Here is a 72,089-nt window from a genome sequence, read left to right as displayed (position 1 = left end):
CACATTTAAACTGGATAACGAAAACAGTTAAGTCGTGTCTCGTTAGCCTTACACATTTAAACTGGATAACACTGTTCGAAAAAATGGGATGTTTGTTTGGCTTCCGAGAAGATCAAACTGAAAATACAGTAAAATTAAGATGTAATACCACGCCATTCCAAAGAAACTTTTCTCTGTCCATGACACAGCGACTTGTCTTAGATAACAAACGTCTCCAAAACAGAGCCTTGGGAACTAAGAATTTTGACTCAACAATGAAAGTGATTTATTCAAGATACGTTTGGTTAGGTTTACATTTTGAAGTTATTGTACTTCTGGTCATATAATAAAAACTTGAATTCTTTGCTTGTAAAACACGTATTCCCGCGTTTGCCCGCCTTTATCTCCATCTCGAAGTTTGAGTCTCTTGGAAAGAACCGCCCCATGATCAAAAGTCATCTGATTGTGTATGTGTGCCCAGTAACTACATATTTGATTATTGTCTCCAATGTATGACCCGGGGGCCTAGTCGCATGGGAGTGGGTTCACACTGGACTCAGTGACCTATGTCAGCTGCATCTAAAGTTTTACTTTTCATGCTCAGCACGTGTTGATATGATTGTATGGTGGGATATCAATAGGTTTAAAGTTATGACCCAGGGGACTAAATACGGGCTGGGGGGGGGGACCCTGAGTTTAATATCTATGTCACGTATAAATGTTCTTTGTATTCTCACTAGTTGTTTGCACCGAAATAGGGTGAAACATCTCCATAACCTGTGCTATGACGCTGGGAGTAAGTTACTGGGCCAAGGGGCATGTCTGAAATATTTTGACACTTGGATCTTTGATCACACACGTAAATTCTCAGACAGGCGTGACAAACAACTCTGGATTTAATTGAAATTTATGTGAAATCATTACTATACGCCTAATAGAAGTATATATATATCTATATATATATATATATATATATATATATATATATATATATATATATATATATATATATATATATATATATATATATATATATATATATATATATATATATATATATATATATATATATATATATATATATATATATCTATATATATCTATATATATATATCTATATATATATATATATATATATATATATATATATATATATATATATATATATATATATATATATATATATATATATATATATATATATATATATATATATATATATATATATATATATATATATATATATATATATATATATAATAACAATAGATAGATAAAATAACAATACGTGCTATGTATATCAGTAGAAAAATCACCCATCTGTGCGAGGTTAAAATTCGACAAGTATTGGCACAAACTACTCCCGTATCGTTGAACAAATTTATATGTGTGTAGTTCTGATTTTGTTTGAGTAGTTCAACGACGTTACACACGTACATATATGCAGACTTCCTACCAATATCCTCGTTCATTAAAGACTACGTAACACTACTTTCAAGTGTAGTCGGTAGTTACGAGGGAAACCACTCAGCCAGTAGACAGAATAGAGTCCCAGTTTTCACTGGGTATTCCAAGCACCTATTAACTTTTGCTGTTTCTTGGGAAGGTAAAGATATAAATGTCTCATCCATTTATGTTTTATTTATCTTTTCCCTCGAAGAATGCATGTCACTGTTTTACCAGAATAACTCAAGAATATTGGCTTGGGAAATAAGAGAATTACGCGCTACTGTCTGTGTTTTGGACCTAGGTACTAAATACAAACATATGTATACGTTTTTTACTTAATAATTCAACCAAGTACTAGCCTATACTAAAAACTAGACCAAGAGGCACATAACATCTGTATAGACCTCGTTAGGCATGCTGACATAAATGTTGTAGGAACGAAACAAATGAGCTATCCTTCAGTGCTGTTTTTAGCGATTATTTCCAATTTTCTACTGATATACATAGCACGTATTGTTATTTTATCTATCTATTGCTATTTTATATATCTATTGCTATTGTATATATCTATTGCTATTGTATATATCTATTGCTATTTTATAAATCTATCCTTCTATTTAGGCGTATAACTTTATCTTATCCTGATAAAACCATTATGATGAAAGTATACTCCAAAATATGAAAGCGTCAGAAACAGTTTTCTTACACGTGGAGCAAAATAAGAGATAAATAACTAAGTTAAAGTTAATAATTATGTAATGTACTATATAGTCGTACTTACTCAGTGGACGTTTTAAAATCTGAAACTGCATGTTTGTTTATTAGTGCATGCTAAATTTTCACAGCTTATAACAGTTACTTGACGGATACTGATATGATTCCTAAAGGTTAGTTGAAACAATTTGTCTTCAATGAAAAAAATGAAAGCATAATTTAAATTTTGCACAATATTGAGTAATCGATGGACATTAGAGACCGAGGATTCGGTCTTTCAGTCCAGAAAATCAGTATTTACCAGAATGCATCATTCTGTGATGAAATGTACCCAAGGCCGAAACATCAGGACGAATGGTGATAGCTAACACTCACTGCACGTGCCATATTGAAGAATATGCATCGGGACTTACATAGTGAGAGCTTAACAACTGATTAATGTAGACATTTCTGAAAAGAGAAGATAACTGAAAATGTTTGCAATGCATATTGCCATGCCAATGACGGAGGTTTCGACTTTGCCACGTAAATTGTAAAATGTTTGCAGTGCATATTGCCATGCCAATGACGGAGGTTTCGTCTTTGCCACGTAAATTGTAAAATGTTTGCAGTGCATATTACCATGACAATGAAGGAGGTTTCGTCTTTGCCACGTAAATTGTAAAATGTTTGCAGTGCATATTGCCATGACAATGAAGGAGGTTTCGTCTTTGCCACGTAAATTGTAAAATGTTTGCAGTGCATATTGCCATACCAATGACGGAGGTTTTGACTTTGCCACGCAAATTTTAACTATGTTCCTACAGATGAACATTAGCAGCTTCACCACATATTTCCAGGTATTATAAATATGGTTATATAATTAGCAACGTTACCACATATTTCCAGCTATTATAACTATGCTTATATAATTAGCAACGTTACCACATATTTCCAGGTATTATAACTATAGTTATATAATTAGCAACGTTACCACATATTTCCAGGTATTATAACTATAGTTATATAATTAGCAACGTTACCACATATTTCCAGGTATTATAACTATAGTTATATAATTAGCAACGTTACCAAATATTTCCAGGTATCATAACTATGGTTCGGATGGTTTTCCATACTTTACCACATATTTCCAGGTATTCTGACTTTAGTTCGGATGGTTATCCATACTCTTTAACGTCAATCATGCAGACTTTCATTGCAGATGCAAAGTAAGGTAAGGAACGGCTGTTTAAAAACATTTACTTTTCAAACCCGTCCTTTCACATAATGACGCATAAGTGGTAGCCCCAAATAAATAAAATATTTAAACAATATTTCAACAGTAATGGCACGTGTAGAATCATAGGATGTGTTATGGACATAGATACCTATATCAGCAATTTTGATCAAAATACTCCTCCCCCAAAATAAGGAAATCTGGGGCCGCGAGTGGCCGAGTGGTCTAAAGCGCTTACTGTTTCGGATCACTGCCATCTCACCTCTGTCTACGTGGGTTCGAACCTCAGGCTCGGCTAACGTTGGTACGTGAGAAAGCTTGCCAGTAGCTTCTCGTGGGTCGGTGGTTCTTCCCAGGGTTTTCCAGGCTTCTTCCCCTGACAGTTATACTGGCCGCCATGTATAGCCCATATTGTGCTGAAAAATGGCGATAAACCCTACAACAACAAAACAACAACAAAAGGAAATAATGCAGCATTTATATATATTGTTCACAATAAACTTAGCATGAATAAATGCACTGAACCACCTAAACTTAGACATCTAAAAGGCTTTTTTACACGGAGTAAAACCTATGACTGGTATGGCCTTGCAAAATTGTTATTCTCCCATGTGAAAATAACGTGTGGGACGTTTAGGGCAGAAAATACAACAATTATTTTAACGTGGAATAGAATCCAAATCCGTTTGCTACACGTCGAGTTACATTCCTATTCTTTCAGACGATCTAATTAAAAGAGTCTGTTTTCTTGTTATATGTGTGCAAATGTGCCGTGTTTTTGTGTCTTCTTCTGTTTTTCCGATGAAGTATTGAGAAAATAGCTACGTTGCTGATGTCTTGTACACTGATTTATAGTTTTGGTTGACACTGCGAGATGATTCAATGTATCCACTGGCATCATTTTGTCAGATTCAATCAGCAATATTAGTTATTATTCATAAAGACGAGTTTTATAATAACCCTTCATCTAGGAGAAACTGTCATCAGCTTTATGAAATTGTGATTATAAAGATGTTTTGTTATATGTTGAAATTCAAATTCGTGCCATGAACGTTGTAAAATAGCAAATTAAATCTGCTAATACATTTGGATATAAAAATGATGACAGCTTCATGAAAACCGGAAGCATGCATTACGAAATGCCAAACCATTAGCAATAAGTATCATATTTCATTAGAACCAGTCCAAGAGAATGCGAAGATAACTATTATTTGCATCGTCATTGACGTCTCATATTGCTTTGTTCTTATTTTTTTAATATAGCCAATCATATGCCTTGTAACACTGGTATATTTCCTATCTCCTGCAAAAAGTTGAACATTTTACAGTAGTACGCGAACATTTCGGTGGCGGAACACGGACAAAATGTATTACATTGAGGGGTGGGAGGTTCTTTAAAAACAGTATAACCTGATTCTATTGTTGTATAATTTACCGTCCTTTTTCAAACCTCTGCCGATTTTTCAGTCAATATGAATGCGACAATGTCGATAAAATGGTAGCTTGATTAAAGGTTTCATCATTTCATGGGTTGCTCTATTTATTCTTGTTTGTACATATTGTGTAACTGTATTAGGAGTGCCATTTTTGATCACACCATCACAAACTTTCCTTTCCTACATATACCTTGTCTAACCGATATAGCATAAATTAAAAATTACGATTCTTAAATATATTTCATCTTACCTATATATGATAAATTAAAAATGACCATGCGATTGTAGCTCTAGACCATATAAGGGTAAGTTACTCTCCCGTTTTATAACAGATCCAATCCGTCCGTCTGATGAAAGACACGATCCTTCCATCTGATAACAGACCCAATCATTCCATCTGGTAACAGTCCTAATTTTTCTGTCTGGTAACAGTCCAAATCCTTCCATCTCATAAAAGACCCAATCCTTCCATCTGGTAACAGTCCCAATCCTTCCGTCTGATGAGAGACCCAATCCTTCCATCTGGTAACAGACCCAGTCCTTCCATCTGATAACAGAACCAATCCTTCCATCTGAAAACAGTCCCATTCCTTCCGTCTCATAAAAGACCCAATACTTCCATCTGATAACAGTCCCAATCCTTCCATCTAATAACAGTCCAAATCCTTCCGTCTCATAAACGACCCAATCCTTCCATCTGGTAACAGTCCCGATCCTTCCATCTGGTAACAGTCCCAATCCTTCCGTCTGATGAGAGACCGAATCCTTCCATCTGGTAACAGACCCAGTCCTTCCATCTGGTAACAGACCCAATCTTTCCATCTGATAACAGACCCAATCCTTCCATCTGATAACAGTCTCAATCCTTCCGTCTGATGAGAGACCCAATCCTTCCATCTGGTAACAGACCCAGTCCTTCCATCTGGTAACAGACCCAATCCTTCCATCTCACAACAGACCCAGTCCTTCTGTCTGATGAGAGACCCAATCCTTCCATCTGTTAAGAGTACCAATCTGATAACCGATCCAATTGTTCCGTCTCATAAAAGACCCAAATCCCAACCCTTTCATTACAAGAAATCTCGGCGACTGTGAAGAAATGAACATTCAGGAGACCAACCTTCACGGCCAAGTGATCCAATTTATTCGTATCCATAATAAAGTATTAATTTTATACCAATCTCCCCAATAACGTATGTAGTTTTATACCAGTCTCCATTACAAAGTATGTAATTTTATATCAGTCTCCATAGTAAAGTGTACACTTTTATACCAGTCTCCATTATAGAGTACGTAATTTTATACCAGTCTCTATAATAAAGTATATAACTTTATACCAGTCTCCCCAATAACGTATGTAATTTTACACAAGTCTCCATCATAAAGTATGTGATTTTATATCAGGCTCCAATATAAATTATATATTTTTATTCCAGTCTCCATAATAAAGTGTATACATTTATACCAGTCTCCATCATAAAATATGTAATTTTATACCATTCTCCACAATAAATTATATAAATGTATACCAGTCTCCAGGATCTGACAAATGAAACACTACTTCATGTCAATATAGAGTAAAAAGCTATTTATTTGCGCACTGACGTAATGCTTGTTTACTGCGCACTGTTAATTCTTGCATGTTTTGTTAGCGTTTAAATATTTTTGCCGAATTCTTTAACACTAACGTAGCGGTTAGAGTGCTCTTTACGCCACACTAGCGTAATGGTTACAGCATTCTTTACTGCGCACAAACGCAATAGGTTAAATATATCGTTAACGCGCACTAACGTAATGCGTTTCAGAGTTCTTTATCGCGCACTAATATTTAGTGCTTTCATTACTGCATACTAACTCAATGGTTACAGTGCACTTTGTCGCGCACTAACGTAATGGCTACATAGTTCCTTTCTGCGCACTAACGAAATGTATATCTATTTTTTAAACTTCTGGTACATGGTTTTACCTATAATTTTTGTAATTTTTTTTATTAATGGATGTAAATTGTAGTGACTATTTTAGCTGGAGTTCATACATACATGGGTCATGTTTTAAGATATTAAAAAACGTAAAATTGCATAGGGTCTGTAAATAAATGCCCACGTATATGTTGACAGTTATTAATAATAAAATTATTACTATATATGTTAATGAGACTCACTAAGGTAATGATTGCCAATTGCATGTAATCGCTGCTGCTGTTATAATAACCAACCCAATGTTCAGTCTGAACAAAGTATTTTAATTATGTCGGGGAAAATACATGCAGCTTAAAATCCTTTACTATCATTGCCTCGTTGTTTGAATTCTCCAAACATTCTCAGTAATTAACGCATCTTTGAAGACACATTGACATATTACATTCCAAACATTAAGATGGTGGTCTACCTTTTTTTTATACACGATTATCAATATCACTCCAAACCCTCCATAACTCTTTCGTGGAATGCCATTAAAATATTTCTCGCAGTCCTGGGTATGTTTTGGATCAAGTCAGTTTTAACGAAAAATGTTCAAAATTTCATCACAAGCCTTCGATAGGTTACATATGTCAGCTCTGGACCAGTTATTTTGTGCTTCTACATCCCATACGAGACGATTAAAAATCAAAATTTAAAAATGCAAAGACAAGCAATATTTTAAAAAGAAAACAATAAAATAATTGCAAAGGCAAGCAATATTTGTTTTGACAATCACTTAAAATACTTGTATTTGTTTATCGTCATCCCGTATATGATCAGATATATAAATAAAATACTAGAGACTCAACATTTTACTTTACATTATTCTGTTTGTCTCACCATCGGATAAGGGGTACTTTGTGTCTCGCTATGTCGTATGGGAAACTTTGTGTCTCAACATTTCGTAAGGTATACAAGAATATTTCGAAACCAAATTTGTAATAACTATAGTATTCATAATTTTGGATCAACATCTCCTATAGAAAAATGAGAACATTAAATTAAAAATTGACTAGACCAGTCAGATTTGACTTATTAACAGAGGTATTTTATAAAAATAATATACCTGTCATATTAAGAAAATTAGAAAGTCTTTAGTGCTACTCTAAGAAATTACGATTTACTCTGCCTCTGCTGGGAGGAAAGAGCGGTCCGCCAAGACATGCGCGACACCACGATTGTGACCATTTACAAAAACAAGGGCGACCGCAGTTACAGAGGGATCTTACTCCTAAGTATCGTTGGCAAAGTGTACGCCAGCTTCATCCTCAACAGGCTTCAGCTGCTGGCGGACCGTGTGTACCCTGGAATCCCAGTGCGGCTGCAGAGCAGGCAGGTTGACAACATACATGATCCTCTCCCTCCGACAACTCCAAGAGAAGAGCAGAGAGCAAAGTCCGCCACTTTACATGATGCTCATCAACCTCACCAAGGCCTTTGAGCTGGTCAGCAGGAACAGTCCTGTATAATGGATCCTCCTCAGACTCTTCCCCATGAACAGCGGCGTGAAACAGGGCTTCGTGCTGGTGCCGACCCTTTTCGGGATCTTCTTCTCCCTGCTCCTGTCCTTCACCTTCGACTCGTCCACTGATTGGGTATATGCTGTTCAATCTGGCACGACTACTCTCAAAGACCAAAGTGATGTCGGTGCTCTTCGCGGATGACTCGGATCTTGTGGAACACACCGAGGATGCCATACAGAGACTGGGAGACCGTTTCTCTGATGACTGCAAGCAGTTCGGGCTCACCATCAGCCTGAGAAAGACAAACATCAGCGTGCAAGATACGATCATTGCCCCTTCCATCAAAATCGACGGCATCACCCTCGAAGAAGTCGACAACTTTACTTACCTGGGATCAACCATCAGCAACACTCTTTCACTCTATGTGGAGCTGGACAGAAGACTTGGAAAGGTAAATACCATCGTATCACGACTAATAAGAGTGTGTAGGAAAAGAACGCGCTGACAGAGAACACCAATTTCCAAGTCTACTATGTCTGCGTTCTCAGCACACACATATAAGGAAGTGATACATGGAGCACCTACATGAGGCAAGAGTGCTGCCTCAACTCCTTCTATATACGGTGCCTAAAACGCATCATGAAAATCAGCTGGCAAGACCGCGTCCCACACAGTGAGATCCTTCGGCGTGTAAGTATTCCAAGCAAGAACTACCTGCTGAGCAAACGCCGCCTTCAATGGCTGGGACACGTCCGACGCATAGAGGGTGACAAAGGACATCATATATGGACAGCTGGCCACTGGCACCAAAAGAGTCGGCCGCCCTTCATTCCGCTTCAGGGATGTGTGCAAGAGGGACATGAAGGCATGCGACATTTCACCCAACGGCGGGGATGTGCAGACCGAGGACTGAGGCACCTGGAGACTGACGGTATGCAAGGGCCATCTGATGTGAGGAGATGGCAGCTAGAGGCAGAGAAACGTGAGAGAAAGAAGAGCGCGACAGCAACCCGAGCAAGTCAGACTTCCTTGCATGTCTGCACCAACTGCAATATGGACTTTCACTCGCGTATTGGCCTGCACAGCACAGCAGACGATGGCTAAACCCCAGAGACAGACGACACTCCAAGGGCGCTATTCGCCTGGTCTCTTGAGACTGAGCCGCCAATGAATGATGAATGAGTGCAGCGAGCAATTATCGGTATAAAGGTAAAGTTTTTATAATTGTTTTCAGTCTTATTAACTCAGCTAGCTTGGTATAGGCGTACTGCAGGTGATTAATGTTCGTAAGGTCTTTGCTCGGTTCTATATAACTAAGAACCCCCTCGTTGTCCATGTAGGCCTCTGCATAATTTAAGGTGATTCAAAATTAAAATACGACCCAAGACCTAATACAATCTAAGCTCAGCGATTATTAAGGTGTTTAACACGTATAAGTAATTGGCTATTTGAACATATGAAGTGATCAGAAAAATCGGAAACTCCAGAGAGGAGCTGGTTTTGTGTGAGGCTCATGCCAAGCGGGACACCCTCTGCCTTTACTGTTGCATAGTAGAAAAGACCTCGAATTTCAATATTGGCGTTTGTGAACTGTCCTCAAGCCATGGATGTTTATGCGTAAAGCAACATAATTTGAAGTAATTTAAATTACTTATTTATAAAGCTTCTTACTAAAATGTATCATCTTGTACGTAGGGTTTTGTAATTCATGTTGCATTCTTGTGGAAAGTGCGAAATGTATAGTTATTCAAGTTTTGTTCTAGCAATGTGGGAATACAGTTACATGTTGGCTGATTTTAATTTTATAGGAGATAGCATTAGTACCAACATAAGCAGTTGCATTTTTTTCCACATTTATTGACACGCTGTAAATTGCTTTATTCAGACAATCCAGTATGGTCATTTAAGGCACGCAAGTTAGCTATTCTACCTTTCATGGCACCAAATTACAGACGATGTCGGCTGATGATGATTTTTCGCCATATATTTGCCAGTATGATTGAAAAATTCATTCTTTATTGTAACGTACATGAATCTATACTTTAATTTTTTAAATTATGATTCTGTTTAAATATACGCCAAATCCTTCTCCTTTAACCTCTTCTACCTGAAAGGCGCATTAAAGGAGGTTCTACAAAATTGTCATATGCCTTGGTATTAGTGAATCCATTATCAATATCGTTAAGTTTGATTTATTTAACTTGAAATCTTTTAATACTATTTAAATATTCAGCAAGAGTATGTGTTTAAACTCTGACCATGATCAGAAACGTCAGCAAAATGCTTACCTCAATAGTCCGTAGATTTTTCACCTGTGGATACTTATGTTGAAACTGTAACACTTACCACTTCTAGGAAGAGGCCACAGCCAATTATTAACAAAACTCAACCATTAGAATTTGTACTTCTAAAAAATTATGAATTTTCTTATATCATTTTATATTTATAGCCTTATTGCTATCGTGTCACGTGGGTAAAATCAGATCTTTACTGGCAATCTGACCTTTTATGCTTAGGTTGACATCATTGGCTTGGTTGTACTGTATTGACCAATGCGTCTCAAATCATAGTCTTCTTACTAAATATACCGTTACGTATAATCTCTAGACCATAACATTCAAGGTTAAATATTACCTGAGTGAAATTCATCCACAAGGATTATCATAAACTTACTCGGAGGTAAAATTTATTCTGCAAAGACAAGTTTTCTTCGAGCTACAATAACCTTGACCTTTTTTGGTGGTTTACCACAAAATCAAAAGACCTCTTCCATATCATAAGAACAAGCCTTCCGCAGAAATTGGTAAAGGCACGTGCTGATAATTTAAAGATAACATACAAAAAACATTTTTCTTCATTCAGTCACAGTGACATCGAGGTTTATCATATGAAAAAAAAATCAACAGACTTTTTTCTTTATTTCTAGTGCAAGCTATCTATAAAGTTTAATTTATGTCTTTTATGAAAAAAAATCAAGTTATTTGCATATAAACAGTTACTCTTCTTTTAAAAATAGTAACCTTAACATTTTACATTCTCCCCACCCAATCAATAAGCTTCTTTCATACTCATGGTGCATGATTGAAAACTGAAATTTTCGTCTTTCAATCACAGAAATCAAGACTGTTGACCTTTTGACCTCCATATCTATACATGTTTCCTTATTCACAGTGTAAGCTATCCATGAAATGTGGCCAAAATATGGCTGTAGTACTAATGATCTTATGCAGAAACCATTTTCCTTCTTTACCTGACAAAGTAACTATCACCTTTGGTCGTCTCACCCTGACTGATAGGCTTCTACTTTATCCATGTCGTAAGCTATCAACGGAACTTGCGTGGGTCTGCAATGTAAAAATAATGTTATTGGGCAGAATGTTTTTTCCCCATTCTTTCGGTTACAGTGACGTTGACCTATTACCATTTGACAACTAGTCTAACAAGCCTATTACTTATTCAAATTTCAAATCACAGTGTTTGGTCTAGGTCTAGGATGCATAACAAATGTTATTATATGGAAAAAGGTTTTTGTATTCAGTTATTTTGGCCTTGACCTTTGACCTTTGGACTATAAGATTAATATATTTTTTCTCCATCCTGTGTGCTAAATATGATGATGGTACGCGCTGCAGAACTGAAGTTATCGTGCGGAAAATGAAAAGTATACGTATAGATTTGGTCATGCACTTCACCATAACGTTGAAAGAACAAAATTCTGTATGTCTCTGATAAGGACCAATGGGTCCTTTACATCAGTAATCCCCAGCGATACGTCTTGAAAAAGCGGGTTCCCTTACTAACACAGTAAAAATAAATGATATAAGCGTTATCTGTGTTCAAATATCTAGTGTTCACTGAACTACGCTGAAGAAAAATCTCTTAATCTGATTTGTATAAAATGTACTATGATTTTTAGAAGAAGTCTAAAGCCAGAGTGGTCTGTTCGTTTTGATAACATTTTTTTTCTTGTATGCCTATGCACAGTGGTTATAAAGACATATGAGTAGATTAGTTTAGCGACTTTTAATTTTGTGTATTTCTGTATTCTCGTATCTTAATAGGATATGATAATACACAGAAGTGTGTGGGGATTGTAATTTTAATGATGTTAAAACTATCCTCAAATCCTTCTGGTCTAGTACTTTTTATTTTGATTTTCAATGTTTTATTACACGGTGATATAATAACAGACAGATATGAGTTGTCCTGAACATTTTACATCTACATTAATTTCAGACATTCGACGCTATTCAAATACATACGCAGTACATAATTTGTGATCTAATGAAGACGGTATTTTGGAAGCGAAAGGGCAGAAATTCCACTTCAGTGCGGAACCTGGTGCAAAATGACATGAGAACTGTCTAGCTGTGGGAATTTCACAGCAAGAATTCTTGGTGTTTAATCACCGCGGGTAAAGTCATTTTACTAAATGAAATACACATCACTCTTAAGTATGCAAACATTTACTAAATCAGTATTTATTATCAACGGTAACTAATATAGGCTGTTCAAGTATGGCGAATATTAACTGTCAAAAGAAACAACTTTGATACCTCCCGTGGCATAATTTTTATGAAAATATGAAGCAAAAAACAAAGAAATTCAGAGATATGCAAAAGTGCCATTTACATTTTTTAAATTGGCAATTGATAAAAGTGAATGGCTTCAAGTTGTCTACTAGCATTGCATAACATGTAGAATCCTGTTTGAAAACTTCCAATCTCAGTCTACAAAGTTTGCCATTGATACACTTCTGGCCGGATATTTGTAGATGTCACTTAACACATTGATACATTTCTGACCCGGATATTTGTAGACGTTACTTAGCACATTGATACATTTCTGACCCGGATATTTTGTAGACGTTACTTAGCGTGGATAAACACTTGGTGGATTGATTGATCGATGCGTGGATAAACGCTCGGTGAATTGATGGATCCATGCGTGGATAAACGTTTGGTGGATTGATGAATCGACGCGTGGATAAATGCTTAGTGGATTGGTGGATCGATGCGTGGATAAATACTTGGTGGATTGATTGATCGATGCGTGGATAAATGCTTGGTGATCGATGCGTGGATAAATGCTTGGTGGATTGATCAATCAATGCGTGGGTAAATGCTTGGTGGATTGATGAATCGATGCGTGGATAAATGCTTGGTGGATTGATCAATCAATCCGTGGGTAAATGCTTGGTGGATTGATGAATCGATGCGTGGATAAATGCTTGGTGGATTGATGGATCAATGCCAGGATAAACGCTTGGTGGATTGATGGATCGATGCGTGGATAAATGCTTGGTGGACTGAAGGACCGATGCGTGGATAAATGCTTGGTGGATTGATCGATCAATGCATGGGTAAATGCTTGGTGGATTGATGGATCGATGCGTGGATAAATGCTTGGTGGATTGATGGATCAATGCTAGGATAAACGCTTGGTGGATTGATGGATCGATGCGTGGATAAATGCTTGGTGGACTGAAGGACCGATGCGTGGATAAATGCTTGGTGGATTGATGGATCAGTGCCAGGATAAACGCTTGGTGGATTGATGGATCGATGCGTGGATAAATGCTTGGTGGACTGAAGGACCGATGCGTGGATAAATGCTTGGTGGATTGATGGATCAGTGCCAGGATAAACGCTTGGTGGATTGATGAATCGATGCGTGGATAAATGCTTGGTGGACTGAAGGACCGATGCGTGGATAAATGCTTGGTGGATTGATGGATCAATGCCAGGATAAACGCTTGGTGGATTGATGAATCGATGCGTGGATAAATGCTTGGTGGACTGAAGGACCGATGCGTGGATAAATGCTTGGTGGATTGATGGATCAATGCTAGGATAAACGCTTGGTGGATTGATGAATCGATGCGTGGATAAATGCTTGGTGGACTGAAGGACCGATGCGTGGATAAACGCTTGGTGGATTGACGGATCAATGCCAGGATAAACGCTTGGTTAATCGATGCGTGGATGTATATGTCTGTGATAGATACATAATTCATTAAGTGACCTACTGTATGAATGAACGAATACACGTATGTATGAATGAATGAATCTCTATTAGGTATATGAACGAATAAATGGATAGATGTATAAATGAATCAAAGATCACTTAACGGATGGACAGAATTACAGACAAAAGTGTGCGTAACAAAGTAACTACCTGACTGACCGACCGAGTAAGTTAGCGACAATATAACGACGTCTTTTTGTTGATCAGTATGCTTATATTGAATGGGGAAAAGGTATACGAAATGTTCACTATCTGTCTGTGGCTTATATTTCGAGAACTTCCCCAAAGGAAATATGTCTACGGTTTCGTGAGATTTTACATTCAGAACAACAAATCACAACATAAAAATGCATCAGAAAAATAGTATACTTGCTACATTTAATTTTCATATAAATATAATACCTTTCCACTGAACAATCGACGGTTTAGTATTTGTCACTCGAGAAGATATGTTCATCGTAAACTTGCGTTTAATATCCCATTGACAATCTCCTTGCCAGTAAAAAGGCCAAAGATATAGCGACCCCGATTTGACTGTGAGTCGTGATTTATTGACTTCCTTATAATCGGACACTTATTTGATGTTTATCTGTCTTTGTCAGAGTCATTTCACGTTATTATTCATGTCTGAAAATTCATTGGCGGATTTTGTAAATCTGGATCCTGGCCCCACCGAGTTATCCGCCACAATTCCGAAGTTTGTACAATCCCTATGAACTATCAGTGGATTTTATATTCGTCTCCCCTTTCAACAGGAATTAAATTGCAAATAGTATTTACCCACTGGGAATAAATAAAACAAAACTACTGCTCACATCAAGTGAGTGCATTACTTTTTTAAGTGTCAAATCTCAATGTGAAATATTTCACGGAAAATACTGTACTTCTTAATGCAGAATATATAGATTTACAAATAAAAATGTGTAATTTACTTGGACCATGTCCACAAATTATGAAGGTTTTTACAAAGTTCCGTTAATAAGTTATATTTTCTTTTTCAAACATTCTGGCATTTCTTCTTGCTTTACAAACCTTGAATCAAACACATATAATATTTTCCTTTCGTTAAAATTCTTGAATCAAACCTTTAACAATTTTATTCTTGCTTTACAAACTATGACTCAAACTTTTGACATTTTGTTTTCTAGCTTTTCAACCTTGAACCCGTGCAATACTATTACGAAATTCATTTTAAAAATTGACTTAATGGGAAGGCTTATCGACAGACGACCAAACCTATTTTAATAAGTGAATATTTACAGTTAAATACTACGCTATCATTATACGCTTTGTACACAATATCAATTTTCTACTTTTTAAGAATAAGTTAAAGGTTCAATTTTCTGGGACGTGATTGGAACAGGATGCTGATAGGCACTGCTTATTGCCTAATACAATATATGTCTGTCAACATAAATAAATAAATAAATAAATAAATAAATAAATAAATAAATAATGGTTATTGCACATTCGAGCAACCTTAGGAGAGAAACTGATTATCGCTTTTTCAAAAAAATGCCTGAGTCTTGACATATTATCGCTAGTAAGTGACACGTTTACTTCCCTTGTCTACACTGGTTTATGGTCTTGTGTTTTCTATTACCAATAAAAAAAAGATGTTTATATACGTTTAACCATAGTCACGCCTCTTTATAATGTACCCCGGAGCGATTTATCGCGCATTTTGTAATAGGAGGAACAAATTTCACACAGTAAAATAAATATAAAAGTCGCCCTTTTACTAATGTTCGCTAAATGGTTTATGACATAAAAGTGTCTGATTTGTCGAATGTTTGATAATGTATTTTTAATATGGTGCATTCATCAAAGTGCTTAGGGATCATCATCCAGTGCGACCTATTATGGGATACGCAATATTAAAGCTAATGCAAGTCAGTGTCTTGAGTTCTTGAAATGAAGTTCATAGTAGTTTCAACAAGGGCTTCAACAATATTATACCAATCCTTATCCAGACCAAAATTATCTCTTATGCTTCGAACTCGTAAATCAGATCTGGGATGAATCTAGTCTCAGGCCAGAATAACCATCACAGCACCCAGGTGCTCGATATGTTATAAATCGATACCAACTCATTCGAACTGTCAACGATTTCAAAACTTGTATGAACTGATTAACTCTTCAACAGCGTGGACCTCGTGCTCGCTTGATATTTTTCTGCAACGTTGTCTGTCACTAAACTGATATACATCACTATGAAGACCTGATAAAAACATGTCTAGAATTAGTCAATCGCAAAACTTTCTATTGATATTATTCAATCTGACGAACTGACCCCCCACCCCCACCAACAAAAAAAAACCAACCTAGAACTAGATAAACTCAGCTTTTCTATTGGTAAAAGTCAACTCACAAATCTACTCCTATAAATATTTACTCAATTTAATTGTTTCCCTGTTGTTACTGCTGACATGATAATCTGTTACATAATGCTTTCAAAATTTAATTTACATAATATCTAAATTGTAAATATTTAAATGTTTTCATTTTTGGACTTTTTCCCATCAGATTTAAAATAAGCACTTTTTCTAATGTGTACTCGTGTGTACTCAGCAAGAACTAGTTAGTTCTCACTGCATGCTGAATGAACACAGATACGTCTCCTTTTGTTGAACACAATTCCACTGACTAAACATTTCTATGAGTAGTGTGTGCTTTGATTTGAACACAGATGATGTAGCTGAGTCATTCTCTTGACCTTATTAAACACCCCATCCATATAACACGACTGCATTTGGTTATGAAATGTTCTACCTACATTAAACGTCTGCATTTGGTTATGAAATATCTCACCCATATAACACGACTGCCTTTAATTATGAAATGTCCCAACCATATAACACGACTGCATTTGGTTATGAAATGTCCCACCCTTATAACACGACTGCATTTAATTATAAAATGACCCAACCACATAATACGACTGCACTTAGTTATGAAATGTCCCAACCATATAACACGACTGCATTTGGTTATGAAATGTCCCACCCTTATAACACGACTGCATTCAGTTATAAAAGGACCCAACCACATAACACAACTGCATTTGGTTATGAGATGTCCCATCCAAATAACACGACTGCATATGTTTATGAGATGTTCTACCCAAATAACACGACTACCTTTGGTTATGAAGATGTTTCATCCGCATAACATGACTGCATTTGGTTATGAGATGTCCCAACCACATAACACAACTGCATATCGTTATGCGACGTCCCACGCAAATAACATGACTGCATTTGGTTATGAGATGTCTAACCCACGTAACATCAATGTATTTGGTTCAATCTAAAGCTAACAAACTCCAATGTCTTTTAATTTGCATAGATTTGAAACGCATTTACTTAACTATTTATTTATTTATTTATTTATTTATTTATTTATTTATTTATTTATTTATGGCATAGTACCGAAGGGTCGTGTCCTATAAAAGAAATAAATTTTTCCGTTTATAGTACAGCGTATAAATGCATCATCTTAAAGTTTTGAAGAGCTAGTTTTCGTTGTACTAGTAATATCAGCAGCAGTAGTATTAGTAGTATTAGTAGTAGTAGTAGTAGCATCAGTAGTAGTTATAGTAGTAGTAGTATCATTGATAGCAGCAGCAGCAGTAGTAGTAGCATCAGTACCAGCATCAGCAGCAGCAGTAGTAACAGTAGTAGTAGTAGTTTAAATAAAGAAGACGCGAAGACAACGAAAACAACAAAAATAGCAATATCAGCAATAAAAGATTTGTGAACTATCACCGTTCGTGTTGGAAGTGGCGATATGAATATCATGGGCTTGATCATCACTTTCACACAAAAATCTTCATACATCATTAAACTGTACGTCTACAATATTAAAATGCTGGTATATAGTTGAAAATTCTACTATTTCACACCATAATTGTCAATTTACACACCGAAAAATCGCCTGAAGATGAGTTTTGACAATTTTTCTCAGCAGTAAAAGTGCCAGTACAGGAAGTGTCTTAAAAATACAAATCATAAAATTAGACAGCTGTAATAACTATTGATAAATAAATCCCCATTTTCAAATAACACATTTACCTACGGTATGTTTTACCTATAATCCAAAGAAAGAAGATTCCGTCGACATATTTATGTTTCCCCTCTCCCCTTTAGTTGTGGTCATATTTACACGCCCTAGGACACCTATATATAGTATGAGATGCCGTGTCTATTCTAAGTTTGTCTTTATTGGCGATTCAGAGATTTTTCTTGTCATCAGAGTTACGAGTACTTTATTGATGTCAACTTTTATCCTTGGTTATTAAATACTAGTTTTCTTGATTTAATTTAACTGTGTCGGAACTGTACTGCATTTCTCCATACTGCAATACGTCCTATTACATAACACGTGCACACCAAACTATGAATTTGCGATGCGTTGCGCGTATTAATGTTCAGCTGCATCTTCGTTTGTCACGTACATACGTTCATTAGTGTTTTTCCCGGATTAAACATAAATGGAACTAGTTTTCTTCGAGGAGTGCTTTCTTTTAATTATTGAATAGATTATTAATTATGTAATGAAATATTGACAGAAAACATTATTATTTTCTAATCATAAATACCCGGTTTCGAAGTTGCAATTTTAAATAATCCCCTGGGAAGTCAATGTCATAAAAATCGTTACTGTTGATAACATGCGTGTGCCTCTATTATGTGAGATAAATGTATCCTTCTCTCCATGCGCTGTAAAAAAAGGGAGACGAAACGGTTCAAGTTAGAATAATTTGATAATAAAACATGACTTTTTAATAAATAAGTTATTACATTGAAACAGACAAAGGTGAACTTGTTTCTTTGGCGTTGTTTTTTTTTATTTTATTTATTTTATTTAGCGATACGCCCCCCTTCACAAAATCCCCCTAGAATATAAAAAAATCAACGAGCATTCTTCTAGTTACAAAAATGAAGTACTTTAACAATCTGATGAGTCATTATAAAGGCACAAAATGCATGACATAAAAATACCGTTATTACAAAATAAACATGATGCCATACATATAGGTATATACGTATTGAAAGGAATATAAATTGCATTGTATGAAATTAACTTAAATTGCTAAGGTTATTACCGGGACACAGTCATGATAAAGTTTTCAGATTTAATTTGTCAGATGTGCATAATTCTTTACCAACTGGTGTCAAGTTGGAATGTTCCGTATTTAAATATTGCCAGTTTTCGTGTTTAAATATTGCCAGTTTCCGTGTTTAGATATTGCCAGTTTTCGTGCTATTTTGTTGGACCATCTCAATCACATTTTTCTCTATGTAGTCCTCACCATAGTTACACAATAATTTACAATTTTTTCCCAGTTTTAAAAATGAATAACATTTCAGTCTCCCCTGCTACTGCCGTGCTTATCAACCTCTATCAAGATATCATGGAATAAATCTTCCCCGTTACTGCCATGTTTATAAACCTCTATCTAGATATCATGGAATGAATCTTCCCTGCTACTGCCATGCTTATAAACCTTAATCTAGATATCATGGAATGAATCTTCCCTGCTACTGCCATGCTTATAAACCTCTATCTAGATATCATGGAATTAATCTTCCCTGCTACTGCCATGCTTATAAACCTCTAGATATCATGGAATGAATCTTCCCTGCTAATGCCATGCTTATAAACCTCTATCTAGATATCATGGAATGAATCTTCCCTGCTAATGACATGCTTATAAACCTCTATCTAGATATCATGGAATGAATCTTCCCTGCTACTGTCATGCTTATAAACCTCTATCTAGATATCATGGAATGAATCTTCCCTGCTAATGCCATGCTTATAAACCTCTATCTAGATATCATGGAATGAATCTTCCTTGATACTGTCATGCTTATAAACCTCTATCTAGATATCATGGAATGAATCTTCCCTGCTAATGACATGCTTATAAACCTCTATCTAGATATCATGGAATGAATCTTCCCTGCTACTGTCATGCTTATAAACCTTAATCTAGATATCATGGAATGAATCTTCCCTGCTAATGCCATGCTTATAAACCTCTATCTAGATATCATGGAATGAATCTTCCTTGATACTGTCATGCTTATAAACCTCTATCTAGATATCATGGAATGAATCTTCCCTGCTACTCCCATGCTTATAAACCTTAATCTAGATATCATGGAATGAATCTTCCCTGCTAATGCCATGCTTATAAACCTCTATCTAGATATCATGGAATGAATCTTCCCTGCTAATGCCATGCTTATAAACCTTTATCTAGATATCATGGAATGAATCTTCCCTGCTACTCCCATGCTTATAAACCTTTATCTAGATATCATGGAATGAATCTTCCTTGATACTGTCATGCTTATAAACCTCTATCTAGAGATCATGGAATGAATCTTCCCTGCTACTGCCATGCTTGTAAACCTCTATCTAGATATCATGGAATGAATCTTCCCTGCTACTGCCATGCTTATAAACCTCTATCTAGATATCATGGAATGAATCTTCCCTGCTACTGCCATTCTTATAAACCTCTATCTAGATATCATGGAATGAATCTTCCCTGCTACTGCCATGCTTATAAACCTTTATCTAGATATCATGGAATGAATCTTCCCTGCTACTGCCATGCTTATAAACCTCTATCTAGATATCATGGAATGAATCTTCCCTGCTACTGCCATTCTTATAAACCTCTATCTAGATATCATGGAATGAATCTTCCCTGCTACTGCCATGCTTATAAACCTTTATCTAGATATCATGGAATGAATCTTCCCTGCTACTGCCATGCTTATAAACCTCTATCTAGATATCATGGAATGAATCTTCCCTGCTACTGCCATGCTTATAAACCTCTATCTAGAGATCATGGAATGAATCTTCCCTGCAACTGCCATGCTTATAAACCTTAATCTAGATATCATGGAATGAATCTTCCCTGCTACTGCCAAGCTTATAAAACTCTATCTAGATATCATGGAATGAATCTTCACCTCTAAAGCTCTGTCTACATATCAAGGGATGAATCTTCCCTGCTAATCTTAATACAACATTGGTCATGTGGAAGTGTATATAATGCTGAGATCTTAATACGACATTGGTCATGTGGAAGTGTATATAATGTTGAGATCTTAATACGACATAGGTCATGTGGAAGTGTATATAATGTTGAGACCTTACTACGACACAGGTCATGTGGAAGTGTATATAATGTTGATATCCTAATACGACATAGGTCATGTGGAAGTGTATATAATGTTGAGACCTTACTACGACACAGGTCATGTGGAAGTGTATATAATGTTGCGATCTTAATACGACATAGGTCATGTGGAAGTGTATATAATGCTGAGATCTTAATACGACATAGGTCATGTGGAAGTGTATATAACGTTGAGAACTTACTACGACAGGTCATGTGGAAGTGTATATAATGTTGAGATCCTAATACGACATAGGTCATGTGGAAGTGTATATAATGTTGAGATCTTGATACGACATAGGTCATGTGGAAGTGTATATAATGTTGAGACCTTACTACGACACAGGTCATGTGGAAGTGTATATAATGTTGAGACCTTACTACGACACAGGTCATGTGGAAGTGTATATAATGTTGAGATCTTAATACGACATAGGTCATGTGGAAGTGTATATAATGTTGAGATCTTAATACGACATAGGTCATGTGGAAGTGTATATAATGTTGAGATCTTAATACGACATAGGTCATGTGGAAGTGTATATAATGTTGAGATCTTAATACGACATAGGTCATGTGGAAGTGTATATAATGTTGAGATCCTAATGCGACATAGGTCATGTGGAAGTGTATATAATGTTGAGATCTTAATGCGACATAGGTCATGTGGAAGTGTATATAATGTTGAGATCTTAATGCGACATAGGTCATGTGGAAGTGTATATAATGTTGAGATCTTAATACGACATAGGTCATGTGGAAGTGTTTATAATGCTGAGATCTTAATACGACATAGGTCATGTGGAAGTGTATATAATGTTGAGAACTTACTACGACATAGGTCATGTGGAAGTGTATATAATGTTGAGATCCTAATACGACATAGGTCATGTGGATGTGTTTATAATGCTGAGATCTTAATACGACATAGGTCATGTGGAAGTGTATATAATGTTGAGATCTTAATACGACATAGGTCATGTGGAAGTGTTTATAATGCTGAGATCTTAATACGACACAGGGCATGTGGAAGTGTATATAATGTTGAGACCTTACTACGACACAGGTCATGTGGAAGTGTATATAATGTTGAGATCTTAATACGACATAGGTCATGTGGAAGTGTATATGATGTTGAGATCTTAATACGACATAGGTCATGTGGAAGTGTATATGATGTTGAGATCTTAATACGACATAGGTCATGTGGAAGTGTATATAACGTTGAGAACTTACTACGACAGGTCATGTGGAAGTGTATATAATGTTGAGATCCTAATACGACATAGGTCATGTGGAAGTGTATATAATGTTGAGATCCTAATACGACATAGGTCATGTGGAAGTGTATATAATGTTGAGATCCTAATACGACATAGGTCATGTGGAAGTGTATATAATGTTGAGAACTTACTACGACATAGGTCATGTGGAAGTGTATATAATGTTGAGAACTTACTACGACATAGGTCATGTGGAAGTGTATATAATGTTGAGATCAAGAAGATTCTTCATACCTCCTATAAGTTCAGTCTGTATAAGTATTTTATGTTGTACAAAATAATTTAATGTGTGTGTGTGTGTGTGTGTGTGTGTGTAATTTTGATTTTTTTTACGTAGCTTTAAAATAATTTAGTCATATCGCTACGTAGCTACGATGTCGTAGCCTCAACTTGATTTGTTGTGGTTGAGGCTACGAACTGATCCCATATCATGTAATGGAGCAAAAAAATCATCGCTAAAGTCAGAAAAACAAACATTGTAGAAATCAACTACATAAGTATAATCATGTTGTGAAAGAAGTTTGGCTTATTTTGACTTTATTAAGCCCTTACACGATAAAATAAATTGGCATGGCTACTCTAACCTTATCCTGTCCGCCATGACAGATAACGCGAGACTCTCGCAGTGACCCCTTTTCTACGCAAGGCTTGCCAGAACATATTTTGGATATTCTACGCAATATTATTATCAATCAAGTGCGAATAATCGCTTCTTGGCTGAATTTCAAAGTTGCCGATAAACCGTATTTACTTTAATGCGCAGATTTTCTGACCCAAACGGCGCCAAATTTTTACTATGATTTGTTTACATTTCTAAATAAGGCGTCAATGTCCTAATATGGCACACAAACAAACGAGGCTGAGAACAGAAGTAATCATTATTTGAAATAACATGGCGGACGATCTAAACGAAAATATCGGCTGAAAAAAGTAAACGAGATTTTACAACTATTTCTACAATGATTTTCGATACTTCCGGTATTAAATAACAGGACTACTCTATTTATTGGATAATATGCAAGGAATATGTTTAAAGTGTTATTATTAGGCTTAAAGAGCGCCGGGTGTGATTCACACCCGGCTTGCTCCATTAACACGTATATGCTCATGTTAGTACCCTGTCCACGAGGTACGAGTAAGGGTACTAATATTAGTACTAATCGCTACGATGTCTGCAGTGTGGCAGTTTATGATGATGCCTAGCACTGGGACATCATGGCACTGAATTGTAGCATCATGTCCCACCCAGTCACATTATCCTGATACCAGGCCGTTCAGTCCTAACAGTAACCTCTTCATGCTGAGCGCATGTTAGTACCATTTTTATAAGTCTTTGGTATGACTCGGCCGGGGTTCGAAACCGTGGCCTCCCGCATCCGAGGCGTACGCTCTAACCACTAGGCCACCCATTTAATATGAATTATTTATTTTGAAGACAAAAAATATTCATTGGAATTACATGGTGCTCATTAACACTACGACTAACACACTGTTTTTGGATTATTGAGACTCATTCAAAGACAATCTGTATTATACATCGACACATTCAAGACTACTGATATATATCAGCACATTCAAGATTGAAATTCATTCGAAGTACCACTTTAATTCATTCGGAACGCCCTATACTTTTGGACTTATGATACAACTCTTATGATTATTTGGGATTTGATTCACAATACCGTAAGTTACTTTTAAATTTTACTTCTAAGGAAATAAGTTATTTGTTGAATTTTACAAAACTTTATGGTTTTGCTTTTTCTGATACTTGGTTTTAGACCATTGATTCGTAACACTCTGTCCATAAAGTATGGGATGATATGTGTGCATTTCTATACCACAACCATTATTACTACCCACGTGATCAAAGGGCAGCAATGTACTTTAATTCGTTCTGAATATTTTATTTGTGTTTCAATCTAGTGTGTGTATGCATGTGTATATTTGTATGTTAATGTTACATATGAGACTTTAGTAAGTAAGTGTTTTATTTGAACATATATACTGCATTTATAATTGTAATATTCTAGTATTGAAGACAGCATGTAATATTAGTTGATTCGAAAACAAATGTATATCCTCAGACTATTGTGATTATTATTATTATTATTATTATTATTATTATTATTTCACAGAATAAATCTGTCAGAAATGGGTTTCTGAAGATTTGAAGAGATGGACACACTAAATAGCATTTCTTAACCTCCTTTATCACCATTGATAAATACAAGTTTACCATCATTGATAGATACAAGTTTACCATCATTGATAAATACAAGTTTACCATCATTGATAAATACAATGCAGAAATAGTGCATATGTTGTTTTAGAAGAAATGCATACACTGAAAATCATTAAATTGACTTCCACGATTTTCTTTATATAATGTTTTTTTAAAATTATAAACATTGAGAGTTTATAGAACAGTTACGTTGTCATGACAGGGAACTGTGTTTAAGTAGCATCAAGATTCATTCTTACTTGGACGTAAAGGGAAGAAGAAAATTATCAGACAACTGCCAATTCAGACATCAAACTTTCCCCATAGATGCTTCGTCTTGTGGTTATATGTCATATCCCCAGGACCGTAGAGAGCGATCACAGGCCCTGGGGTAAGAAACACCCAAGCCTCTCCTAGTTTTTCTTTTCTAAAATTAAAAGTGTTGTTCGGCCCAGGCCCCCTTACTGGCCCAGGCCCCGGGAATATATCCCTATTGCCCCCCCCCCTTGTCAGCCCTGTCTATCCCAGCAATATTTATTTCACTCTTGCTCGCACACGTCACCATAACTACTAGCCTGAATTAGTACCGAGACAATATTTTAATTTTTTCTCACGGTTCTACTCTCATGAATGCAATACAAATATCAGACATTGGTTAAAATTAGTACCGAATTTCTGATACACTATATCGTTGCAAATTAGAGCATTACACGATTCGTCAATTTGAAATATGGACACAAATTATAGCATTACACTATTCGTCCATTTTAAACATGGACACAACATTACATAACTGACCACTTAGTATCACACTACTGTGTATCAACTTGTCCTGTCTGTTTTTGTTATGGAAAAGTATTGTAATGTCTGTTTTTGTTATGGAAAGGTATTGTAATGTCTGATTTTGTCGTGGGAAGTTATTGTACTGTCTGCTTTTGTTATGGGAAGGTATTGTACTGTTTATTTTTATTATGGAAAGGTATTGTATTGTCTGTTTTTATTATGGAATGGTATTGTATTGTCTGTTTTTTTATGGAAAGGCATTGTACTGTCTGTTTTTATTATGGAAAGGCATTGTACTGTCTGTTTTTATTATGGAAAGGTATTGTATTGTCTGTTTTTATTATGGAAAGGTATTGTCCTGTCTGTTTTTGTTATGGAAAGGCATTGTACTGTCTGTTTTTATTATGGAAAGGCATTGTACTGTCTGTTTTTATTATGGAAAGGCATTGTACTGTCTGTTTTTATTATGGAAAGGCATTGTACTGTCTGTTTTTATTATGGAAAGGTATTGTACTGTCTGTTTTTGTTATGGAAAGGTATTGTACTGTCTGTTTTTATTATGGAAAGGCATTGTACTGTCTGTTTTTATTATGGAAAGGCATTGTACTGTCTGTTTTTATTATGGAAAGGCATTGTACTGTCTGTTTTTATTATGGAAAGGTATTATACTGTCTGTTTTTGTTATGGAAAGGTATTGTCCTGTCTGTTTTTGTTATGGAAAGGCATTGTACTGTCTGTTTTTATTATGGAAAGGCATTGTACTGTCTGTTTTTATTATGGAAAGGTATTGTACTGTCTGTTTTTGTTATGGAAAGGTATTGTACTGTCTGTTTTTATTATGGAAAGGTATTGTCCTGTCTGTTTTTGTTATGGAAAGGTATTGTCCTGTCTGTTTTTGTTATGGAAAGGCATTGTACTGTCTGTTTTTGTTATGGAAAGGTATTGTATTGTCTGTTTTTTTTATGGAAAGGCATTGTACTGTCTGTTTTTGTTATGGAAAGGTATTGTATTGTCTGTTTTTTTTATGGAAAGGTATTGTCCTGTCTGTTTTTGTTATGGAAAGGCATTGTACTGTCTGTTTTTGTTATGGAAAGGTATTGTATTGTCTGTTTTTTTTATGGAAAGGCATTGTACTGTCTGTTTTTATTATGGAAAGGCATTGTACTGTCTGTTTTTATTATGGAAAGGTATTGTATTGTCTGTTTTTATTATGGAAAGGCATTGTACTGTCTGTTTTTATTATGGAAAGGCATTGTACTGTCTGTTTTTATTATGGAAAGGTATTGTATTGTCTGTTTTTATTATGGAAAGGTATTGTCCTGTCTGTTTTTGTTATGGAAAGGCATTGTACTGTCTGTTTTTATTATGGAAAGGTATTGTACTGTCTGTTTTTATTATGGAAAGGTATTGTCCTGTCTGTTTTTGTTATGGAAAGGCATTGTACTGTCTGTTTTTGTTATGGAAAGGTATTGTATTGTCTGTTTTTTTTATGGAAAGGCATTGTACTGTCTGTTTTTATTATGGAAAGGCATTGTACTGTCTGTTTTTATTATGGAAAGGTATTGTATTGTCTGTTTTTATTATGGAAAGGTATTGTCCTGTCTGTTTTTGTTATGGAAAGGCATTGTACTGTCTGTTTTTGTTATGGAAAGGTATTGTATTGTCTGTTTTTTTTATGGAAAGGCATTGTACTGTCTGTTTTTATTATGGAAAGGCATTGTACTGTCTGTTTTTATTATGGAAAGGTATTGTATTGTCTGTTTTTATTATGGAAAGGCATTGTACTGTCTGTTTTTATTATGGAAAGGCATTGTACTGTCTGTTTTTATTATGGAAAGATATTGTATTGTCTGTTTTTATTATGGAAAGGTATTGTCCTGTCTGTTTTTGTTATGGAAAGGCATTGTACTGTCTGTTTTTATTATGGAAAGGTATTGTACTGTCTGTTTTTATTATGGAAAGGTATTGTCCTGTCTGTTTTTGTTATGGAAAGGCATTGTACTGTCTGTTTTTGTTATGGAAAGGTATTGTATTGTCTGTTTTTATTATGGAAAGGTATTGTCCTGTCTGTTTTTGTTATGGAAAGGCATTGTACTGTCTGTTTTTTTTATGGAAAGGCATTGTACTGTCTGTTTTTGTTATGTAAAAGTATTGTCCTGTCTGTTTTTGTTATGGAAAGGTATTGTATTGTCTGTTTTTATTATGGAAAGGTATTGTATTGTCTGTTTTTGTTATGGAAAGGTATTGTACTGTCTGTTTTTTTTATGGAAAGGCATTGTACTGTCTGTTTTTATTATGGAAAGGCATTGTACTGTCTGTTTTTATTATGGAAAGATATTGTATTGTCTGTTTTTATTATGGAAAGGTATTGTCCTGTCTGTTTTTGTTATGGAAAGGCATTGTACTGTCTGTTTTTATTATGGAAAGGTATTGTACTGTCTGTTTTTATTATGGAAAGGTATTGTCCTGTCTGTTTTTGTTATGGAAAGGTATTGTACTGTCTGTTTTTGTTATGGAAAGGTATTGTATTGTCTGTTTTTTTTATGGAAAGGCATTGTACTGTCTGTTTTTATTATGGAAAGGCATTGTACTGTCTGTTTTTATTATGGAAAGGTATTGTATTGTCTGTTTTTATTATGGAAAGGTATTGTCCTGTCTGTTTTTGTTATGGAAAGGCATTGTACTGTCTGTTTTTTTTATGGAAAGGCATTGTACTGTCTGTTTTTGTTATGTAAAAGTATTGTCCTGTCTGTTTTTGTTATGGAAAGGTATTGTATTGTCTGTTTTTATTATGGAAAGGTATTGTATTGTCTGTTTTTGTTATGGAAAGGTATTGTACTGTCTGTTTTTTTATGGAAAGGCATTGTACTGTCTGTTTTTATTATGGAAAGGCATTCTACTGTCTGTTTTTGTTATGTAAAAGTATTGTCCTGTCTGTTTTTGTTATGGAAAGGTATTGTAATGTCTGATTTTGTCGTGGGAAGTTATTGTACTGTCTGCTTTTGTTATGGGAAGGTATTGTACTGTTTATTTTTATTATGGAAAGGTATTGTATTGTCTGTTTTTGTTATGTAAAAGTATTGTCCTGTCTGTTTTTGTTATGGAAAGGTATTGTATTGTCTGTTTTTATTATGGAAAGGTATTGTATTGTCTGTTTTTTTTATGGAAAGGCATTGTACTGTCTGTTTTTATTATGGAAAGGCATTGTACTGTCTGTTTTTATTATGGAAAGGTATTGTATTGTCTGTTTTTATTATGGAAAGGTATTGTCCTGTCTGTTTTTGTTATGGAAAGGCATTGTACTGTCTGTTTTTGTTATGGAAAGGCATTGTACTGTCTGTTTTTATTATGGAAAGGCATTGTACTGTCTGTTTTTGTTATGTAAAAGTATTGTCCTGTCTGTTTTTGTTATGGAAAGGTATTGTATTGTCTGTTTTTATTATGGAAAGGTATTGTATTGTCTGTTTTTGTTATGGAAAGGTATTGTACTGTCTGTTTTTTTTATGGAAAGGCATTGTACTGTCTGTTTTTATTATGGAAAGGCATTGTACTGTCTGTTTTTGTTATGTAAAAGTATTGTCCTGTCTGTTTTTGTTATGGAAAGGTATTGTAATGTCTGATTTTGTCGTGGGAAGTTATTGTACTGTCTGCTTTTGTTATGGGAAGGTATTGTACTGTTTATTTTTATTATGGAAAGGTATTGTATTGTCTGTTTTTATTATGGAAAGGTATTGTATTGTCTGTTTTTATTATGGAAAGGTATTGTATTGTCTGTTTTTGTTATGGAAAGGTATTGTATTGTCTGTTTTTTTTATGGAAAGGCATTGTACTGTCTGTTTTTATTATGGAAAGGCATTGTACTGTCTGTTTTTATTATGGAAAGGTATTGTATTGTCTGTTTTTGTTATGGAAAGGTATTGTACTGTCTGTTTTTTTTATGGAAAGGCATTGTACTGTCTGTTTTTATTATGGAAAGGCATTGTACTGTCTGTTTTTGTTATGTAAAAGTATTGTCCTGTCTGTTTTTGTTATGGAAAGGTATTGTACTGTCTGATTTTGTTATGGGAAGGTATTGTATTGTCTGTTTTTGTTATGAGAAGGTATTGTACTGTTCATTTTTATTATGGAAAGGTATTGTATTGTCTGTTTTTGTTATGGAAAGGTATTGTATTGTCTGTTTTGTTATGGAAAGGTATTGTACTGTCTGATTTTGTTATGGGAAGGTATTGTATTGTCTGTTTTTGTTATGAGAAGGTATTGTACTGTTTATTTTTATTATGGAAAGGTATTGTACTGTCTGTTTTTGTTATGGAAAGGTATTGTCCTGTCTGTTTTTGTTATGGAAAGGTATTGTACTGTCTGTTTTGTTATGGAAAGGTATTGTCCTGTCTGTTTTGTTATGGAAATGAACGCGTCTCACTACTGTGTATCAACTTGTACAGTCTGTTTTGTTATGGCAATTTGGGCACCATTTTTATTTATCTACACAAAGGTTATATATATCTCAATACCAAACTAATTTGTTCATTTCATTTCTAGAAAATAAAATATATTACAATTTGATGCAGTGAATTAAGCATGACTTATCTTTATACATTTGACCTTTAGTTAATTTTGGCCGTGATCAAGTAAAAAATCTTGTTTCATTAAGGGCTTTAATATAGGGCACGAAAATAACCAGACCTGTCAACCATGAGCAGATCTGGAATTGACTGACTGGAGACTAAATATTGTCTTCTCATTGAAAATCAATCCTGTTCCATTTCGATATCTTTGTCTAGATGTCAACGTCGAAAGAATCGTTTTTAATTGTGATTCCTGCTTTACAACTCACTTCGCCTTGATTTATATTCAAGATGCTGTCAAATTGTTTAAATTTTGTTTTCATTGACAATTGAATGAAGTATCAGATGACAGAATGTGTAAAAGAACTAATAAATATCAACTCTCACAGCTAGCTTTGTCTGCTCTACACATTGCTTTACATTTTCCAACCCAAACCCCAATCCCGAAAAAAAGAAAAAAAACTCCCCAAAACAAACACAGAACAAAACAAACACCCCACCCCACCTTCAACCCCCAAAAAGTAAAAAAATGTAAATTCAGCTTTAAAAAGAATAAAGAGACGACGGAGAATTTTCAGTGGCTTGCTTAGTTGAAGCTGTTAATCCTGGACTTTGTTTCCCTGAAAGTATTTGACTTGAAAAACTGCAGGATGTCTTACCATAAAAGATTGGTTTGAACCAGGTGTATAATGCAGGTAAGCGAAGAAGAAAATTCAATAATGCGCTAATCGGATTAGAATTGGTTCCCTGTCGGCGAAAACTAATTGGATTTCAAGCTAAAGAACACTAACCTAACGCACACAAAATTAGACAAATATTATCAGGAAAATCATTCCTATGCTGTATTGAAAGTTTAAATATTTTCTATGATTTCTGACACCAATCACGGTAATAAGAGAGGTGGGAGTTTTAGATAAACATCAAGACCCGCTTTCTTAATTCCAGGATTTAAATGATTACAAACGTTAATAAGCTCATTGCGGTTTAAAAAATAAAAAATATAAGCACGCTACATACAACTGATGCAGACAATTTTCTACTCTGAAACGTTTCAAGGTCTAAATTTCGGTCAAGTGAAAATTATACGAACGGGTTGTGAAGGATGCTGCAATTAACTACCCGCAAATAAAACAGTATGCGAAACCTGTGGAATTTATCTCACCTTTAGTACATTTATTTATGTCACATTTAGTACATTTATTTATGTCACATTTTGCTGGACCAAGCTAGGTAGACTATTTTTCTTCATTTCTATTAACTTGATAGTGAAGATCTCATTTGGAGGGAATAATTGATCTTAAGCTGGATCAATATCCCGCTTGAAATCGCTCAAAGGGAGATAACCTTCTGAAGATGCTGCACAGTATCTTGTCATCAGGCACGCATGAATTTTGCATCTTTCTCAGCATCCGGAGGGAAGAAAATAAAGTAAGCCTTGCAAAACACATCTCTTGGCCTCAGTTAAATTGACATATAATTAAAGCATGACTATTTCTAGATCACTGGAATCTTTTCTTTTTCATGTCAATGTGACAATCCAAATAAAAACAGATGCAACTTTCCTGTAATGAACTTTTCATAATTTTTTCACGATATTGTTCACATTTATTCACCTGTCAATTAAAGCCTCTGCTTACACGTATGTCCTGCAGAGAGGAGAGTTTTACACAATGTATATAAGTAAAATACGAATAAATAAATAAATAAATAAATAAATAAATAAATACAAAACAAGATATATCAATATGGTTAGTTTGGTTCTTATAAAACAACTGCTTAATTGTTATGGTTGACATAAAATAAATTTTACAATACTCTCAGGGGCCCCGAGTGGCCGAGTGGTCTGAAGCGCTCTCCGTTACGGATCACTGCCATCTCACCTGTCTGCGTGGGTTCGAGTCTCGGATTCGGCCAATGTGGGTATGTGAGAAAGCTTGCCAGTAGCTTCTCGAGGGTCGGTGGTTCTTTCCGGGGATTTCCCGGGTTCTTCCTCCACCATTAATACTGGCCACCATGTATAGCCTATCGTGTGCTGAAAAATGGTGTTAAACCCTACAACAACAATACTCTCAAAGAGAACGTCATCTCTCTGCAAAATGAAATGAGAAAACGAAATGGAAAATAAATAAATAAAATAAATAACTAAATAAATAAATCAATGTGCGGAAAAGAAGATATTAATCAACTTTAGCATAGCATTTTTAGGATTCAGAGGGCCCCTTACTTAGGGGAACGGAAATTACATATAAGCTAGTAGTCTATTATGTGCGGACATCCAAAGAATGACCTTGATTGTTGATCATTTTCTGATATAGTGACCCTAAATTGTTGATCATTTTCTGATACAGTGATTCTAACTTATCATTTTCTAATGACAATTATGTATCACCAATTTCGTATGACAATTCTGTATACTTATTTCTCATGACAATCACCTATTTCGCATGACAATTCCGTATCGCCTATTTCGCATGACAATTCCGTATCACCTATTTCACATGACAATTCTGTATCACCTATTTCACATGACAATTCCGTATCACCTTTTTTGCATAGCATTTATTAACGCCTTTTGTTTTCTTTGAAAATTAGTAACTTTTTCTTTTTTGGGGGGAGGGTTGATCCTAATTCTGTTCAAATGGAAGCGGATGAACACAGTCCTGTTCAACTTGGAATTATGACCTGACTAAAATAAATTGATTAACAGAGTCGATGTCAAGGCCGAGACCTTTCCAGACATTAACCATACACCGTCCATCTTTAAAACGGGCGATGTTAGCGGTCAAGAACTGCGTTGCGCAATGACCGATATTGTGTTCTTGCAAGATAGTTATCTACAATAATGTGGCGGTCAGTTGGAAGTCGACATTTAACGTTTGAGGTAACATGGTCAGATGTCCAAGACATTATCACTGTCTTTTGTCAAATGATTGACCTTGCTTGTAAATCATTATTATTTTGTTCCTTGGGTGACTAACAATATACCTTGTGTTTGATTCACTGAACTTATGGCACCGAGACTTAATCGCCTAATTGTATCTACTCCATGTTTGTTTTTTGGTCATGAAATTATAAGACAAGAGAACTAGTGATCCCCTATTAAAAATATCACGCTTCCAACTAAAGTACAGGTTACCGTTAAAAAAACTCATCCATAGATAATTAAAATATCACACACCCCCCTACCCCGCACATATGGTTTGTGTGTACAAAATGTTTTCATTCCATCTGTTAAAGTCCACGCTGTTGTCTTAGCTCTATTTCTAGATTTTAGTATGATTGCTGGTTTTTGTATTAAATTTTAAAAGCTTGTTTTCCATAATCAACTTTGCCATTTTACACGTATTTTGACAAGGAAAATGTAATATATATGTGTTCATAATCTGACTCAACACAAAGATATTTTGGTCTGAGTTATTAATCTCTTTTCGTTCCATATAGGACGGCATTTCTACATATAAACAATGCTATCTTTTCTACAGTATATGGTACAAAACTATATTTGCTAGAGCTAATAGAACTAATCAAATTCGACAAGGTTATTTATTTACTAAATAAACACTCAGAGTGCTTTAATCAAATTAAAATATCGCCCAAGAGTCGTATTTTGGCATTTTAGGTAACTTTAAAGTCGTAATTATATGCACACTTAACATAATATGTAGACATGTACACGTAGCCCCAGAAGCATAATACATTACCCTAGAGAAATAGGTGATAAAGAATTGTCATGTGAAAAAGGTGATATGGAATTGTCAAGCGAAATAGGCGATACGGAATTGTCATGCGAAATAGGCGATACGGAATTGTCATAAGAAATAGGTGATACGAAATTGTTCTGCGAAATAGGCGATACGGAATTGTCATGCGAAATAGGCGATACGGAATTGTCATACGAAAAATGTGATACGGAAATGTCATGCGATATAGGCGAAGTTTTAAAATTCTCCACTTAAAACATTAATGATAAGCCTAAGACGATCTTGGGTAGTTCTTGTGTTTGGTTTAATTGTTGAAATTTAGCTTAAGATTTAGATACGAAGTCCGATATATGTTTATAAACTATATGATGCCCATATTATGTTTGAAATCAAGCCAATGATTCCACCTTATTACTGACAAGGGACTATGGTATAGATAAGGGACACAACATTTATCATTACATTATCACTGGAACATAGCTTATTAGAAACCACTAATTCAAACATGATATGAATTTACGGAGTTTTATTTAGATGTTTGTGTTAGTACTGACATAATTGGAAAGACATATTGTTATTAAAGAGACATTTAAAACTAGTACATGTCTGTGTTAAAGAAAGAGACCTTCAAAGTAGTACGCGTCTGCGTTCATCATGCAGTATAAACTCAAACAAGAAATAATAAACATTTTCCACTGGACATCCACAAGAACAAAATGGATCAGGAATTATACTAGAGAGAATTACACGGTACACGAGAATAGGTTGCATTCAGGGATCAATACAGAACTATCGTATAGGAAGCGTAAACAAGTAGATGAGCTGTCAGTTTGGAACTCTGTGACGGTCAAAGGGGCAAAGCCACCGGAAGTTCTTTAATTTTCGGTTTCCACTGCGTCGTTTGAACCGTCTAACTGTAAGAAAACTTTACTCTATGATTAAGATATGTTCCGGCCCTCAGTCGAGCCAGATAAACAGAGGGTAACCGATTGCCGCAGGCTAATTAAGAACGGGCTGAGATAATAACCTTTTATGATTCTTTTTGAAAGTTTTTTATGTTTAGACTCATTTTGTGGGTATAGAAAACTGTAGAAAACTGTTCAAAGTGCTTATCATAATTTGGAAAACAAGAATGTACATTGCAGAACTTTGTTATCGGTAGAAATGAGGAAAAGTTGTATTAAATGTAAGTGTAAAATCTTATCAACTCTTGGTATGACTATATGGCCACTATGTATTACTAAAACTTGGAAACGTCAATCTAACCACGAGTGACGAAAACGGCGTAAACACTGTAACCAAAAGGAAATAACTTTCTGATCCCAATATAAAATTCATGGAAATAAGCATAGATTTAGTGCTGATCCGAATATAGAATTCATAGATACTAGCGTAGAGTTAAAGGAAGCTTTTAAAGTTATAAAACAAGAAAGGAAGGAATAAATACAAACTTTGAATAATAATACGATTTTGCTCATGATCCGTTACTGCAGAAGGAATGCGACATTTGGTTTCGCATCAGTGTATTGTGAGACGATCTGATTCGATGGAAAAGTATGTTTTTATCATTCTTGTTGCAGTCATAAAGTGTAGGACCTTGATTTGCGATTGCTGACTGTAATATACGCTTAAACATTAATTATAAGCTTTGATATATAAAAAATGTAATCCGAAATTTCGAAACATCCATACATAAATTGATAAAGTGTCATGACTTTTTCCTTAGTTAAAGATCGTTGTGATACTTAATGAAATATGTGGAATGCAAACTGTACAAAGAAGCTTCGGGACATCAAATCAGATATAGTGGAATTACTCATAGAGAAGAAAGGTGGCCTTTGTGTCGCTCGCGTGTACAACACACATACCTTGCCCATACATACCCTTTGAAGGGTAACCCTGACCAGATTTTGTATACCTAGCGTGTACCCACTGAAAATGTATCAGCTTCCATCATTGAAATCTCAGATAAGATGTTTGGTCATATAGATGTTTGGAGATATATATATATATATATATATATATATATATATATATATATATATATATATATATATATATATATATATATAGAGAGAGAGAGAGAGAGAGAGAGAGAGAGAGAGAGAGAGAACAAATATATATATATATATATATATATATATATATATATATATATATATATATATATATATATATATATATATATATATTTAATTGTTTGCATGTTTTTTTTAAATGTGTTTTTATTCCATTACATGCCATAGCAATGTAACTTTCTCAGGGTAAGAACCATTAAGTTGAGTTAAGGTCATACCTGGACTACGTGTCATTAAGCATGTGTCAATTGGTAAACAAATTTTCATTTTTTTCCAGAAGGATGAACTTTTACTCCCATCCGGGAATCTGTTTTGCGTCTTAAGTAGATGTATAACTGATGTTCTGATAAAAGTTCTATCAGTCGTGCTTTAACATCTGACACGTTAAGTTGTATTATGTTGTGACCAGTTTCGGCGGAATTTTATTTTTCTTCCAATTATTGAATTCAAGTGATTGTTTTCCTAGAAAATACAAAAGTGCTCTGATAATTCCGGGACAAAGACATTAGTGGAATTTATGCGGAATTCAAAACTGGATTAATATTTTCGTAATTCAACAAGAGACTGTTTACATATCAGGACAACGCTGACTATTACTGACGTCATCGCTTTCCATCTTGAATTTCATCGGGATTCGAATTGAGATTCACTTAGAAATTTTCATTGATAGGACTTTATTTTTTAATTCTTGGATTACTTTTGGATTTAATTCGTAAAACCGTAAGTTCTTTTTTCTTATTTTTCACTTTGTATTCAAGAGAAATAAATCATTTATTAAACTTTGCAAAGCTTGTTGTCTTCACTCTTTTCTGTTACTTATTTTAAGAGCATAGACTCGTAACAATATTTCGATTACATATCATTAAGAAATTTTTCAATATCTTTACATTTTATTATTCATTTCATAATAATAATGTAATTATATTTTTTTGTTTGGAAGGGTTTTCTCATTCTTATTTACTTTGATTTGACTTTACCCAACAAGGAATTTCCAAGATTATACTGATGTGCCGTTAAACATACATACATACATACATACATACATACATACATACATACATACATACATACATACATACATACATACATACATACATACATACATTATCAGTCATTAAGCAAACCCTCTCATGTCCAACCCAGGTATATAGTTTACTTCTCTTCATTTTGTCATATATTTTACATCCCTTCAATAGTCACCTCTCTCAATCGGACAATATGTCCCCATCCAGTAGGTGGTTGTTTTAGAGGTTGAACTTCATTTAAATCATTGAGAATACAAAGGAAAATACAAAATCTTTCACTTTGTCTAATGTAGCAGTCTTTCGTGAAGGAAACAAAGTGCATTAGGTCATGAAATACTTAAATGTAGTAAGGGTGTTACGTACTGGGGACTGGGGACATTAGCATCAAGTGTGCTACTGGTGTCATAAAAATGTACACCATCCATATGTATTAAACACGATGTTACTAGTATCGTACAAAATTTACAACGTTCTTATGTATTAAACACGATGTTACTACTATCATACAAATGTATACAGTACTTATATATTAAACACGATGTAACTAGTATCACAGAAATTCATGGCCCTTGTGTTTTAAACATGATGTTATTAGTATCATGCAAATTTATACATTCATTATGTATTAAGCACAATGTTACTAGTATCATGCAAATCTACATGGTCCATGTGTATTAAGCACAATAGTACTAGTAGCATGCAAATTTACACGGTCCGTGTGTATTAAACACAATCTTACTAGTATGATGCAAATTTACACGGTCCTTATGTATTAAATACAATATTACTTGTATCATGCAAATTTACACGGTCCGTGTGTATTAAACACAATCTTACATGTATCATGCAAATTTACACATTCCTTATGTATTAAATACAATGTCACTAGTATCATGGAAATTTACACGGTCCGTGTGTATTAAACACAATCTTACTAGTATCATGCAAATTTACACATTCCTTATGTATTAAATACAATATTACTAGTATCATGCAAATTTACACATTCCTTATGTATTAAACACAATCTTACTAGTATCATACAAATTTAGACATTCCTTATGTATTGAATACAATATTACTTGTATCATGCAAATTTACACGGTCCGTGTGTATTAAATACAATATTACTAGTATCATGCAAATTTACACGGTCCTTGTGTATTAAACACAATATTACTAGCATCATGCAAATTTACACGGTCCTTATGTATTAAACACAATATTACTAGTATCATGCAAATGTACACGGTCCTTGTGTATTAAAACAATGCTACTAGTACCATGCAAATTTACACGGTCCGTGTGTATTAAACACAATCTTACTAGTATCATGCAAATTTACACATTCCTTATGTATTAAATACAATATTACTAGTATCGTGCAAATTTACACGGTCCATGTGTATTAAACACAATATTACTAGTATCATGCAAATTTACACATTCCTTATGTATTAAATGCAATATTACTTGTATCATGCAAATTTACACGGTTCTTGTGTATTAAAAACAATATTACTAGTATCATGCAAATTTACACGGTCCATGTGTATTACACACAATATTACTAGCATCATGCAAATTTACACGGTCCTTATGTATTAAACACAATCTTACTAGTATCATGCAAATTTACACGGTCCCTCCTTGTGTATTAAACACAATCTTACATGTATCATGCAAATTTACACATTCCTTATGTATTAAATACAATGTCACTAGTATCATGGAAATTTACACGGTCCATGTGTATTAAACACAATCTTACTAGTATCATGCAAATTACACATTCCTTGTGTATTAAACACGATGTTACTAGTATCATGCAAATTTACACGGTCCTTCCTTGTGTATTAAACTCAATATTACTAGTATCATGCAAATTTACACGGTCCGTATGTATTAAACACGATGTTACTAGTATCATGCAAATTTGCACAGTCCTTATATATTAGACACAATCTTACTAGTATCATGCAAATTACACATTCCTTGTGTATTCAACACGATGTTACTAGTATCATATAAATCTACACCGTCCTGATGTATCAAACACAGTGCTAATGACCTCAATACAATTGGAAAATTGGGGTCGAATAGGTAGGGTTCGAGGAAAGATGTTTGAGAAACAGTGATATTAATCACCTTGAAACGAGGTATAGCCAGCCTATCTTGTGCTGAAGAATGGCGTTATACCAACAATGTCAAAAGAAATTCTAAGAATACCCGTAATAGAGACATGTACAGTCAGATACTCGATCCACTGTGATCCTTTAAGAGAGAAGGACGGCATACTTAGAGTAAAAACACAATACTTTACCTGTAAAATAAATTTCTAATGCCACAACTGATATGAAGAAGAGATCAATGAAAAGTAATGGACAATGTAAACTCGTCTCGGACAAATGATCGTATCATGTGCGTGTTTTGCGAAAGAGGTATCAGACCGCAATTCCTAAAGGAAAAGATACGATCAGTACGTAACACCTTTCTGGTTATTGTCCACTATATTACATATAATGGCCATTAGTGTCCACTATTGTATAGCACGGACAAAGCTAGCCACGGGCAAAAGCCAGGTGTTTGCTTTTGCAAATAAATGGCTGTAGACATTATATAGAAAGCAAGAACAATACTATACTATGCTCTATTATTTTCCATCACATATATCGTCGCCAGGAGGTGGGGGTGGGTGGGGTCTAGGATGGGGGTGGGGAGGGGGGAGTGAATGTGAATGTGTGTGTTTGCATGTTTGAGACGGAGAATTTTTTTAGACACAACATATGCAGATATAATTAGATATTCCTTTATACGAAGAGAAGTAAATATTTAACTCATGTTTCGATGAAAACGCGCCATCAATTAATTTATATATAACATCAATAGCTCAGCCTCTCCTGTGCCTCCCTTTTTTTTTGGTTAATCTTTAAATTAGAATTGAAAGATGACGATCAACTGAGCTTGTCTTACGTGTTGTGTTGATTCCAATCTCATAGAAATATAACAATTTCATATTTTATTACCATGGAAATAGCAGATTCCTATTATAAACAAAGCAAAAAGGTAACATCGTCACATTAACTTGCTTCAATCCAAACTGTAGCACGTGTGAACCTTGTTTCCGGAAGGTGAAAATATCCGATTTGCTCGGCCTTTATCGACAGTCTCTTGCTCAAATTCCGATTCAAATTCGGACAAAGCATGAATGTATGCTTATTAAAACACAGTTCTCTCTGATAGCGACAACAGCGTTATTCGATGAGTAATCCTTGAATTTAAAAATATTTAAGGAAAAGAACAAAGTAAATTATGTCTATGAAAAAATAGAGAACTACTTTTGATTTTTAAACATAGGGCATACTATCCATCATACAATTATAGATTAACCTCAAATATACAACAGCAAAATTATAAAATAAAAGAGTTAAATAATAGATCCAAAGAGACAAATTTATATAACTCACGTGTCACAACTGATGAATGATTGTACGTGTGTATTACCGTTTAATGTTACCACGTCTCAGAAATCCTTATATGATGACAAAGTCATATAAATGTGAAAAATGCAAAATAAGAAAAAATCTTTTGGAAGATAAATAATTCCAAATAACCGGAAATATCAAGTAAAAATATGGATATAAAACAGATAAATATGCTAAAATTTCGTAAAAGGTTTTATTTAACATAAAGGCAAAAGGTTAATATCTAATATCCTTAAACACGTGGGTGGGTGTTTTTATATAAATCGTAACCATACAAAAATATAAGTTTTTTCACGGATGGTACATCATCATTAAGTTTCTTCACTGAGTCAACATCAGAGTATTTATGCCACTCAGGGTAATGTTTTGTATATCTATATTTTTTGTAACTCCTAGTACATGACTTTGTCTACTTTTTTATTTTATTGATTGCTGCAAATTGTAGTGATTATCTATAGCTGTATTTGGCGTATGTGCTATTTTAAGATATTAAGAACGTAAAATTTCATAGGATCTATAAATAGATCATAACGTAGGTGTTGACAGTTACTACTACTAATGATATTAGTGGTAAACTGCAGAAAAGTTTAGGGCTGTTGCCCATTAGGCGGGTTTAGGTCAGGTGGGTTCTTAGCAGAAATAAACTATTTCCCATTGATGGGCTAGGTCACATGAAATTTTTGAAATTTTGAAATATTAGATTGAGTAGTAAGATCTGTCACGTGGGGTCTATTACGACATATAGTCGTAATAGACTCTTGAAGGTGTATACAAGGAGAGAACTGATCAATCAGAATCATTCTTATTTGGATTCATTCCTATTTAGAATTCATATTAAAAATGTTGAAATCAAGCTGCCGACGTGTTTTATGTTGTGTTTAGATAATTTGAAAGGAGACATTTTTTGGATTATTCATTGAAACTACAAAGGGTTCATTGGACTGGAATATTATTCTTGGACTACTGTGAATTATTCAAATGAATTCTGGACAAGGCCATTGTGATACGTTTATTTGAGGATCTGAAATTTATTCTGGACATAAATATAACTTTTTAGGTTTATTTTGGATTCAATCTTAATTCTAAAAGTTCCTCTTATATTTCCATTTTATAACCTTGATAATTGCATTATTTGTTACGTTGCATAAAACATGCTAGTTTTGCTAATTTCTATTACTTGGTTTATGACCATAGAGTCGTCACAGTAAAAGTCCACCGACTCTATAAAACTTGTTCCACCGAAAAGTCGAGGCTGGTCTCCAGATCATTCGCAGCTTCAAGTTCAGTCATGCGGATCATACCTTGAATCTAAGTCTATAACTGCCATTATGACTACTTCTGCTATTTACGAAGCAATGGTTGAGCAATATGTCACTAATGATCAAACTGCGTGTATTTTTTTTCATTCGCAACCTCTCAGTCAATCCTACTGTCAATCCAGTCATAGAAATAGCCAAGGTGATCCAAATAGATTTGGATTTATTTGTGAATAAATTTCTGGCAAACCAAATATGTTTTTAGTTGGGGGGGGGGGGGGGGGAATGTGTGTATGAGTGTTGTAGTTGTTGTTGCTATTTTGTTTTCTCGTGTGCTTTTAGAAAAGGCCAGGTTAGTTCCGAATGCTGTCCAGATAATACGTGCGGTTCATTCAAGAGTTGAGAAAGTTTGTCAAGAGAACTAATGTCTTATTCCAACCAATCAGGTGAATAATCCTAAAGAATGAAATAAAATGGAATTAAACAAAGCATCGGACAATATTACAAAGTGTTCAATATCGGAAATTATTAGAAAAGTCTAATATCGGACAATATCACAAAGTGTCTGATTCTAGCGATATCAGTCTAAATTATTATTTGTATAGAACAAATTAATTTATATTTCGAACTTATCTTTAACAGAAGATTATGGAAATCCTCTAATATCTATGCAGCGCAAGCAAATATTTGGATTAGAAAAGACGGCCCGCTACAAGACATCTTACATAAAGTGACGTAACTGTCACAGTTAATTTATTGCTTTGATAAGATACTAACAATTTATTTTCACATTATCTTGAATGAAAGTTAAACATGAAACCTTTGATGTATTATGTCTGCCATTTGTTGACCGCCCAATCTGTTTCACACATCTAGATTTCAGTTTCCTTTGATTTTTTTTTCTTCTTTTGGTTTGGATAACCTGCATTCAGTGATTATTTTGCAGCAACTGCAAATTTTAAAAAGTTTGCATATTTTTCAATCATCTGGTTTTGACTGGTTCTGGTTTATTATTCTTTTTCCTGCCATACCAGTTTACTCTTATGTAGATGGTGAAAACACTATTTAATGCTGCATGCTCACGCGCCTGCACTCTCTATTATCTGGCACATGACTAGCTTGCAGAAGAGCTGTCGAAGATATTGATTCTCGATGTTTTAGACATGAATTAAGAATTATTTGATAACAGCCTTAGTTTGATATAACAGCCAAATGTCCCCAAAAGCAAAAGAGTGTGACATTGCTAATGCCGATACAATTTTAATTCTTTCTAGAAATTAAAAAGCTTCGAACCCAACATAAAAGGCATGTGTTTTCAAAGAGCTATTGAAATTTCTAATTTCAATTGTCGTTATAGTGAAGGAAAGCATATTTCAACTGCAACGCTAACCATGTGAATGGTACTTTATAATCTGAATCGGATGCTAAACACGTGCTTTGGTAATCAACTATTTTAAATTGTTTAATCATGAAAACACTTGAATTGTAAAATGAATAACTTTATTAATGAGTCTGAATAAAACGTGATGACGTAACACCATATCGTCTAAATACTAGGTAGAATAGATTTATAAAAATGGTACTAGCAGCTGCCTCGCTTGTCGCTCAACAGTAAGAGGTTAATGTTAGGACCAGTCGGCCTGGTGTCAGGATAATGTGACTGGATTGGACATGATGCTAGATGTCTGCGGCATGATGCCACAGTGCTAGACATCACTAAGCTACGTTAAAAATCAAAATCACATTCTTGTGCCTTTGTCCTTAGCCCCATAGGAAACAAACGTATACTTAAAGTGATTTCACGTCTTGCAATATTGTAGGGAATTGATATTAATAAAGACATAACGTGTTTATTAACTGTCATGTTTTCCTGTGTGTAATTTTTCGTTTAACCTCTTTATAACGGAAGTTACAGGTCATGTTAATTACATTTTTAGTAGAGAACATGAGGTTATATAGGTTACACATAGTTTCACTGATACACCATCCTTTCATAAATCCAGTCAATACCTTTTATATCGAGAAGAATATTTTGAACATTTTATCAATGCCTGCTCACTCTTTATTAGAACATTTTACAAGGGAGATAAGTAATACTCTTTGAGGTTTTACCCCTTGTGGAAACACGTTATTACCCTACCGAGTTAAGGGTAATTCTCCAGTATTATAAGAAAAATATTCTGCTCTTACAAAACGTTGACCAGTCTAATATATCTCACAATTAACTTAAAACTCGTTATATCTGCCAATAGCTTTTTTGTGATCCTTACATTGTACAGTGTATGAGTCTTCTGCAAGAGTTATACGCCCTTGCAATCAGTCTCCGATTATTTTCATGTATAAGATTTCTATATAGCTAAGAAGAGACTGAAATGGGTCTGTTTATAAAATAGCTATTTTCACAGTATGAAATTCAAATGGGTCTGTTTATAAAATAGCTATTTTCACAGCATGAAATGCAAATGGGTCTGTTTATAAAATAGCTATTTTCACAGCATGAAATGCAAAAAGGGTCTGCTTATAAAATAGCTATTTTCACAGTATGAAATGCAAATGGGTCTGTTTGTAAATTAGCTACTTTCTCAGTATGAAATGCAAATGGGTCTGTTTATAAATTATCTATTTTCACAGTATGAAATTCAAATGGGTCTGTTTATAAAATAGCTATTTTCACAGTATGAAATGCAAATGGGTCTGTTTATACAATAGCTATTTTCACAGTATGAGTTCGTTTCCTCCAAACTATTTTCTGACTGTTGGCAAGATCTAATTTTATTTAATCAGGCATCAATTTACTTATGAAGTTGTATTTTTCGAAGTTACAGAAATATTTTGATGACTTTCCCATGGTTTCCTTCTTTAATCCATCTGTTACATTTTTTTTTTACCTTGTAACTGATCACTTTGACAGTTTTTCTAGATCATCGTTACCTTGTAACTGATCACTTTGATAGTTTTTTCTAGATCATCGATTTGTTGAATAAGTAATCTTTACAATGGATCTCGTCTTTTGTTTATGAAATAGTTTTTCAAAAGCAAAATCTCAAAAAATAACAGTTCTTCTAAAAAGAATCGTGTTTTACTCACATATAGGATACATTTTCCCTAGTTGATGTATTGCTCTTTAAATTGATGACTGGAACTTCCTCGTTTTGATTTGCTGTTTACATTGATGACTGTTCCTGATTTATATTTTGCTGTTTACATTGATGACTGTTCCTGGTTTATATATACCGATGACTGTTCTTTGTTCATGTATTGTTGTTTACATTAATGACTGTTCCTGTTTTATGCATTGTTGTTTACATCGATGACTGTTCTTGTATTATGCATTGTTGTTTACATTGATGACTGTTCCTGTATTATGCATTGTTGTTTACATTGATGACTGTTCCTGTATTATGCATTGTTGTTTACATTGATGACTGTTCCTGTATTATGCATTGTTGTTTACATTGATGACTGTTCCTGTATTATGCATTGTTGTTTACATTGATGACTGTTCCTGTATTATGCATTGTTGTTTACATTGATGACTGTTCCTGTATTATGCATTGTTGTTTACATTGATGACTGTTCCTGTATTATGCATTGTTGTTTAAATTAATACCTGTTCCTGGTTTATATATTGCTGTTTACATTGATGACTGTTCCTGGTTTATATATTGCTGTTTACATTGATGACTGTTCCTGGTTTATATATTGCTGTTTACATTGATAACTGTTCCTGGTTTATATATTGCTGTTTACATTGATGACTGTTCCTGGTTTATATATTGCTGTTTACATTGATGACTGTTCCTGGTTTATATATTGCTGTTTACATTGATGACTGTTCCTGGTTTATATATTGCTGTTTACATTGATGACTTGTCTCTTTTACTACTGACACGTACATTTTATCTTTGAACAAAGAATTATTAAACTTCCAAGATTACGAGTTTCATTTCTTTCAAAAAGTCAGACGAATTCTTACAAGAAATGGTATGTTCCATATCCACGATCTGTAACAGATTTATTGACAGATTCTTTGTTCCATATCCAAGATCTGTAACAGAATCCCTGGCAGATTCATTATTCTATTTCCAATATCTGCACCTGATTCATTGACAATTGCAAATACATATTTAGACATAAGAAACAAATAAAGTCTTGCCAGCTTTAAAAGTTTGGTTTTCCTTCATGTGTAGTTTCAACTACCAATGTTACATTCCCTCGTAAATGGATAAAATTGTAGTCTATACATGCATCGAATACTTTTTAAAAAAATTGAGTTTTGTTTATCAAAATCCGGACATTTGATTTAATTCAAATACTACTAATTATTACATAATCCGTATTTAACTCGATGTTAACCCTTTTTCTGAGTAATACATTGAATTGTCTAGATTTAGGTCCATGGATATTAATCTGTGTGTGTGTCTGCATATATATATATACATTTATATTATTTGAAGAAAAAACAAATTGTCTTGAGACAAAAGGAAAATTATCTCAGCACAAAAGAAAATGGCCCACCCCGTTAAGTGTTTAGTTTTTTTTATATGGTAGATACAGTTGCTAAGTGTTTGTTAATTGTTGCTTAAGTTGAGATGTAAAAACTGTAACTAAAGTGGCATGCTTAACCTTACATTATGCTGACATTTGATTGGTTGTTGATAAAACACCTTACACTATGCTGACATTTGATTGGTTGTTGATAAAACACCTTACACTATGCTGACATTTGATTGGTTGTTGATAAAACATGAAGTGTTGGCACAAAATTCTACAATTTACTAGCTACACTATTGATATATTAGGCACGGAAACTTGGAGTGGGATCCTGACATCCGGGCAAGACAAATATCAAAGACGGCAAATAAATACAAAACACACTTACTCAATAAAAGAGAAAATATTAGAGTGGATTTGAGAGTTAAATAAAATTCACACAGAAAAACAGCTGTTAAACTGAAAATCTTACGATGATTCAGTATTCATGTACTTAACGCATTAACAAACAAAATCTTCTTCTATATGACAATTTCTTTTAATCCGAATATGGATTTGGCCCCAATATCCTTCGCAATGTCACATTTGGTACAAGTGACACCTGTCAACATGTGATTAAAGGATCATGAATATAATTCTATTTATAATATTCAAAATTAATTTGTGAGAAATACAAATGTTTTGTATAAAAATAATAATAACATTTTGAAAATATAAAAACATGCTGTGATATAATAAAATTTGTATCAAGGCTGCTAAGGAATTTCAGGACATTCATTGCTGATAGAAACTACCAAAGTACCTGTAAAGTGTAAAAGTACCGTATTTACGTACGACCGGAAAAAATTACGCGGTAAACCCGTATATTGGTAATACCGCGCATATCTAGTCTAGTATACGTCTTTACTGTAATTTGAAATAAGTAAAATTCTTCGTAAAAATGTGTTACATGTGTTTTTACAAACGTAAAATTGCTCATACAGTAGTGCCATTATGGCGGCTTTGAAAATTTTGCTACTGGTTTAGGTCACAGACTCTATCCCCCAAGATTTTTGCCTATTTTAGCAAGCAAGACTCTCTCTCCCCCATCTCTCTCTCTCTCTCTCTCTCTCTGTCTCTCTCTCTCTCTCTCTCTCTCTCTCTCTCTCTCTCTCTCACACACACACACACACACAGACACAGACACACACACAGAGACACAAACACACGCACTAAAATGCTCTAATACCCGCTAATATGTAAACTCGTCTCTTATTTGATATATAAACTCTTGTGTCATCTGTTTCTATGAATTTCTTTCGAAAGTATGCGGCTACTTCTGACATATGTACACGTTTTAAGAGATGAACAAACGTTCTTGATATGTTTTAATGCATGTTTGTTCGTTTCTTATATGTGTCACTGGATATTGATTATATGTCACTGGATGTTTATTTTATGCTACTGGATATTGATTTTATTTCTCTTATATCAGGACTCATAGCCTTTTGAGTATTTTTATTCAGTGGTTTTAATTCTGATAATTATAAGCCGCAGATCTTTTGATTTATATCAGATGTTTTTACATAAGGACAATAGTTGGAAGCATTCCATAGCTGATATAATCTAGCTCAGCTAGTTCATATCGTTCTTGGACTTTTTTGGTGCAGGAATAGAACTATGCAGGAGTTGTATTTCTTTTATTGTACCAGGCCCACAATAATTAAATTAATGGATGTGTTTATGTGGATATTTATTCCATAGTGTTCCCGAATAGCTTTGTTAATGCAGCAGCCACATCTGCCGACTATTTTTTAAACACTTCCGGTTTGCGGCCGATGAAACTTAAAGTTCCTGCGAGCGTGAAATTCTTTGCTGCACGTTTTACACAAGTTCCAGTAATCACAGGTCGTCCATTACCGGTCCGGACTCGAGTTGGATTTGCAATACGTGTTTTTGTGTGACACCCCACACAATATGAAGACATGATGGCAGTATATCATATGTTATCACATGGCATGCAGAAAGAAAAAAGAACGTTTTAAAAATGATAAAGATTTTTCCATCATTGACTTTTCCGCGCAGGCAACATCTAACCCGTCCAAGCATGGTGGTATAGTTCCAAACGCAGATCGTGTACTGATCATTTTCCCTGCTAGATCAGGAAAAGCATAACTACTGTAATATTTATTTAAGATGGTTAATGTGGGATCGATTGTACCTGATTACGCCGTCGGCAGATGATCAGCTTAGTGAAAAGAATTTAAAAAGCGGCTAGTGACAAGAGTAGCAACGCCACCACTGGTTTCCTGTCTACTAATGACGATTTTGATTGAAGAAAAACAAACGCGTAATGTACGATGAGGTGAATGATGCTTGCGTATCAAGTCAGTCCTTCACATTCGGTACAAAGATACGGACGCCATCTATTTGCCTCAACGATACACACATGTGCATAAAGTAATCAGCGACAATTGTAATATGTCCATCATATTTCGTGGTATTGACGCTCAAGGTCTTGCAAATTTTCATTGGACGTAGTATGCCACTGACCACTCGTGGGATGAATTTCGTGACATGTTTAAGCGAACTATAAAGGACCTGTATCGTTTCCTCACCACTGATATGACCAGAACTTCTAGTTCCAACGGTGGGAAATATCTGGACTATAAAGCGCGTTTCACACAACAATTTAACAATCATATAAAATGTTCGCCAGTGACGTCACGGAACGTGAACTCCAGGAACTGGTTCATGATGTTATAAAAGATCGCAAAAGTGTCCAAAATATGTCAGTCGATACAGACTGCACATGAAGACCTCGCGGACGGTTTTGAGCGAACATTTTCATCGCTGATTAAACCAAAGAAGGAAATTGCAGAACGTGCTGAGGATATTAAAAAGACAACAAAAGCAATAGTGGAACAAGTGGCAACGCTAACTGGAACAGCAGAAGAACCGGATACAATCCGTAAAATAGCTCAAGGTACCAAGTCCATAAAAAAAGTAACAAGAGAAACCACAGAGATTATTAAACAGTTACCAAAGCGCTGTGTAGGTCCAGAGGTGCACGAAGAGGAGGCTGTGATCCAAGAAGAGGCGGCTGAAGCAACAACACCCAAGCACAAATCAACTGTTATCACGTGCTGGAATAATTAACTAGCTTGGCAGACAACAGATTGAAAAGATTTTGTATAATTTGCAGCTAATTTGACAAAAAAATTGGACAAACTATGTGATGGTAAATTAAAAGGTTCGTTCCAAAATGATAACAGCTGACAATTGGGCAAAGTAGATCTATTGGGAGAGTTTAACAAGGGTATCACAACAGGCAAAGAGTGGAAGGAATTGGAGCGTGAAGTTATAAAAAAGGAAATATCAAGAACGCAAAGTTTGGAGTGAAGAAGACCAGAAAGTACAGAAACCGAACAATTCCAATTTTTCACACAGGATGAACCACATAGTTGGATGGATCAGCAACCAAAATGTACAATTGCACCCACACAGGAAGAATACAAACAAATAAAAATGTGGTTAGAACAAAAAATCCTGTACCAGAATTTTGCACACCAGAAGAGCAAGAAAAATGGATTAAAAACCCTCAAAGCAACATGTATCAAAACGTACACCTGCACCCACGCATAAAGAAGAAACACAGGAAGCGGCCTCGGTGGACTAAGTGACCATATCGACTTCATGATCGATTGGAAAGATAAATTATCAGGGTTATATACTGTTTAGGTTTTCACCAATCGTGGAACCGTGTGATTTGATATCAATTTCGCCGGGGTACCTGTTTATTTTCCATATCATAATAATCGGTTGACACATGTTCTTTTTAACCTTGTGGAGATTTTGGAGGGGAAATATTGACGATACAGTTTTACATCAGTGATGAACCTGATATTTAATATAACGACAGTTGTAGGAAGACGGGTGAAACCCATGCGCATTGTTAACGGGAGAAAATATTACCGAACTGGCCTTGGTGAAGTTGTTTGTGGATTGTTTGCAGGCTCACCAAAGGTACCGCGGAATTGTTTTCACGTGCTGTACCAATCACTAAGCAGGTTGCAATGTAAGTCGTTGATATCATCAAACACATTGCTGTGGCTCGGATTAAAAACTATTATTTTAAGCGGCTCAGTCACTTCCATGTCGATTACGGCGATTAGTGACTCGAGAACCACCAAGTGCGGTTTCGCTACCGTCAACAGAGGCTATGACGGCTCCGGTTGGTAAAATTGTTTATGAAGCCGCTCAACAACGACTGTCAGATTCAGTAATTGCAGATCCAGCAATGTGAAGCAGATTACAGCTGGGAACGTGAGTGGAGTAGAGTGAAAATGGCAGCTTTGTAGGTCATGGCTTTGCGTCATGGTACAACTCTAGCTGCTTGCTTAGACCACTTCACTTTCGCGAATTATTAATCCTATTAGTCGACGGGTTGCAAATAGTATGTTGATTACTTCCTATAATGGACAAAAGTCGTGGGTGATAGAGACTGTGACATAGACCAGTAAGAAAAGTCCAAAACCAGCATAGTGACACTACTCATGTTCATTGCAGGATCTCCGTTGCCAAATCCTCAGTTCGGAGATGCGTAGTTTTCACACGTCACTTTTCACTTTCAGAGTTAAGTTTAAGTCCTGCATGTGGTCCGCAATTCCATAATTGCTAAATATAGGTGATCTGTTTTGAAAACGCTGCAACTTAGGAAGTTTGTATGAGTTGCGAATAGCGTGCGCTCACTTCGCACGTTCGAGGTCAAATGTATATATGACAATTCCTTCTATTCACGTAAGAAGGATAGGCCGATAAACTATGAATGTATCGAACTGTTACTTCATTTGTAACTTTTCAGTCAATCTAACTGTCAATGTAGCAGTAAAAGCAGCTGAGATTGTCAGAATAGACAGCTGTTTCTTTTTCTTATTTTCCTAGAAATTTCTGGTGAACAAAATATATGATTTTTCTGTAAATTACTACCCCACCATGCACATGGGGTATATCTTTTCTCTCAGATTTATAAGAAGCGGTCCAATTGATTCGATCTCCTGCGTAATCGGATCAACCTCATCTCTTTCGGATGCTAGTCGAAATCAAACCATCTGGTCTATTTCATCATAGGTACAGAACGTGTGCACTGGGTCTGCACAGTTGTCCGTATAAGACTAAGTGCGAAGGGAAAGGTCGATGACGTTCCGATTGCTCTCCTGTGGTGTACTCAATGTATGTTCCAGATACATCTTGGGGTTAACATGCTCCGCATAAGAATTTATCATTCTTGTTTTGTGTTGTTGCTCAGCATGTCCAAAGTCTTGTCTGGTCTAAGTTTCCAATATTGTTTCAGCCCATGGTCATTACACATTGAGTATGAGAGATTACTGACATGGGTCATCCCGGAAATCTTAATAACTGAGTCGTTCTTACCTAGTTTTGCTTTGACCCTTCATTTATCATTAGCTTTAAGATGGAATCACGTGACACTATCTTTTCTGTGTGTATTTTCTAGAACAGTTCACAATTTGTTTATAAAATATCTTGGATTAAGATGTCTGTATGTCTTTCATCAATGTTGATCTATTTTGTAATCATTACATCTGGTCTAATTACAGTCTGTCTAAATTTAATACGTTTCTATAAGTAAAACCAATTAATACGTAATCGTATGGGATCAGCCATGGCACGTAATTTGGCTTTTTGTGTACAATTTATTTAATTTACTGGTTTGACGAATGATTATGTGCAATACAAATCGCACACGGTTTGGTTTATATCGCATTATACAGATTGATAAAAAAAATAGTTTTATTTCAAACTGTCACCCGATACGGATTGGTTACGTTGTCCATTCTTATACACTTCGTGATCCAGTCTGTCGTATGATTGTCAAATTATAGTCAATTTGGACAAGCAATGCCGTGGAAAATTAAACTTATTGCAGCTTGAAATGACAATATATAAAGAAAGACTAAAACATCTTATCACATCAAACTGAAAGTATGGTATGCCGTGATGAGTCCATGCGATAGGGTGTAATTTGATAAGATTTAAAACTCCATTTTATGTTCTGAATTGATACTACAGCGAACTAGCAAACCAGATGTTCCTAAATCATCAAACACTAGACGTATATCAATATCTGATATCTGATAGAACGTGCTTTGATGTTGGTAGGCCAAATATATTAACAAGGTAAAACAGCTGCAGTTTCCTCATGACAGTGCACCTTATGTGTTGACTGAAGGATACATGACCTGGGCACTGTCTCCTTGATGATATATGTGTGACTGCTTGAAGTTTGATAAAATTACCATAGACACACACACACACACACACACACACACACACACGCATGAACACATTCAGAGAGAAAGGTTGTACAAATCTAAATCCCCACCCCTTTGTCCATACGTTTTGATTTGCGTCAAGATATCCATACAGTTATGAAGTTATGTACATCTAGATCATATCCATATTAAGGACAAATACAGTTTTTGTTTCAAATGTACATTTTCGCTCAAATCATGGAGACAAAGGCTGTAACTCACTGAAAATGAAAAATAATTTCTAGCTATCGATCTATCCGTCCATCCATCCGTCCATCTATCCATAGAATACAGATATACACACTCACCCACACCCCTCATACATACATACATACATACATACATACATACATACATACATACATACATACATACATACATACATACATACTGAAGTACTGTTTCAGGTATTCTGTTCATATGGTAGTCACGCAAGTACTGTAGGTTAAAATTACCATCCGTGACATTTAGTGTATAAATAATCTGAAAATATTCTAAGAGCACGCTTATTTGAGGTTGAATTACCGTTTATGACTAATTACAGTAAAATCGACTAAAATATTCAAGAAATGGATTTCTATTCTGGTGACAGCAAACTTTAAAATGTAATTTTAGAAATGTGTCCGTGAATCAACATTTTCTTAGCTAAACGTCTTTTATCATGAACGTCAATGTTTGCAGTGTATGAATGACAATGTTTGCAGTGTATGAATGTCAATGTTCGCAGTGTATGAATGTCAATGTTTGCAGTGTATGAATGTTAATGTTTGCAGTGTATGAATGGCAATGTTTGCAGTGTATGAATGGCAATGTTCGCAGTGTATGAATGGCAATGTTTGCAGTGTATGAATGTCAATGTTTGCAGTGTATGAATGTCAATGTTTGCAGTCTACGAATGTCAATGTTCGCAGTGTATGAATGTCAGTGATTGCAATGCATGAATGTCAATGTTTGCAGTGTATGAATGGCAATGTTCGCAGTGTATGAATGTCAATGTTCGCAGTGTATGAATGTCAATGTTCGCAGTGTATGAATGTCAGTGTTTGCAGTGTATGAATGTCAATGTTCGCAGTGTATGAATGTCAATGTTCGCAGTGTATGAATGTCAATGTTCGCAGTGTATGAATGGCAATGTTTGCAGTGTATGAATGTCAATGTTTGCAGTGTATAAATGTCAATGTTTGCAGTGCATGAATTTCAATGTTTGCAGTGTATGAATTTCAATGTTTGCAGTGTATAAATGTCAATGTTTGCAGTGTATAAATGTCGATGTTTGCAGTGTATGAATTGCAATGTTTGCAGTATATGAATGGCAATGTTCGCAGTGTATGAATGGCAATGTTCGCAGTGTATGAATGGCAATGTTTGTAGTGTATGAATTTCAATGTTCGCAGTGTATGAATGTCAATGTTTGCAGTGCATGAATGGCAATGTTTGCAGTGTATGAATGTCAATGTTCGCAGTGTATGAATGTCAATGTTTGCAGTGTATGAATTTCAATGTTTGCAGTGTATGAATGTCAATGTTTGCAGTGTATGAATGGCAATGTTTGCAGTGTATGAATGACAATGTTTGCAGTATATGAATGTCAATGTTTGCAGTGTATGAATATCAATGTTTGCAGTGTATGAATGTCAATGTTCGCAGTGTATGAATGTCAATGTTTGCAGTGTATGAATTTCAATGTTTGCAGTGTATGAATGTCATTGTTTGCAGTGTATGAATGGCAGTGTTTGCAGTGTATGAATTTCAATGTTTGCAGTGTATGAATGTCAATGTTTGCAGTGTATGAATGCCAATGTTTGCAGTGTATGAATGTCAATGTTTGCAGTGTATGAATTTCAATGTTTGCAGTGTATGAATGGCGAGGATGACATGACATGGACGTTACGTCCTTGTAAAATCAATTATGTTTATTTATTAAAAAAATACTATTACGAATCCATGGTCTTAAACTAAGTAACAGAAAGATCGAAAACCAACAAATTTTATTAAAATTCAACAAATAATGTATTTCCCTCAAATACAAAGTGGAAATGTAAAAATAATTTACATTATTACGAATTAAATCCCAGAAAGTCCAAAATGTTATATTACGAGTCCTAATGAATAAAGCTTTAATTAAATTCCACTGGTGATCGAAATTAGATCCGGCACTCAAGACGTCGATGTGATGTAGTTTTTGATGTACTAATGTACCAGTAGCCTGAAGTCTGATGATGCACTAACAATCTTCCCATGAATCATTATAATATATTCAAGGATGTGCTTGTCTGAATTCATTCTAATTCCAAATTAACGTGTCTGTCCAATAATATTATTTAAGAGCACTTTGTATTCCAGTGAATAAATAATTTTAACAAATAAATTCCAACCATTATAAATACTGAACACAACATTAGGACTGATGTTTGCTTTAGAAGTTATTGTACGAACCAGTAATTTCTCCAGTTAGCAAGATTAGGTCACAATTAGCATTTTCTGGAAATAATATATCTATTTACTGGAATTTTCCATTCTAGAACACTCTGGCTTGTTTACAATATAAAATCTGTTGGTAAAATTATAATAAAGAACATGGCAAACAGAATGTCCTTGACACGGACCAAGATAATGATCCCAATATTTAATCCACACCATTATAAAAATATTAACTATGCATTATTCATTTACCAAAAGTAAGATTACTGGTCAGGCAGACAATGAATTTGATTTTGGACAAGGTCAAGTCCAAAATGCAATTATATATTAAACATAATGATGAAAAAAACAAAACAAATTAAATACACATAATATCTTGAAAGAATAGAAATAAACCGTCTCATCGACATGAGTGACATTTTCTTGCACGAAAAATCGCAAAATTTGCACGTATCTTTTTATATTGAACAATTCGTTTGCGGTCATCGGTGACACGTTGCTATTTCCAATCAACAACGTCACTGAAAATAATACAATGAAACAGTTTTATGCTGTTTATGTTGAACAATCTATTTAAATGACAAGATTATATATTATAAGGTCGTATGTCGCTTGTATTACTTGTTCAACATACAAAACCATTATCAGTACCCTTCATCGTGTTGAATGATAATTTTGTACACATGATAAATTGTAGACTTTATATTTTGTAATACATCAAAGGATTACTGCTAGGTGAATCTTCGTTACCAGATTTATTTTGGATCATTGCTGGATAATTGACAAAGATTATATTATATAAGTAAATCAAAGTGTCGTCGTATTTTTTAAATTCTATGTATCAACATATATATTTTTAAAAATGTTAAGTCTTGATTAGTCTGTTTGTCGGGTAGAAATATCAGTACATCACAACCAGCTCTCCAGTCCCTGCCGGGTGAAGAAAACTTTGTTTGCTGAAGGGAATGACACCAATTTAGATCTTCATTTGTCTGGTAACAAGACTTCCCCGGGGTAAATATTTACATGGGGAAAAATTACTTTAATAATAGGCAAGTGCAAAATGTTTTAAATTCGTCGACTTATTTTAACGGTCTTGTGTTTGAACATTGAAATTGGAATTCGACGATAAATGAGTTCTGTAAGTTACTTCTAGCGCCTATAATTAAAGCCAAACTTTTTACTACACCCCACTTAAAAATTAAACAAAATGTATATCAAGTTGTCGCCTATCTTTTAATGGGCCACGTAGCGATATATTCTAAATTGCGCATTTGGCACCTAAGTATTCATAATTAGTAAAAAGGAATTCGCTCTGCGACAAAATAACCACTTGTAAATAGAGCAACATAATTGATCTTTGTTCTCTCTATTCTCAACATATAATCCCGAAGTAACGCCTTTCCCTCCCGCTCGACGATGCGAAACTTTAATTTCGCTTTACATAGCTCAGCGACGTAGCTAAAACTACTACGTTAGACATTTGTCACAGATTTTCATAATTTCACCTGTGTCATATTAAACGTTAGAGTGCAATCCGAAATTTGATATTTAAGAGAGAGAGAGAGAGAGAGACTCTCTCTCTCTCTCTCTCTCTCTTAAATATCAGAGAGAGAGAGTGTATGTGATATTTTTCCGATGTCTCCAAATAATTGTACATTCTCTGGAATCAAGACTGAGATTAGGACACAGCAACCATAAAAATTGTGTCAGATCCACACAGATTAATGATGTATGATCTATAGATTTTGTTTCTAATACAGATTCAAAATACCCGCAAGTGTGAGGCAGTTGTCAGCAATACTTACAAAAGACAATCACTTTTTGTATTCGGCTTGTAGTTAACAAAATATCCGCATATAAATATCAACTTGTACGTATTTCAAGTGGTTGGCACATCATTTGCGTAACAAGAAAATATAGGAAATGTGTGTCTTATTTTATACTTATTAACTGAAACTGGACAGTACCTAACTATCTGTATGAAGAGTGTCTGTTGTACAGTATTCAACTATATGTATGAAGGGTGTCTGTTGTACAGTACTCAACTATATTATGAAGGGTGTCTGTTGTATAGCATTCAACTATCTGTATGAAAGGTGTCTGTTGTACAGTATTCAACTGTATGTATGAAGGGTGTCTGTTGTACAGTATTCAACTATATTATGAAGGTGTCTGTTGTACAGTATTCAACTATATGTATGAAGGGTGTCGGTTGTACAGTATTCAACTATTGTATGAAGGGTGTCGGTTATACAGTATTCAACTATCTGCATGAAGTGTGTCTGTTGTACAGTATCCAACTATATGTATGAAGGGTTTCTGTGTACAGTATTCAACTATATGTCTGACGGGTGTCTGCTGTACAGTTTCCAACATCATGAATGAAGGCTGTCTTTTGTACAGTATTCAACTGTATGTTAGAAGTGTGTCTGTTGTACAGTATACAACTATATGTATGAAGGGTTTTTGTTGTACATTATCCAACTATATATATATATATATATATATATATATATATATATATATATATATATATATATATATATATATATATATATATATATGTATATATGACGGGTGTCTGTTGTACAGTATCCAGCTATATGTATGAAGGGTTCTGATGTACATTATTCGGTTATATGCATGAAAGGCGTCTGTTCTACAGTATTCAGCTATCTGTATGAAGGGTGTCTGTTGTACAGTATCCAACATTATGTATGAAGGGTGTCTTTTGTACCGTATTCAACGATATGTAAGAAGTGTGTATTTAGTACAGTATTCAACTATCTATATGAAGGGTGTCGGTTATACAGTATTCAACTATCTGCATGAAGTGTGTCCGTTGTACAGTATCCAACTATATGTATGAAGGGTTTCTGTTGTACAGTATTCAACTATATGTATGACGGGTGTCTGCTGTACAGTATCCAGCTATATGTATGAAGGGTTCTGATGTACATTATTCAGTTATATGCATGAAAGGCGTCTGTTGTACAGTATTTAGCTATCTGTATGAATGGTGTCTGTTGTACCGTATTCAACTATATGTATGAAGGGTGTCTGTTGTACAGTATCCAACATTATGTATCAAGGGTGTCTTTTGTACGGTATCCACCTATATTATGTATGACGGGTGTCTGTTGTACAGTATCCAGCTATATGTATGAAGGGTTCTGATGTACATTATTCAGTTATATGCATGAAAGGCGTCTGTTGTACAGTATTCAGCTATCTGTATGAAGGGTGTCTGTTGTACCGTATTCAGCTATATGTATGAAGGGTGTCTGTTGTACAGTATCCAACATTATGTATGAAGGGTGTCTTTTGTACCGTATTCAGCGATATGTAAGAAGTGTGTCTTTTGTACAGTATTCAACTATCTGTATGAAGGGTGTCGGTTATACAGTATTCAACTATCTGCATGAAGAGTGTCTGTTGTACAGTATCCAACATTATGTATGAAGGGTTCTGATATACATGATTCAGTTATATGCATGAAAGGCGTCTGTTGTACAGTATTCAGCTAACTGTATGAAGGGTGTCTGTTGTACCGTATTCAACTATATGTATGAAGGGTGTCTGATGTACAGTATCCAGCATTATGCATGAAGGGTGTCTTTTGTACCGTATTCAACGATATGTAAGAAATGTGTCTTGTGTACAGTATTCAACTATCTGTATGAAGGGTGTCGGTTGTACAGTATTTAACGATCTGCATGAAGTGTGTCTGTTGTACAGTATCCAACTATATGTATGAAGGGTTTCTGTTGTACAATATCCAGCCATATGTATGAATGGTGTATGTTGTACAGTATTCAATTATATGCATGAAGGGAGTCTGTTGTACAGTATTCAGCTGTCTGTATGAAGGGAGTCTGTTGTGCAGTATTGAATTATATGTTCGCAGTCTGTCGGTTGTACAGTATGCAACTATCTATACGAAGGGTGTCTGCTGTACAGTATTCAACTGTCTGTATAAAGTGTGTCATTTGTACAGTATTCAACTATCTGATTGAAGTGTCTGTTGTACAGTTTTCAATTATACGTATGAAGTGTGTCTGTTGTACAGCATTCAATTATATGTATGAAGTATGTCTGTGTACAGTATCCAATTATGCGTATGAAGGGTGTCTGTTGTATACAATCCAACTATAAGTATGAACCATATGTTGTACAGTATTCAAATCTCTGTATTAAGTGCGTCTGTTGCACAGTATCCAGCTATAAAGGGTGTCTGTTGTAAAGTATTCAGCTATCTGTTTGAACTGTGTCTGTTGTACAGTATTAAAACTATATGTATGAAGGGTGTCTGTTGTACAGTATTCTACTATATGTACGTTATGGATAACTGCCGTCTCATCTCTGTCCACGTGGGTTCGAGTCTCGGGCTCGGCAAATGTGGGTACGTGAGAAAGCTTGCCAGTAGCTTCTCGCGGGTCGGTGGTTCTTTCCGAGTTTTTCCGGGTTCTTCCTACACCATTGATACTGGCTGCCATGAATAGTCTATCTTGTTCTGAAAAATGGCGTTAAACCATACAACAGCAATAACAACAACAACCATATGTATGAAGGGTATCTGTTGTACGATATTCAACTTTATGTATGAAGTGTGTCTGTTGTACAGCATAAACTATCTGTATGAAGGGTGTCTGTTGTACATTATCCATAAATGTTACAGATATTATAAATCAAACTGGCACAGTACATTTAGCGGCTGATAGTAGTAATGTTAATCATATGACGCATCGAGGGTGACGAGTGATGGTAGTTATGTTAATGGTGTCACATGGAGAGTGACCGATGATAGTGGTAATGTTAATCATATGACGCATCGAGGGTGACGAGTGATAGTAGTTATGTTAATGGTGTCACATGGAGTATGACCGATGATTGTAGTAATGTTAATCATATGACGCATCGAGGGTGACGTGTGATAGTAGTTATGTTAATGGTGTCACATGGAGAGTGACCGATGATAGTGGTAATGTTAATCATATGACGCATCGAGGGTGACGAGTGATAGTAATGTTAATGGTGTCACATGGAGAGTGACGGATGATAGTGGTAATGTTAATCATATGACGCATCGAGGGTGACGAGTGATAGTAGTCATGTTAATGGTGTCACATGGAGAGTGACCGATGATAGTGGTAATGTTAATCATATGACGCATCGAGGGTGACGAGAGATAGTAGTTATGTTAATGGTGTCACATGGAGAGTGACGGATGATTGTAGTAATGTTAATCATATGACGCATCGAGGGTGACGTGTGATAGTAGTTATGTTAATGGTGTCACATGGAGAGTGACCGATGATAGTGGTAATGTTAATCATATGACGCATCGAGGGTGACGAGTGATAGTAGTTATGTTAATGGTGTCACATGGAGAGTGACGGATGATTGTAGTAATGTTAATCATATGACGCATCGATGGTGACGTGTGATAGTAGTTATGTTAATGGTGTCACATGGAGAGTGACGGATGATAGTGGTAATGTTAATCATATGACGCATCGAGAGTGACGAGTGATAGTAGTTATGTTAATGGTGTCACATGGAGTGTGACGGATGATAGTGGTAATGTTAATCATATGACGCATCGAGGGTGACGAGTGATAGTAGTTATGTTAATGGTCTCACATGGAGAGTGACGGATGATTGTGGTAATGTTAATCATATGACGCATCGAGGGTGACGAGTGATAGTAGTTATGTTAATGGTGTCACATGGAGAGTGACTGATGATTGTAGTAATGTTAATCATATGACGCATCGATGGTGACGTGTGATAGTAGTTATGTTAATGGTGTCACATGGAGAGTGACGGATGATAGTGGTAATGTTAATCATATGACGCATCGAGGGTGACGAGTGATAGTAGTTATGTTAATGGTGTCACATGGTGAGTGACGGATGATTGTAGTAATGTTAATCATATGACGCATCGAGGGTGACGAGTGATAGTAGTTATGTTAATGGTGTCACATGGAGAGTGACGGATGATTGTAGTAATGTTAATCATATGACGCATCAATGGTGACGTGTGATAGTAGTTATGTTAATGGTGTCACATGGAGAGTGACGGATGATAGTGGTAATGTTAATCATATGACGCATCGAGGGTGACGAGTGATAGTAGTTATGTTAATGGTGTCACATGGAGAGTGACGGATGATTGTAGTAATGTTAATCATATGACGCATCGAGGGTGACGTGTGATAGTAGTTATGTTAATGGTGTCACATGGAGAGTGACGGATGATTGTAGTAATGTTAATCATATGACGCATCGAGGGTGACGTGTGATAGTAGTTATGTTAATGGTGTCACATGGAGAGTGACCGATGATAGTAGTAATGTTAATCATATGACGCATCGAGGGTGACGAGTGATAGTAGTTATGTTAATGGTGTCACATGGAGAGTGACGGATGATAGTGGTAATGTTAATCATATGACGCATCGAGGGTGACGATTGATAGTAGTTATGTTAATGGTGTCACATGGAGAGTGACGGATGATTGTAGTAATGTTAATCGTATGACGCATCGATGGTGACGTGTGATAGTAGTTATGTTAATGGTGTCACATGGAGAGTGACGGATGATAGTGGTAATGTTAATCATATGACGCATCGAGAGTGACGAGTGATAGTAGTTATGTTAATGGTGTCACATGGAGAGTGACGGATGATAGTGGTAATGTTAATCATATGACGCATCGAGGGTGACGAGTGATAGTAGTTATGTTAATGGTGTCACATGGAGTGTGACCGATGATAGTGGTAATGTTAATCATATGACGCATCGAGGGTGACGAGTGATAGTAGTTATGTTAATGGTGTCACATGGAGAGTGACGGATGATAGTGGTAATGTTAATCATGACGCATCGAGGGTGACGTGTGATAGTAGTTATGTTAATGGTGTCACATGGAGTGTGACCGATGATAGTGGTAATGTTAATCATATGACGCATCGAGGGTGACGAGAGATAGTAGTTATGTTAATGGTGTCACATGGAGAGTGACGGATGATAGTGGTAATGTTAATCATATGACGCATCGAGGGTGACGAGTGATAGTAGTTATGTTAATGGTGTCACATGGAGAGTGACGGATGATAGTGGTAATGTTAATCATATGACGCATCGAGGGTGACGAGTGATAGTAGTTATGTTAATGGTGTCACATGGAGAGTGACGGATGATAGTGGTAGTGCTAATGATATGACGCATCGAGGGTGACGAGTGATGGTAGTTATGTTAATGGTGTCACATGGAGAGTGACGGATGATAATGGTAATGTTAATCATATGACGCATCGAGGGTGACGAGTGATAGTAGTTATGTTAATGGTGTCACATGGAGAGTGACGGATGATAGTGGTAATGTGAATCATATGACGCATCGAGGGTGACGAGTGATAGTAGTTATGTTAATGGTGTCACATGGAGAGTGACGGATGATTGTGGTAGTGCTAATGATATGACGCATCGAGGGTGACGAGTGATGGTAGTTATGTTAATGGTGTCACATGGAGAGTGACCGATGATAGTGGTAATGCAAATGATATGTCTCATCAAGAGTGACGGATGATAGTGGTAGTGCTAATGATATGACATTTCGAGAGTGACGATTGATAGTGGTAATGTTAATGATATGTGACACTGAGAGTGACAGACGATAGTGGTAATGCTAAAGACAGGTCACGTCGAGGGTGAAGTATGATAGTGTCACTCTGTCAATGCAAATGTCACAATGAGTGTGAAGTATGATAGTGTCACACTGTCAATGCAAATGTCACAATGAGTGTGAATTATGATAGTGGTAATCGAGGGTGAAGTATATGTGAGCCTGTGCCCATTATTTACGCTTAGAAATGAAATAAAAAAGAAAAACAAATTAACAAAAATGATTTCTTCTCCCACCCCCACCCCGGCCCGGTTAAATTGCAAATAAATAATAAAAAATAAGTTTCATTTTGTATTAAAATTTTATCGATGAGATATTTTACAAACGGTGTGTATAATTGACCCAATTTGCGTGAAATATTATTACATTTGATGTAGTGACACGCATTCGCTTAAGTGTGAACACGCATGTGACATGCATATGCCGTATGAGTGAACAGATACGTAACAAACGCAAGTGGAGAAAATGAAAACAATACTTATAAATACGTTTGAAAAGTGTACAATAATACTGTATATATGTTATAATGAACATAAATGAATAAACTGTACAGATGTCCATCTAACTATGAACTCTTTCTCTGTCTCTTTATGTGTCTCTGTCTCTGTCTCTGTCTCTCTGTGTCTCTCTCTCTCTCTCTCTCTCTCTCTCTCTCTCTCTCTCTCTATATATATATATATATATATATATATATATATATATATATATATATATATATATATATATGATTAGATCTTTCACTATTCTAGTTGCAGATAAAATAATTTCATTACAAACGCTGTATTTAACCCCCTCTCCTGTACACAGGTGTGAAAATCAAATATCACAATAATAATAATAATAGTAATAATAATAATAATAATAGATAATAATGTCGACAATAACAACAGTAATAATGTTGCCACACTATGAAAATAAAAGTGAAATCCAATATATCGTGAATTTTTGTTTAATAAATTTCATTCAAAGAATAAAATTAGCCAGTTTACTTTGGTTCCATATTGACATTTTTCGCACCTACATATGTATAAATGTATAAATGAATTTATGAATTAAATACGCATGGGAGAAGAAATCATTTTTGTTAATTTGTTTTTCTTTTTTTATTTCATTTCTAAGCGTTAATAATGGGCCCAGGCTCATGCATTATCAAATGAGATTAATCATGCATGTCCAATGAACTTAATTATGCATGTCCAATGAACCTAATCATGCATCTCCAACCAACCTAATCATGTATGTCCAATGAGCGTAATCATGCATATCAAATGAGCTTAATCATGCATGTTCAATGAGCTTAATCATGCATATCAAATGAGCTTAATCGTGCATGTTCAATGAACTTAATCATGCATGTCCAATGAGCTTAATCATTCACATCAAATGAGCTTAATCATGCATATCAAATGAGCTTAATCATGCATGTCCAATGAACTTAGTCATGCATGTCCAATGAACCTAATCATGCATGTCCAATGAGCGTAATCATGCATATCAAATGAACGTAATCATGCATGTCCAATGAGCTTAATCATGCATATTCAATGAACTTAATCATGCATGTCCAATGAACTTAATCATTCATATCAAATAAGCTTAATCATGCATATCAAATGAGCTTGATCATGCATGTCCAATGAACTTAATCATGCATATCCAATTAGCATAATCATTTACGTCCGATGAACTTCAAAAAGACAATAACAACTAATGTTAAATTGAACTACTCAGTAAAACGAAAAAATGAAAAATGAAAAAAATATATGTAATGTAACTATTTTCATTTACAGATACCCATATCAACCCAAACTTAAGAGAAATTCCATTACAAATTAATCATTTCATACAACATCACAAAGACATTAATACTAGCATGGAGACGTACCGTCTGAGGCAATAATTGATAGAAATAAATGTTGGCATACAATCAAGAGTATATACCCACTGTCGCAGGAATATCACAATCCTACATAATTGTTGCCTACAAGGAATCTTCTTTTTTGTACCAAATGTATATTGACATTTATTAGTAAATGAATCATGTGTGGATGAAACTGGAATGGTATGCATAACAAACATATCTTCCACAGCGCAAACAATTCTCTCTCAGCAAAAATGCCAAACTACATCTGGAAAAACTTATTGCCAGAACTGGAGTGCATTCTTCCATTGAACAAAGGAAGCCATAAACCCATCCCCATCTTTTGCTTTCGCACCTCATTTTGAGAATGGAACTGGGACTAATTCATCTAGCACTTACAGAAAACATTAAAACGTTCCTCACCCCGTGTCAGGTGGAAAGATCCAAGCAAGCTGTATTTGTTTTTCAAATACAGTTGACTTGCATGCATTAGGATCTCATTTTCCAGATGGAGTGTTTGAATTCAGGCAAATCCTGTCTATCAACAGGTCTCATGAACAAAACGTACAAAAATTACATCATTTAGGTATGTGTCCTCGTCTCAAATATACATGTTATGCACAAGGAACCAGACAGATTAGTATTTTGATTTCTTTTGTTTCACAAATATAATGTCCGCAGCCGTTAATTAAACGTCGAGACAGATATCAAGAATGATCCGATTCACTACCGGAATATTTAAACCGCTCCGGTGGCCTAGTGGTTAGAGCCTCCGTCTCAGATGTGGGAGGTCGTGGGTTCGATTCCCGCCGAGTCATACCAAAGACTTACAATAATGGTACTAAAAGATGCCTCGCTTGGCGCACAGCATTACGAGGTTAGTGTTAGGACTGGTCAGCCTGGTGTCAGGATCATGTAACTGGGTGGGACATCATGCTACATGTCTGCGGCATGATGCCCCAGTGCTAGAGATCACTATAAACTGCCACACTGCAGACCTCGTAGTGATATGACTGAAATTTTTTAAAGCTACGTTAAAAAAACCAAATCCCACACACACACACACACACACACACACAGACACACACACAGAGGAATATTTAAGGAAAAACTTCACTAGGAGTAAATGACGCGTGAATAGAGGGTACATAAAATAAACGCGTGCAGTAAACCTTGAAGACGTTTTGCATATACTTTATATACAGTGGAAAAAGCGTGTATATCTTCCTTTGAAAGCTAGTATATGACGCTTTATTTACCTTTTCGATTTTATTTATTTTAAATATCACTCGTCCCCAGCTTGCATATGACCTCCGACTTTCTCGACTCCTCATGGCGCGTCTGTCTTCCTGTTAGTCTCTCGGAATAAAAGATTCAGTGGTCAAATTATCGAGAAAATACTCGTTCTAAAATTACTGCAGCACAATTAACACCAAAACAGTCATATAAGAGCTTTCGCTTTTATTTTACTAACTTATCTTTTCAATTTTGTCTACTTTATTAGAGCCTGGGTTCCTAGTCAAGTGTCTCTTATCTGTGAAGCAAATACATCAAAGTTATCAATGAATTAGTATCATGAATCAGTTTAAAACCCCACATAAAAGTAACTATGTAAGTATTGGCAATCTGTAAATATGCAAGTATTGGTAATCTGTAACTATGTAAGTATTGGTAATCTGTAAATATGCAAGTATTGATAATCTGTAACTATGTAAGTATTGGTAATCTGTAACTATGTAAGTATTGGTAATCTGTAACTATGTAAGGATTGGTAATCTGTAAATATGTAAGTATTGGTAATCTGTAACTATGTAAGTATTGGTAATCTGTAACTATGTAAGTATTGGTAATCTGTAACTATGTAAGTATTGGTAATCTGTAACTATGTAAGTATTGGTAATCTGTAACTATGTAAGTATTGGTAATCTGTAAATATGTAAGTATTGGTAATCTGTAACTATGTAAGGATTGGTAATCTGTAACTATGTAAGTATTGGTAATCTGTAAATATGTAAGTATTGGTAATCTGTAAATATGTAAGTATTGGTAATCTGTAACTATGTAAGTATTGGTAATCTGTAACTATGTAAGTATTGGTAATCTGTAACTATGTAAGTATTGGTAATCTGTAACTATGTAAGGATTGGTAATCTGTAACTATGTAAGTATTGGTAATCTGTAACTATGTAAGTATTGGTAATCTGTAAATATGTACGTATTGGTAATCTGTAAATATGTAAGTATTGGTAATCTGTAACTATGTAAGTATTGGTAATCTGTAACTATGTAAGTATTGGTAATCTGTAACTATGTAAGGATTGGTAATCTGTAACTATGTAAGGATTGGTAATCTGTAACTATGTAAGTATTGGTAATCTGTAACTATGTAAGTATTGGTAATCTGTAACTATGTAAGTATTGGTAATCTGTAACTATGTAAGTATTGGTAATCTGTAACTATGTAAGTATTGGTAATCTGTAAATATGCAAGTATTGGTAATCTGTAACTATGTAAGTATTGGTAATCTGTAAATATGTAAGTATTGGTAATCTGTAAATATGTAAGCATTGGTAATCTGTAACTATGTAAGGATTGGTAATCTGTAAATATGTAAGTATTGGTAATCTGTAAATATGTAAGTATTGGTAATCTGTAACTATGTAAGTATTGGTAATCTGTAACTATGTAAGTATTGGTAATCTGTAAATATGTAAGTATTGGTAATCTGTAAATATGTAAGTATTGGTAATCTGTAACTATGTAAGGATTGGTAATCTGTAAATATGTACGTATTGGTAATCTGTAAATATGTAAGTATTGGTAATCTGTAAATATGTACGTATTGGTAATCTGTAAATATGTAAGTATTGGTAATTTGTAACTATGTAAGTATTGGTAATCTGTAACTATGTAAGTATTGGTAATCTGTAACTATGTAAGTATTGGTAATCTGTAACTATGTAAGTATTGGTAATCTGTAACTATGTAAGTATTGGTAATCTGTAAATATGTAAGTATTGGTAATCTGTAACTATGTAAGTATTGGTAATCTGTAACTATGTAAGTATTGGTAATCTGTAACTATGTAAGTATTGGTAATCTGTAACTATGTAAGTATTGGTAATCTGTAACTATGTAAGTATTGGTAATCTGTAACTATGTAAGTATTGGTAATCTGTAAATATGTACGTATTGGTAATCTGTAACTATGTAAGTATTGGTAATCTGTAACTATGTAAGTATTGGTAATCTGTAACTATGTAAGTATTGGTAATCTGTAACTATGTAAGTATTGGTAATCTGTAAATATGTAAGTATTGGTAATCTGTAACTATGTAAGTATTGGTAATCTGTAAATATGTAAGTATTGGTAATCTGTAACTATGTAAGGATTGGTAATCTGTAACTATGTAAGTATTGGTAATCTGTAACTATGTAAGTATTGGTAATCTGTAAATATGTAAGTATTGGTAATCTGTAAATATGTAAGTATTGGTAATCTGTAAATATGTACGTATTGGTAATCTGTAAATATGTAAGTATTGGTAATCTGTAACTATGTAAGTATTGGTAATCTGCAAATATGTAAGTATTGGTAATCTGTAAATATGTAAGTATTAGTAATCTGTAACTATGTAAGTATTGGTAATCTGTAACTATGTAAGTATTGGTAATCTGTAAATATGTACGTATTGGTAATCTGTAAATATGTAAGTATTGGTAATCTGTAACTATGTAAGTATTGGTAATCTGTAACTATGTAAGTATTGGTAATCTGTAACTATGTAAGTATTGGTAATCTGTAAATATGTACGTATTGGTAATCTGTAAATATGAAAGTATTGGTAATCTGTAACTATGTAAGTATTGGTAATCTGTAACTATGTAAGTATTGGTAATCTGTAACTATGTAAGTATTGGTAATCTGTAACTATGTAAGTATTGGTAATCTGTAACTATGTAAGTATTGGTAATCTGTAAATATGTACGTATTGGTAATCTGTAACTATGTAAGTATTGGTAATCTGTAACTATGTAAGTATTGGTAATCTGTAACTATGTAAGTATTGGTAATCTGTAACTATGTAAGTATTGGTAATCTGTAACTATGTAAGTATTGGTAATCTGTAACTATGTAAGTATTGGTAATCTGTAACTATGTAAGGATTGGTAATCTGTAACTATGTAAGTATTGGTAATCTGTAACTATGTAAGTATTGGTAATCTGTAAATATGTACGTATTGGTAATCTGTAAATATGTAAGTATTGGTAATCTGTAACTATGTAAGTATTGGTAATCTGTAACTATGTAAGTATTGGTAATCTGTAACTATGTAAGGATTGGTAATCTGTAACTATGTAAGGATTGGTAATCTGTAACTATGTAAGTATTGGTAATCTGTAACTATGTAAGTATTGGTAATCTGTAACTATGTAAGTATTGGTAATCTGTAACTATGTAAGTATTGGTAATCTGTAAATATGCAAGTATTGGTAATCTGTAACTATGTAAGTATTGGTAATCTGTAAATATGTAAGTATTGGTAATCTGTAAATATGTAAGTATTGGTAATCTGTAACTATGTAAGGATTGGTAATCTGTAACTATGTAAGTATTGGTAATCTGTAAATATGTAAGTATTGGTAATCTGTAACTATGTAAGTATTGGTAATCTGTAACTATGTAAGTATTGGTAATCTGTAAATATGTAAGTATTGGTAATCTGTAAATATGTAAGTATTGGTAATCTGTAACTATGTAAGGATTGGTAATCTGTAAATATGTACGTATTGGTAATCTGTAAATATGTAAGTATTGGTAATCTGTAAATATGTACGTATTGGTAATCTGTAAATATGTAAGTATTGGTAATTTGTAACTATGTAAGTATTGGTAATCTGTAACTATGTAAGTATTGGTAATCTGTAACTATGTAAGTATTGGTAATCTGTAACTATGTAAGTATTGGTAATCTGTAAATATGTAAGTATTGGTAATCTGTAACTATGTAAGTATTGGTAATCTGTAACTATGTAAGTATTGGTAATCTGTAACTATGTAAGTATTGGTAATCTGTAACTATGTACGTATTGGTAATCTGTAACTATGTAAGTATTGGTAATCTGTAACTATGTAAGTATTGGTAATCTGTAACTATGTAAGTATTGGTAATCTGTAACTATGTAAGTATTGGTAATCTGTAAATATGTAAGTATTGGTAATCTGTAACTATATAAGTATTGGTAATCTGTAAATATGTAAGTATTGGTAATCTGTAACTATGTAAGTATTGGTAATCTGTAAATATGTAAGTATTGGTAATCTGTAACTATGTAAGTATTGGTAATCTGTAAATATGTAAGTATTGGTAATCTGTAACTATATAAGTATTGGTAATCTGTAAATATGTAAGTATTGGTAATCTGTAACTATGTAAGTATTGGTAATCTGTAAATATGTAAGTATTGGTAATCTGTAACTATGTAAGGATTGGTAATCTGTAACTATGTAAGTATTGGTAATCTGTAACTATGTAAGTATTGGTAATCTGTAAATATGTAAGTATTGGTAATCTGTAAATATGTAAGTATTGGTAATCTGTAAATATGTACGTATTGGTAATCTGTAAATATGTAAGTATTGGTAATCTGTAACTATGTAAGTATTGGTAATCTGTAAATATGTAAGTATTGGTAATCTGTAAATATGTAAGTATTAGTAATCTGTAACTATGTAAGTATTGGTAATCTGTAACTATGTAAGTATTGGTAATCTGTAAATATGTACGTATTGGTAATCTGTAACTATGTAAGTATTGGTAATCTGTAACTATGTAAGTATTGGTAATCTGTAACTATGTAAGTATTGGTAATCTGTAACTATGTAAGGATTGGTAATCTGTAACTATGTAAGGATTGGTAATCTGTAACTATGTAAGTATTGGTAATCTGTAACTATGTAAGTATTGGTAATCTGTAACTATGTAAGTATTGGTAATCTGTAACTATGTAAGTATTGGTAATCTGTAACTATGTAAGTATTGGTAATCTGTAACTATGTAAGTATTGGTAATCTGTAAATATGCAAGTATTGGTAATCTGTAACTATGTAAGTATTGGTAATCTGTAAATATGTAAGTATTGGTAATCTGTAAATATGTAAGTATTGCTAATCTGTAACTATGTAAGGATTGGTAATCTGTAACTATGTAAGTATTGGTAATCTGTAAATATGTAAGTATTGGTAATCTGTAACTATGTAAGTATTGGTAATCTGTAACTATGTAAGTATTGGTAATCTGTAAATATGTAAGTATTGGTAATCTGTAAATATGTAAGTATTGGTAATCTGTAACTATGTAAGGATTGGTAATCTGTAAATATGTACGTATTGGTAATCTGTAAATATGTAAGTATTGGTAATCTGTAAATATGTACGTATTGGTAATCTGTAAATATGTAAGTATTGGTAATTTGTAACTATGTAAGTATTGGTAATCTGTAACTATGTAAGTATTGGTAATCTGTAACTATGTAAGTATTGGTAATCTGTAACTATGTAAGTATTGGTAATCTGTAAATATGTAAGTATTGGTAATCTGTAACTATGTAAGTATTGGTAATCTGTAACTATGTAAGTATTGGTAATCTGTAACTATGTAAGTATTGGTAATCTGTAACTATGTAAGTATTGGTAATCTGTAACTATGTAAGTATTGGTAATCTGTAAATATGTACGTATTGGTAATCTGTAACTATGTAAGTATTGGTAATCTGTAACTATGTAAGAATTGGTAATCTGTAACTATGTAAGTATTGGTAATCTGTAACTATGTAAGTATTGGTAATCTGTAAATATGTAAGTATTGGTAATCTGTAACTATATAAGTATTGGTAATCTGTAAATATGTAAGTATTGGTAATCTGTAACTATGTAAGTATTGGTAATCTGTAAATATGTAAGTATTGGTAATCTGTAACTATGTAAGGATTGGTAATCTGTAACTATGTAAGTATTGGTAATCTGTAACTATGTAAGTATTGGTAATCTGTAAATATGTAAGTATTGGTAATCTGTAAATATGTAAGTATTGGTAATCTGTAAATATGTAAGTATTGGTAATCTGTAACTATGTAAGTATTGGTAATCTGTAAATATGTAAGTATTGGTAATCTGTAAATATGTAAGTATTAGTAATCTGTAACTATGTAAGTATTGGTAATCTGTAACTATGTAAGTATTGGTAATCTGTAAATATGTACGTATTGGTAATCTGTAAATATGTAAGTATTGGTAATCTGTAACTATGTAAGTATTGGTAATCTGTAACTATGTAAGTATTGGTAATCTGTAACTATGTAAGTATTGGTAATCTGTAAATATGTACGTATTGGTAATCTGTAAATATGTAAGTATTGGTAATCTGTAACTATGTAAGTATTGGTAATCTGTAAAT

The sequence above is a fragment of the Sinohyriopsis cumingii genome, chromosome 6 (genome assembly GCF_028554795.1).
Source record: "Sinohyriopsis cumingii isolate HCF-2022 chromosome 6, ASM2855479v2, whole genome shotgun sequence".
Taxonomy (NCBI): Eukaryota; Metazoa; Mollusca; class Bivalvia; order Unionida; family Unionidae; genus Sinohyriopsis; species Sinohyriopsis cumingii.
This window is presented reverse-complemented; position numbering follows the sequence as displayed.